We start from the raw sequence: 72,089 nt of genomic DNA on the forward strand, positions 1-72,089 counted from the left end.
GACATCTTAGTGCTTCCCAGGGAAGTCGTGGTCACTCAGGTCACAACCAGTTCTCTCCTACACAGTGCGGTCTCATATATAAATGACAAAGGCAGTTTGAGTTTTAAAGATTGGTTTAATAAAACAACAGCATTTTAGATAACAAGGCGTGAGCCGCAATAACCAGAACCATACAACACAGTAGGATTGAAATAGTAACGAGGAGAGTGAAACATAAGAATAAGGCTATCATATTGCAACTAAATTATGTTCTCTCTAAGTTATATTTTGAGCACAGCATGTGAAGCTCTAAGCCTTCCTTTCTGGTTCCCCCTGGAGGACATCGACCCTCATACCTGAGCAAAGGCCTGTGATCTGGATCAGCATCTGCAACAGGGCAGTCAGCATCTAGTTGTGGGTACCTGGTCGGAATCTCCCTCTTACGTGTACCAGGACTAGAAAGTGTTTTTATAACTAACACGGCAGTGTTCTAAGAAACGTCCCTACGTAAGGATGTGTACTTTCTACGAACCATAAAGACTTAACTTCTACCACATCTATCGGCAATGTACCAGACTGTATCCTTGACTGAAGCACAGAGCTAGCAAGAATGTATTGTTTGAGAACACAGTGCTGAAGTAAGCTAAACAGTGTGATAGAAGGAAATAAAACAACCATGAAACTGGTTATTGTAAAATAACAGTGCAAGGCTAAATAAAATGCATCTAGGGAAAAGTGCACAGAGGCCTAATACGTTAAGCAAATGTGCAGAAAGCTACATTAAAAATGGCTACACTACACCAGCAGCTCTCCTAAAGCTCACCACTAGTGCCAGAAAACACAGACACCACAACCAGCAGACCTAACCGATGCCTGCATCAGTGCTAGTGCCTGCAGCTCTCCCACACCTCAGCAGAAGCACAAGTGGCAGAAAACACAGACACCACAACCAGCAGACCTAATTGATGCCTCCATCAGTGCTAGTGCCTGCAGCTCTCCCACACCTCAGCAGAAGCACAAGTGGCAGAAAACACAGACACCACAACCAGCAGACCTAACCGATGCCTGCATCGGTGCTAGTGCCTGCAGCTCTCCCACACCTCAGCAGAAGCACAAGTGGCAGAAAACCCAGAGACCACAACCAGCAGACCTAATTGATGCCTCATCAGTGCTAGTGCCAGCAGCTCTCCAACATCTCAGGAATGCCGGAAAACCCACAGACAACCCAGCCAGCAGACCTAACCAATGCCTCCGTCAGTGATAGTGTCAGCAGCTCTCCCACACTTCAGCTCCAGCACAAGTTCCAGAAAACCCACACACCACAACCAGCAGAACTAACTTATGCCTACATTAGTGTTAGTGCCAATACTCTCACATCTCAGCAATGTCAGAAAATCCCCACACAGCAGAACCAGAAGACCTAACCGATGCCTCCAACAGTGTTAGTGCCAGCAGCTCTCCCACACATCAACACAAGTGCCAGAAAAGCCACAGACACCACAAATAGCAGACCTAACCGATTCATCCATCAGTAGTATTGCCAGCAGCTCTCCCATACCTCAGCACTGACACAAGCGCCAGCAAACCAACTGACATCACAACCAGCAGACCTAACCGGTGCCTCCATCAGTGCTACTAAACTGAAAAAGACTCACCTTCATAAATGGTTCCAAAATAACAGAATCCCCAAATATTAAAAGGTTAATACATCAAGCCAACAGTTTCAATATACATATATATACTTCTTAAATCATTTTTTTTCAATTTTACAATTTATAATTTGATTCATTTAGATATTAGATTGAAATATATTATGCAAAAAGTCAGACAGCTCCTAGGAAGCGGAAAAGAATAAAAAGCTCAGATACACAGCAACTCAGTCATACAATTTAAAACCCAGAAAGGACAAAACATGTATATAAGTGGCAATCTAGGGTATGATAGTAGGAGACTCCCTCGCGGAGGAGACCGAAAAATAGACCAGCTGCTCCTCCAACATCAACGGGACAATATAGTCCCCATATTCTAATCCAACTTAATTACAAATCTTCAATATTCAAAACTTCAATGTTCAGAGATTGCACTGTATTAAAGAGTCCTCTATTCCTGTTTTGATGCTTTTACTTCATAATGATTTCTTATTCGTTGATGAAAATACTTTCCATAGGCCATATATCGCACAAGTTGTAATGGAAAAGAATAAGAAGTCCAGTACAGCGTACTTGTCCATAGCAATGGTGCTGATGCGCGTTTTGGTGACTAGTGGCCACCAAGGGTCACTCACCTTCTTCAGGGCACACAGCGTTCATATTTACAGAGCCATTCTGCTGAAAGGGGGACTCGTAGGGCTCCAAAACCCTCTCTCGTTTATAGGCTCCTTCCTCAAGTTTCGTCTTATAGCGGAAATCCTGTTGGATTTCAACAAGTACCTACAGCGGTCGCAGGAATTCTCAGATATCCATCCTAGCGATGCTTTCAAAGATAGTATATAAGACGAAGCCTAGGGGCTTGCAGGCGAAATGGACCCTCCATTTCATTTTCCTCCATGTTGGATGGCAGGAAAATAGCCAATCAGGTTTGGGGAAGTGACCCTCCAGGTGGCCCTGTGCCTGTGCCAAGAGACTTACTAACGCTGCTCCCGCCAGAACCGGGAGCCCCCACAGGCTCTCCAGCTGGCACAAGGTGCCCACCGACTGCTGCGTCCATCCTGCAGAAGAAGAGACTGGTATCTCAACTGTACGATTTTTACTGCATTTTTAAAAGTGACTGCCTATTGATTCAAATGGTGCGTAATTACGCACAGAAAGACTAACTTTGCTAAAACTTAAAAAAGTAATATCTCTAAAAGTACTTAACGCATCTTAAAGATTTTGGTATTACAATGTATATAAAAGTCTGAAGTATTTTTATAAATTCTGGTCTCAAGTTATTCATTGAGTGTGTGTGGTGCATGATTGGATTTGTGAGTACAACAAATACTTAGCACATCTCCTGGACTAGCCTAACTGCTCGTCCAGCTACCTTAAAAATTGGAGCATTAGGTGGCCTAATTTTTACCTCTGGAAACCAAATTGTGGTTGCCTAGACCCCCTACATAGTGTGCCTAGTTTTGCACACTACATAGAGGGCCACCCTCTGACAGGCAGCAGCAGAGCTGGAAACTCTCTTGGCACAGGGCCACTTGGAGGGGCTACCTGGAAAAGGAGCTGGAATCAAAATTTAAAGGTGGTGCCTCGGGGTCCCCTTGGGCTGTTGAGGTCACAAGGGGTTGGGGACCTGTGGCACACAGCTGGTTCCGTGATACAGAGCTCTGGGCAGCCGGTTGCAGGGTGAATAGGAAGTCTTGGAAGCTGTGCGCACTGGAGCCCTTTGGAGCTGGAGGTAAGTCTGCTTCCAGGGGTGTTGCAGGGCGACGAGGGGACTCTGGCGGGAGGTCCGGGGTGTTCCTGATGTCCGTCAACTAGGGCTTCCTCCTGGTCCACTTGCAGCTCAGGGAGATCTGTTTTTGAGGTTGTCCGATGTACACTGACCAAAGTTGGCACACTCGCAGGTCTTACCCGAGCTGTCGTCGGTGTTTCATTGGGTCCAGCTGCGACTTCCAGTTGCGGGGATATCATCCGGTCGGTGAAGTGACCCTCACCGGTTTGCTGGTTCTTTGCAGGTTTCTTTAGTTTCTTGAGTGGTGCCTCCACTAAGGAGGGAGATCTCTGGATATTTGTGAAGCCTGGAGGTCCTCGGGGTCTTTTGAGGTCAGTCCAGTGGTCAGCTCCTCCGCAGCAGCGATTGTCAGGACTCTGGTGCAGCAAGCAGGGGTCATGAAGCCTCTTCTGGTGCAGCAGGTCCTCTATTCTTGAGCTGTGGTATTCTTTGATTCTGTCTTCTTTTCTTCCTGATGATTCTAGTTTCTTGGTCTAGGGGGGCCCACTAAATACTGAATTTAGTAGGCGTTTTAGGGGGAACCTGGAAGTGTACAATGGGACACATCCCTTGGGTGGCTACATCCACTACAGTGACCACTTCCTGTGGGAATGGTCACTTTCCTAAACCTGATTGGCTATTTTTCTGCCATCCAACATGGAGGAAAACGAAACGGAGGGTCCACTTCACATGCAAGCCCCTATGGATGGTGCATGCTCAATGAGGCCCCTCCTCCTACCCTTTGTCTGGTTTCCCGCCTTTGCTCCCGCCAGAAGTGGTGGTTTGCAAAGGGGGAAGCCATCTGCTGCTAGCAGCAGGACCGGGGGCTCGAGTTTCAGGGCAGTAGCCCTTTGAAGCTCACCGCCAGGGTGTTGTACATTCCTGAGGGAGGGGGTGTTAGCTCCTCCACCCAGGAAGGGCCTTGTCTCACAAACCAGAGAGCCTGGGCTCTCCCCCAAGATTTATGTATTGGCTGTCTGGAGGTGGCAGGCTGGATGGAACCAGTCAGCAACCATGCCAGGTAGGTTAGTTTCTGCAGGGGGCACCTCTAAGGTGACCCCTGGGTACATTTAGGGATAAATCCAATACTGGTACCAGTTTCGATTTGTCATTCTGAGTTGTTTGATACCAAACAGCTCAGGGTGCAGAGTAGCCATCATGTTCCTGGGGAACTCGTGCTTGAACAGTGCCCAGTACATGCATTAAAATGGCTGCTCTGTTCATTCACTATGTCCCAGGTTTGGCAAGGAGACAGTGGGGGGTTATTACTCATGTGTCTATGCCCTCACATATATTATGGTGCACCCTGCCTTAGGGCTGGAAGGCCTGCCAGAGGGGTGACTTACCCATAACATATGCAGTCTAGGGTGGACATGGCACACTCGCAGTGTGCCATGTCGAATTTGTCTTTTTAAGTTTTGCCCCAGGACACTCAGCCTGCAATGGCAGTTCTGGGTGCATCTGGGAGCAGGACCCTAGAGGGTGGTACAATCAGTGCTTCTGCCCTCAGTGGCCTTCCCCTAATACCTCATGCCCTGGGTACAGGTGTACCCATTTACTAGGGACTTATAGAGATATTTAAGAGTGTATCTAATTGTGCCAAGCATCACAACAGATTTAGGGAACCTGGTTAGCAGGGGCCCTGGGCACTAGAATGTCTAGGACACAGCAACATCAGACAAAAAGTGGGGGGCTAACCATGCAAAAAGAGGCCTCCTCTCACAACAACCAACTGACCTAACTGATGCCTCCATGTATTAGGGACATTTTTTTATATTCCATCAGTGCTAGGGCCAGCAGCTCTCCCACACCTCAGCAGTGCCACAAAACCCAGAGATACCACAACCAGCAGACCTAACCAATGCCTCCATGAGTGCTAGCGAAGGTCTTAAAAACTCCTTCCTCTCTGTTTGATTGAAACCAGAGTTGCATTCATAAACAATAATTGAAAAAAAGGACAACTAAAGGGGCGGCACAGGTGGCGGGGGAATGCAGCTAACTGGCAAGCACTAACCTATTTGTACCAAAAAGACACAGGCCCTGATTATGACATTGGCGGTAAATCCCACTTAAACCACGCTGATGGCCACCAACTTACTGCGGCGGATATCCGTTCACCATATTATGACACACACACACCAGTCTGACAGAATACTGCCACATACACAACTCCGCCAGACCAAAGGTCAGTGATAAAGTGGTGGTATCAAAACCCACACCGTTACGCCAACAGAACAACGCCCACCATATTATGACACACGAATCACCACAGCGGACATTCAATGGCGGTAAACCACTGGCGGTACATACCGCTGCGCTCACAATGGACACCCACAGACAAAACAACACCACATTGGCCAAATCAAACAACACACACCTGACACCCATACACACACCACACCCACACCACTATAAAACACCCACATTACCCACAACCCCTTACGAATACAAAGCATTGCCACCAGAGAGACACCAAGACCACTGACACAACTAGAGCCACACACCACTCACACCTATACATCACTCACGCACTCCACATCACACATCCCACCACATTACCCAACACACCCTCACCAACACACTTCACTTAACACCCATGGCACCACAAAGACATCCCCGTTTCACAGAGGAGGAGTTAAGGGTCATGGTGGAGGAAATTGTCAAGGTAGAGCCACAGCTATTTGGAGCACAGGTGCAGCAGATGTCTATAGCTAGGAAGATGGAGGTATGACAGAGAATCGTGGACAGGGTCAACGCCATGGGACAGCACCCCAGAACTAGGGATGACATCAGGAAGAGGTGGAACAACCTGCGAGGGAAGGTACGTTCCATAGCAGCAAGACACCAGCTCGCTATACAGAGGATTGTCGGTGGACCTCCACCTCCTCCCCCACAACTCACAGCTTGGGAGGAGCAAGTCTGAAGAGGCCCACAGTCATGACAGCAACTGTGGTCTTCAGGATCTGGATGACCTACCTGGCCCATCAGGGACTACTGGACAGCCGGTCACCCAGGCCCAGTCACACACCACCACTGAGCCTCCCCCATCTGGAAACACCACCACAGCACCCACCCAGCGTACCCACACCTCTGTCCTAAGGACACGTCAATCTGCAGTGTGTGCACCTCTACAGGGACCCCAGGCCACATCTCGCACACAAGACAATCAGGGACCTGGGGTCAGTGGCAGTGGGCACACCATTCAGGGGACAGAGGCACAGGCCAACAGGGAAACTGGGAGGACTGCTGTGTGCCAGGGGGAGGACAGGCCCAGGGAACTGACTCTCCAGGAGGCACTCTCTGAGATCTCAGGAGCCTATCAACATTCCCAGGACATGATGGGCTAGATCCTCGACAACGTGCAGGAGAACAGGCGCCTGCAGGAGGGACAGTACCAGGGGATCAGGGAGGACTTGCAGGCCATCAACAACACCCTGATCTCCATAGCAAGGGCGCTGGCAGACATGGCCAACATTATGAGGGAGGCAGTCTCACACCAGGGGGGCCCCGCCACTGGCCAGACATCTGAACAGCCTTCCATTTCCACTGCTGCTAGTGGACAGGAGGTTCCGCCACGGGACCCACAGGCCACCAGCACCCCTCCCCTGAAGAAGGTGAACCCGCCAGGAAATTAGACTCTCCTGATTGTCAACCTTGTGTCCCACTCGGTCACCCTGGCCACCTTGAACTGCCATTGCTCTCCTTCCTATGTCCCCTTGGACAATGCACCTGTGCTACAAACAGATTGGAACAATACCCTGCACTTTCCTCCATCATCACCCCTTCCCATTGCACTTGCCTCCTATATGTTAGCACTTCAATAAAAACCCTGTGACAAAAATCCATTTGGAGTATGTTATGTATATCAAATATGTATTGATTGAAACAGGTAAAAACATTGAAAATGAACTGTACATAGAATGAGCATAGATGAATGACCTGTAGCTGGCTGTAGTGATCACACCAGGAGTATTTGTCAAATCACCAACATCTGCAAAATGAATTGCCAGAGGAAACAGTAAGTGGGCATAGAAGTGGGAAATATCAGCATGCCATTGCCACACAGATTACAACCAAAGTCATTGAAATGTAAAGTTACACTGTCCTACCTGTGTGTCATTGGAAGTATTGTTGAATAACCGATGTTCTGTTGTCCTCATCCTCTGCCACGTCATCCTCACTGTCCACAGGGTCTACTGCTGCCACACGGGCACCTCCAGTCTCCTCTTCCTGCAGAAAAGGGACATGGCGTTTGAGGGCCAGTTTGTGCAACATGCAGCATGCCACCACTATCTGGCCGACCTTCTTGGGTGAGTAGCACAGGGATCCACCTGTTAAATGGCGGCACCAGAACCTGGCCTTCAGGAGGCCAAAGGTCCTTTCAATGATCCTTCTGGTTCGCCCATGTGCCTCATTATAATGTTCTTCTGCCCTTGTCCTGGCATTCCTCACAGGGGTCAGCAGCCATGAAAGGTTTGGGTAACCAGAGGCACCTGCAAATATTGAGGGACAACATTTAGCCACACACTATCCTATAAGGCCAACACCATACCCATACACCAACATCTACTCGGTGGGAACCAGGGCTCACCTATTAGCCACACCCTGTGCCTCTGTAGTTTGGCCATCACATTTGGGATGCTGCTATTCCTCAGGACAAAGGCATCATGCACCGACCCAGGATACCTAGTATTGATGTGGGAGATGTACTGGTCCGACCAAGCATACCATCTGAACATTCATGGAGTGGAAACTCTAACGATTCCTGAACACCTGTTCATTCTGCCGGGGTGGGACAAATGCAATATGTGTTCCATCAGTCGCACAACAATGTTGGGGATATGTCCCATTGCATAAAACTCGGCCTTCACTGTGGCCAAGTCCTCAACCTGGGGCAAAACAATGTACCTGCACATGTGTTTTATCAGGGCAGACAAGACTCTTGTCAGCACGTTTGAAAACATTGGCTGTGACATTCCTGCTGCCAAGCCCACTGTCACTTGGAAAGAACCAGTTGCCAGGAAATGGAGTACAGATAGCACTTGCACAAGAGCGGGGATCCCAGCGGGGTGTGTGTGGTGCGCGTGTGTGTCACTCTTGTCTTCCTCCCCCTCTCCCTTGTGTGCTAAGTGGCTGTACTCACCGTCGTCGTCTTCGCTGACGCTGGTGTTCGTGTTGGAGCAGAACGTAGAATATCATCGGAAATACATGCAGTTCGGGTTCCATGGCGGCGTGGTTCTTCCCTTTGTCTCCAATGGTGAGTCCTTTCACTTCTGTGCAGTGCTTCTGCCAGGCTTTTCGATTTCGTTGGTACCGCCCCGGAAAAGGTGGCGGATTGTGTTGTTGTAATATGGTGGGCGGAATTTGACTTCCACCTGGCTGTAGGCGGCTACCGCCGTGGTGCTTGTTATTTCTGCCCTGGCGGTTGGTGTGGTACATTGGCGGTCTTTCGGAGATCTTTCCGCCATGGTCATAATTTGCCCGTAATTACCGTTTGGCCTGTTGGCGGTATGACTGCCACTTTATCACCGACCGCCAGGGTCGTAATTAGGGCCACAGTGTTGACCAAGTTGCTTATTCACAATTTACCCTAGACGTTGCTTGCCTCCCACTTAAATGCACATGAGTGTTGTTTTTCGAAGAGCCAGAATTTCCTGTGATAAATTACACATCAGTCAAACAAATCATTATTCATAACCCATGGATATACCAGTCTTAAACTACTATGTGCAAGCTAGGTGTACCTGTTAGGGTTCCCTTTACTGCTTTACATGGCTCTCCCTCTCTCTAGGAATTTTCAGGAAACAATGTGGATTACCTGTAAATAAATAAGAACCTTGAATCTCCTAGAGTACTGTGATCTTCAGACTGGTCCCAAGTCAACTCAATTAACGCCTACCTAAATGTTCTTGAAGTTCCGTCAATACCTTGCTTGATTCACTTTGCTGATATTTCCCAATATGCTGACTCACTCGACTTCATAGACAACAAATCCCCAGGTAATTAGGGTTTGCAGACATTCATGGGTTAATTACCACACTCTACGTAAATTCCAAGGAACACCGTTCAGTATTTTGATCACTCTGAAAACAAAGGGTTAATATCAAAAGATCACGGTGCAAAGTTTGCATCACTCTGGGAACATCGAGTTAATATCAAAAGATCACAGTACAAGATTTGCATCACTCTGGGAACATACGGTTAATGTAAAAAACACAGGCAATTGGTTTTATCACTGTAACATCACAGTGTAAGTTGAGCATAGCAATAACAACGTTTCAGGCTGTACACAAAATGCTCCATATCATCAGCATCAATTTAGAATTATGCAAAGGTCATATTAAACTTATCGATAACAAACGTATTCACAGTACATCATTTTTATAATAATTGCACAAAATAATTTCCTTTCTGCAATATATAGTAAGCAATAATAATAAGCGTTATTATTAGACTAGCGGCGAGTGTTAGACCTGACAACCTTGGGGTGGTCATCCCCCAACTTTTTGCCTACCTCCCTCCATTTTCTGACACTGTTTTTGCAGGTTTTAGGACTCTGCGCACTTTACTACTGCTGTCCACCGCTAAAGTGCATTTGCTCTCTCCCTAAAAACATGGTAACATTGGCTCATACCCAATTGGCATATTTAGTTTACTTGTAAGTCCCTAGTAACGTGCACTACATGTGCCCAGGGCCTGTAAATTAAATTCTACTAGTGGCCCTGCAGCACTGATTGTGCCACCTACATAAGAAGCCCCTTAATCAGATCTCAGGCGTACAATTGCTGGCCCTGTCTGTGCAGTTCCACTGCCACTTCGTCTTGGCATTTACAACTACTTGCCAAGCATTAAACTCCCCTTTCTCTACATACGTCACTCCTAAGGTAGGTCCCAGGTAACCCATAGGGCAGGGTGCTATGTAGGTAAAAGGGTGGACATGTACTTATGTGTTTTACATGTCCTAGTAGTGAAAACTCCTAAATCTGTTTTCCTCTACTGTGAGGCCTGCTCCTCTCATAGACTAACATTAGAACTGCCATCATATACTTTTGAGTGGTAGATTCTGATCTGGAAGGAGTGGCTCTGTCATGTCTAGTATTGCCAGAAAGGTAATAGAAAATCCTGCTTACTGGTGAAGTTGGATTGAATATTACTATTTTAGAAACGCCACTTTTAAGAAAGTGGGCATTTTGTCTGCACTGACTGCCATCTGTGCCTATAGCCTGTCTCCTATCAACGTCTGGTCTGTGCTGGTTGACAGCTCCCCTTGTGCATTCCACCCAGACAACCGCAAACACAGGACACTCAGTTACATCTGCATTCATCTGCATATTGAATGGGTGTTCCTAGGCAGGAAGGGTGGAAGGGCTTATACTTACATTTCAAAGGCCAGTGGCCTGCCCTCACACAAAGGACTTACTCCCCACAGGGATCCTGACAGACAGGGCCGGGCTAAAAGGAGAACTAGTGCACTTCCAAACCATTCTTTGAAGTCTCTCCCACTTCAAAGGCATCTTTGGGTATATAAACTGGATCTCTGACCCCACCAACTCAGACACTTCTGGACCTACACCAGCACTCTGTAAGAGGAACTGCCTGGCTGCCCAAGGACTCATCTAGACTGCTTTGCTGAGAAGGAGTGCTGCCCCGCTCGTTGCCCTGCTGCCCTACCGGCCTCTGACTCTGCTGGAAGGACTCCTTGTGTGTCAAAAATCGATGGAACCCTTGCAGAAATCAACGAAAAGCCTGCATCACAGCTGGGAAATCGCCGCACTGCTGACCGGAATGACCCAGCACAGACTTCCCGACGGAGAATTCGACACAGTACCTGCCTTGCGACAGATGATTCGATGCACCGCCTATAGGATTGACGCAGCGCCTGCTCCTTCTGCCAGCGCATCAAGGATTTTCAATGCATTTTCCCTGGGCGTCAAAATATCCCTGCACTGCAGTGAGGAACCAAGAATGCTCACCTAAAAAACTACGCAAGCCCTTGCAGTTTGAAAAGAAACAATGCATCATCTGCGCTGCACCGGAAAATCTGATGCAACACCTTATTTTTCCATGCATCTCCTCCTCTGCGGCCTCATGCGTCGTTATTTTTCACGCATCCCAAGTACTGTGTGTTACAAAGAAACAACTTTTGCTTTCTAAGGATTGAGACTCTTTTAAAACTTTTAAAAGTGATATTTCATTTTGTGCTTATTGGATCTTTGTCATTTTGATCTTATTTTATTCAAACAAATACTATCTATTTTTCTAAATCTGTGTGGTGTATTTTTGTGGTGTTTTCCCTGGGTTACTATATGATTTATTGCACAAATACTTTACACATTGCCTTCTAAGTTAAGCCTGACTGCTCAGTTCCAGGCTACTAGAGGGTGGGCACAGGATGATTTGGATTGTATTGTGACTTACCCTGACTAGAATTGTGGTCCCTACTTGGACAAGGGTGTATACCCCTACCAACTAGAGACCCCAGTTCTAATAGCGAGCATCCCAGTAACCTTAAAAGCCAATGATGTACCTTCTTAGGCCCACTGCGTTCCGAAACATCCAACTGTTGAATATCAAGTCCGCAAATGTTAGGTTTTCACAAATAAATGTGTTTTGAGCGTGTTACCGCGAGTTACTGCCTTTTTAGTAGTTAATTCTCTCCATCTCTTCCTCTCCCTAGAAGCAGCGTCCAAGATACAGGACGGAAAGTGAAGATCAAATGTGGGGAAGCAGAGACTCCTTCTCAGCAGCCGGTGACCTTTACATCAAGCAATTCACTCAGGCTGGGTGTGGTTTAAATACCTGCTTCATCAGGCCACACCCAGTCTGAGTCACAGGGATACTAGAGGCTTGAGCAGCATGTGTTGTAAACAAGCATTGGTCTTATACAAGCATTGGTCTTAAACAAGCATTGGTCTTTGTAAAACATTCTTATGTGGTTTCAACAAACATTGCTGTCTGCAAAGGCAGATGATTGGCTTAAGAGTTATTTACTGGAGCACATCCAGGTTTGCAGGCCCGACACTAACGCTTAACAAATCATCAGACCCCATTCAGGGGGGCAGCAAGCAGGGCTATGAACTCTCAGCTGGGGGCAGAGGGGGCGGATGTTTTTGCTTCTGATCCTACTATGGTTCCGCAAACTGGGTCAAGTAGACTAGCATCAGCACTTGACCCTGTGATACCATGGCAGTCACCGACTTCTTAGGCAGGTTGTAGAAAATCACAGAAGAGCTAGCTGACTGAGTGAATGAATCAATCAAGATTTGTTTTAGAGTTAATGTATATTCCATGAAATTGATACATCAACAGAGTAGAATAATACATCAATGACTAAAATGCAATTTAAACTAACTAATCAATTCATAAACACTGATAAGGAAAGAAGGAACTGCTGAATCCAAATGAAAAGTTACATCTCACATCTAAAAATGATTGAATATTTGATTAAACATCCAAGGATACACACACTAGCTAAAAGGATTCCAGAGTTTATCACACCAGTAGGTAAATGAAAGCCTGAGAAATGTGTACCAGCAGTATCCTCCAACCTGGGTGTGTCATGAAGTGTTAGGCTAATGAAGTCACTTTTTGACATAAAACTCACAAACTTAGACAATTCCTCTGTAGTTTCATTTTTGGTTTTATACCTTTTGCCAATTAGTACAGAACGTCCTCATCATCTGATGTTAAGAGAAAAAATGATTACATATTATTAGCTTCCCACACTAGCTTTTTTTTTTTAAATCAGTGCATGACTGTTGGCAAATTGACGCTCTGTTATCTGTTGTCTCGGCGTCACAGCGACTGACTGTACCTTGTTATATGGCTGGGTCGAAAATGGGGTAGAATGGCGAGCAAAAGAACAATGGATTAAACCCAGATCTGTGACTGGGGTGAGTGTTTGAAAAGTTTCAACACTCTGTCCATCATCCTTTTGTGTTGCTTAAGTTGCCCTAAGTGGGCAGGGTATTCCCAGACGTGGGTCCCTTGCTCACTGTGCCACTGGATTCAAGCTAACCTGGCTGATGAAGGGTGATACCCTGAAACCAGTCTCAAGATGCTTGTTTTCGGTCCAGGGAGGACCTGGCCTGGCAGTTCGGGCTGCACTGTTCCCATGGGGAACAGGGACAAGACTGATTTGCATATGGCTGGGTCCAAACTGGGGTGGCATGGCGAGCAAAAGAATGATGGAGAAAACCCAGATCTGTGACTGGGGCTGAGTGTTTGCATTGTTCAGCACTCCGTCCATCAGCCTTTTTGTGCTGCACATCTGCAGTCAAAGCTAGCAACAGATGTCTTATCAACCAACCACTTAAATTAGTCAAACATCCCCAGTGACCCGAGGCTAGGTGGACAGGCCAATGTTACACAAGACAGGTGGCCATATCACTAGGACGTGGCCTTAATTATATGTGCTGAGATTCTCAACTGTGTTTGGTTCGCAAACATGCCAAGATGGACAGGCCTCTAGCTCCACGGATGTACTATGCTAATTCTGGCATCTAACGGTGTGTAATTGCTTAATATCCAAGTTCTGAAAGTGAACTCATTCCAGTCTACCAAACATAGACGTAGGGTAGTAAGTGATCCATCTGTATTTCACACCCGCTATATAAACATTTCAGTTGTTTTGAAGAGAACCAGGGGCAAACAAATAAAAAGGTTTTGAGGTTCCTTGGTTTGCTCATTCGCAAAAAACAAAAACATTAATTTTTATATCCCAATTTTTTTTTTTTCAAATGTTTTGGTTCACCAAATAATGTCAAATGACTCAGCCTCACTCTAGTTATTTTTATTAAATTGTATTAATTTTGTAATATGGTTCTCTACCTTCTAAAAATACTTGTTAAATATGCACATTAAATGAGAGTATGCCACACTGATATTTTAGCAAAATAAACTGTGAGATGTCCCAGATCCCTGTTCTTATCACTTACATATAGTGTCAAAAAAGATTCTCTAACAAATTCAGTTAATTTTATCCCAAGAATCGCAGAAGGTTTCATCAGGTAACAAAACCATACATCAGTACAGGTTACTTGCTCATATCTTAGCCCAGTACAGGACAGCATTTAATTCCAATACAGAGGTATATAAATTTATTGGAGAAGTGTGGCACAATGGTTAGAGCGGCAGACCCTGATGTAGAGATCTGGTCCAAGACCAGCGTTCAATTCCCACCTCAGTGGGTCTTGGGCTCAATTCCCTTGGACCAGATAATTCTCACCTCAGTGCCTAATCTAATTAATGGGTTTGCACTCTGTAACTCTGGGCAATAGCTTGCTTAATCTCCACAATGGCCCTCACAGTGCTTGGATGCTTGGCTTCACCCTGGGGCTGTCCAGGAGTGGGCACCTCACAGGGAAAAGCCAGGAGGGGTTCTGCAGCGGTATGCGTACAGCCCCTTGAGACCCTAACGGGTGAGTAGTGCGCTATACAAGTGCAAAGTTTTTAAAGTTAAGCTCCATAGGAATATAGAATTACTAGCCCACAGAGGAGCCCACTGAATTCTTGTCTACAAGTTATATTTGACAACAACTCAAGCAGCAAGCAGGTCCTACTCAGTTTGCCAGGAATGTAGCTACAAGGATTGCCTTTGGTAGAATATTAGAACTTTGGGGGTTATTCTAACTTTGGAGGAGGTGTTAATCCGTCCCAAAAGTGACGGAAAAGTGACGGATTTACCACCAGCCGTATTACGAGTCCATTATATCCTATGGAACTCGTAATACGGCTGGTGGTATATCCGTCACTTTACCGTCACTTTTGGGACGGATTAACACTCCTCCAAAGTTAGAATAACCCCCTTTGTGTTCTTTCAGGGGTTTGAAGGAACAGTCTCCCATATTATAAAGAAAAGACGAAAATACTCAGTTAGTTTGACCTAGGTAGAGTAACATTCTGGATATGATCTTTGCAGGGGTGTTCAGACAAAAAACAAACCCTTAAATACTCAAAGTCCATGTATTCACCAACTGAGTTTATACAAAATGAGGTTTCCTTTTCACCATTCTCTTCCGAATCCATATTTCTTTTTTCCCAGTGCCAAGGTTCCAGAAATGTGAAGCAGGGAGTCAATAATTCTGGATTCTAGCTCATAAGAGCAGGAATGTTTACTCCTTAAGAAACCTATTAAGAACTAAAAGTTTCAACAGCTCTTTCGCCATCATTAATTTTGCCATCATGCAATGATTGTGTCTTTTCACCAGTTAGGACTTGGTTGAATGATGCTCTGTAAAAAATAAATCAATAAAATATATTTATATACAATTAATCTAACCGTGAATCACTTACTGGAAGTTTTTATTAGTAACTCTACTTGACCGAAGATAGAATGTTTCTTTTCTGTTAGTCCACATGGTGCTCATGTCCCAATGCTTTCCCTGGTATTCAATGTCTTTTCTTCTATGTGGTGGGAAATGACTAGTCACTGAAAACAAACACATTTAAAGTTTTACAAATATCTAAGTTTTTCTTCTTCCCTACTAGTCGGGTCTTTTATCATCTGGTATTTGACTGTCCCACATAGCTGTAATTTTATAATTCTCTATGATTCCTTCATCTCACATTAACTGTACCTTTTTGCTTCTGTGTATGTCCTAGGGTGGGTCAGTATTATTGTTGATATGTATTTAATTTCTTGCTAAAGTCACTTCATCTCTATGGTTATTCATTTATGTGTTCATTGATGTTTGGGTGTTCGCTGATATCTTTGTACGTTTAGTAATCAACATCTCTTCACACATTCACCGCACTTGAATAGCTTTACACTATCTGTTCACTGATGTTTTTGAAGATCTAATAATTGACAAAAGCTCTTCATACATTCAGTGCATTTGAAAGGCTTTCCCTTTGTTCGTTGATGATTCCTTAATGTTGATGAGTAACTAAAACTAATTCCACATTCACTGCAATGGTATGGTTTTTCTTGTGTGTATTTGCTGATGGCTTTAGAGGTATGATAACCGACTAAAGCTCTTCACACATTGAATGCAATGGTATGGTTTTTCCCCCGTGTGTGTTCGCATATGTTTTTGGAGCTCCGATAGTTTTCTAAAGCTCTTCACACATTCACTACGATGGTATGGTTTTCCCCTGAGTGTATTTGCTGATGTCTTTGGTGATCTAATAGTTGACTAAAGCATTTCACACATTCAGTGCACTCAAAAGGCTTTTCTCCTGTGTGTGTTGGATGATGATTCTTTAATGCTGAAGAGTCAATAAAACTACTTCCACATTTACTGCAATGGTATGGTTTTTCCCCTGTGTGTGTTTGCTGATGTCTTTGAAAGTGTGATAACCGACTAAAGCGCTTCACTGCAGTGGTATGGTTTCTCCCCTGTGTGTGTTCGGTGATGTAGTTGGAGCTCTGATAATTGACAAAAGCTCTTCACACGTTCACTGCAATTATATGGTTTCTCCCCTGTGTGTATTCGCTGATGTCTTCGGAGATCTGATATCTGACTAAAGCTCTTTCCACATTCACTGCACTTGAATGGTTTTTCCCCTGTGTGTGTCCTCTGATGCCGTTGTAGGTGTGCTAATTGACTGAAGGTTTTCTCACATTCACTGCACTTGAATGTTTTTTCCCCGGTGTGCATACGCTGATGAATCCTGAGACTTGTTGATTCACTAAAACTACTTCCACAATCACTGCAGTGGTATGGTTTTTCTCCTGTGTGTGTTCTTTGATGCTGTTTTAGGTGTCCTGATTGACTAAAGCTCTTCACACATTCAGTGCACCTAAATGGCTTTTCTCCTGTGTGTGTTCGCTGATGATCTTTTAAGTGTGATAATTGACTAAAACTCTTCACACATTCAGTGCAGTTGAATTGTTTTTCTCCTTTGTGTGTTTGCTGATGGTGCTTTAGTACTCAAGACAAACTAAAGGTCTTGTTGAATGTGTATGACTTTTCTTTCTTGGTTAGTGTCCGTGGGTCAGGGATTTGTTTGTCTACATCCCATGACTGTGTTTCTTGCTGAGCCAACATGGTTGATAAACAACTTGTGTTTTTCTCACATTCTCCGTATGATTGTGATATTTTGTACATTTGATTTCCGGTTTAAGAATAAAGTAATATGATCATTAAATAGTTGTCACACTTATAATATGGGTACGCCTTGTATTTTGGGTGATTGTGTCTTTACATTGGATAATGCTTTTGGGTAAAGATTTTTCCTCCTTCTTGTGGAAATTGGTACAGCAGTTTGTATTTCAGACAGCAGAACTTATCTTAACCTTCAGTTGTTTGGCTCCACTCCATTGTTCTTTTCTCTGGTTCTCGTGGTTTGTCCAGAAAGAGTTTACAATACATCTAGAGCATTCAGTGGTGGTTTATTATCAGAGCACCGCTGTAGCCACATCACACTGATGCCATGATCAAAGCAGGTATTGGATACCTGTTTACACAATAGGTGGTTTGTCAGTGTTGTTACCTTAGTCTTGTGGCATGGAGGTACACAGCTCACGTCCTTACAATCACTGCATTTTCTTTGGCAGCCTCTTCCAGGATCTGCCAGTTTATGTTCAGTTTCTTCCGTCTCTGCTGATGTTTTCCTGAATACTGGAGCTCATTATTTTTTAACATTCTTTGCAGATTTACAGTATTATCTTCTTTATTCACTATGATTTTATGCATTCAAAGCTTGTTTCCTGTTGGATGTAAAGATACTTAAAATTAGTAAAAGAAAAACATAATGCAATGCCAATACACAATATTTACTTGTCTGTAAAAGACATCTCTTCTTTACCACCTTTTAAACTTAGCAAGGCATATAGCACCATACAAGATATTTAAGTAAGAGTTCTGTTGAGCATGTCACATCTTATTCACTTCAGAAAAGTGGATGATTTACCAGTGTTCACAGAGTAACTAAGGGCTAGATTACGAGTTTGGCAGAAAGGGTACCGGCATTGAAATGGCATCAGATTCCCCAGCTGCCAGCTTGGCATCCATCCGCTGAATAACGATGTTGGCGGGTTGCTGAATGAGAGACCACTAGAATCCGGCTGACTCCCCCAGGAATTCGCCGACCATCTCAACAACAGCATGGAGAAAAACATCTGTAAGAGGGCAGTACACACAAGGTTCCCGCTGTACAGATTACAAAGTGCCTTTCTTTTGAGCTGACAGTGGCGGGGAGTCCGTCTGCTCTGAGATAGTGAAATCGAAGGAAATGGGGTGCAAACTCACCCATTTTCTACTTTTCACTCCAGGCTCAACGTGGACCCCTTTGTCCAAGACCCCCTTCACAGCAGCAACTTGACCCTGAAGAATCCCATGTACTGCGTGAACTGCAGAGGGTACCACGAAGTCCGAGGTCAACTCAGCGAGTTGGGCAATACAGGACGGAGTGCTGGGGACCTGGGCTGTGCTGTGCACAAAGGAAGTCTTGTAAAAATGCACAGAAGCCCTAGCAGCTGCAGTTCACACAGTGCACAGGATTACTGCCTGGCGTGGGGAGGCATGGACTTACCTCCACTAAATTTGGACAGAAGGACCACTGGACTGTCGGGGTCACTTGGATCCAGCTCCTGTGTTCCAGGGACCACGCTCGTGAAGATGAGAGGGGACCCAGAGGACCAGTGATGGAGAAGTTTGGTGCCTGCTATAGCAGGGGCAAGATTCCGTCGACCCACGGGAGATTTCTTCTTGGTTTCCAGTGCAGGGTGAAGGCAGGCAGCCCTCAGAGCATCCACCACCAGGAAACAGTCAAGAAAGACGGCAGGATTAGGTGCTACAATGTTGTTGGTAGTCTTCTTGCTACTTTGTTGCGGTTTTGCAGGCGTCCTGGAGCAGTCATCGGTCGATCCTTGGCAGAAGTCGAAGAGAGAAGTGCAGAGGAACTCTGGTGAGCTCTTGCATTCGTTATCTGAAGAGGAACCCCCAGGAGAGACCCTAAATAGCTGTCAGAGGAGGATTGGCTACCTAACCAGGTAAAAGCCTATCAGGAGGGGTCTCTGACATCACCTGCTGGCACTGGCCACTCGGAGGTCACCATTGTGCTCTCACACCTCTGAATTCAAGATGGCAGAGGTCTGGGACACACTGGAGGAGCTCTTGGCACCACCCCTGGGATGGTGATGGACAGGGGAGTGGTCACTCCCCTTTCCTTTGTCCAGTTTCACGCCGGAGCAAGGTCCGGGGGCTCCCTGAACCGGTGTAGACTGGTTTATGCAAGGAGGGCACCATCTGTGCCCTTCAAAGCATTCCCAGAGGCCAGGAGAGGCTACTCCTCTCAGGCCCTTAACACCTATTTCCAAAGGGAGAGGGTGTAACACCCTTTCTCAGAGGAAATCCTTTGTTCTGCCTTCCTGGGGCTGGGCTGCCCAGACCCCAGGAGGGCAGAAACCTGTCTGAGGGTTGTCAGCAGCGGTAGCTGCAGAGAAAACCCCAGAGAGCTAGTTTGGCAGTACCGGGGGTCCATGTTGGAGCCCCGGGGATGCATGGGATTGGCACCCCAATACCAGATTTGGCTTGGGGGGACAATTCCATGATCTTAGAGATGTTACATGGCCATGTTTGGAGTTACCATTGTGAAGCTACATATAGGTATTGACCTATATGTAGTGCACACCTGTAATGGTGTCCCCGCACTCACAAAGTCTGGGGAAATTGCCCTGAACAATGTGGGGGCACCTTGGCTATTGCCAGGGTGCCCTCACACTTAGTAACTTTGCACCTAACCTTCACCAAGTAAGGGTTAGACGTATAGGTGACTTATAAGTTACTTAAGTGCAGTGTAAAATGGCTTTGAAATAACGTGGACGTTATTTCACTCAGGCTGCAGTGGCAGGCCTGTGTAAGAATTGTCTGAGCTCCCTATGGGTGGCAAAAGAAATGCTGCAGCCCATAGGGATCTCCAGGAACCCCAATACCCTGGGTACCTCAGTTCCATATACCCAAGTGACCCAAGGGTAGGTCGCTCCCCCTGACGCTGCAGCTCCACCAGCCCAGGCTCCTGAGACCTCCTAGCAAGCCCAGCGAATCCACAGTAAGTACCCCCCCCACCGCCCAGCCCCTCGCCCTGCCCCGCACTACTCACCTCCTCTCCTGCTTCTTTTCTTCATCTCTGTTGTCCCTCTGTGCTCTTCTTCTGTACTCTTCTTTCTTTCCTGCTCCCCGCCTTCTGTCTTCATCTGTGTGCTTCTCTCTCTCTCCTTTGCACCGCGACCTGCGTGTGCTTTCTTCTTCTCTGTCCCTCTTCTTGGCTCTTCCCTCTGCCGCTCGTCGCTGCTCTTCTTCTTTACCTTCTTCTGTATTCTTCTCTCCTCTGCTCTCCCGCTCCTCTTCTTCTCTACCTTCTTCTGTGTTCTTCTCTCTTCTGCTCTTCCGCTCCTCTTCTTCTCTACCTTCTTCTGTGTTCTTCTATCTTCTGATCTTCGGCTCCTCTTCTTCTTTACCTTCTTTTGTGTTCTTCTATCTTCTGATCTTCGGCTCCTCTTCTTCTTTACCTTCTTCTGTGTTCTTCTGTCTTCTCCTCTTCCTCTTTACCTTCTTCTGTGTTCTTCTGTCTTCTGCTCTTCCCTCTTCTGCTCCTCCTCTTCTTTGACCTGCTTCCTGGTTCTTCCCATGCCTGCCCTCCTGCTCCTGTCTCGTCCCTCTGACCTCCCTCACTCGCCACCCCCTCTGTAACACCCCTATCTACCTATCTCTCTATCTTTCCCCCCTCACTCGCCACCTCCTCTGTAACCCCCCCTATCTTCCTATCCTTTCACTCTATCTCTCACCCTCACTCACCTCCATCTCTGTAACCCCCTATCTTCTATCTCTCACCTCACCCACCTCCACCTCTATAACCCCCCCTCCCCTATCTTCCTAACTTTCACTCTATCTCTCACCCTCACTCACCTCCATCTCTATAACCCCCCTCCCCTATCTTCCTAACTTTCTTCCTAAACTCACCCCCACCACCCTTAACCCCCCCTCCCCCATCTCTTCTCCCCTCTACCTGTCCCCCTCCCTCCGCTTTTCCGCCGCCACCTCCTGCACGCCCCTGCCCCCCCAGCTCCCATTCGTCGCCCCACTCCCGTCCCCCGCCCCCAGCTGACCCAAAGGCGCACCAAAGGCAAGCCCGTCTGCACCCGTCCGCGCCTGGCCCGCGCCCAGCGCCACGACCCCCTGGCCCTCGGCACTCTCAAACCCCGCTGCACCGCTACGACCCCACCACCCTCCACGCCCTCAACCCAGGGCGTGCCAGCACCTGCTTCCAAGCTAACCCGAAACGTACCCACGGACCCTTCGCATGTCACACCTGCAAACTTACCTTCCACCACGAAACTACCACGACCACCAGCCCACGCGCCATCAACCACCTCAAATACATCCTGATCAACGCTCGATCCGTCCACAAGCACGCCGTTGAATTCTGGGACCTCCTGGACTCCACCGCACCAGACGTCGCCTTCATCACTGAGACCTGGATGAACGCCTCTTCGGTCCCCGACATCGCCATAGCCATCCCCGAAGGCTACAAGATTTCCAGGAAAGACCGCACCAACCAAGTAGGAGGAGGAATCGCCATCGTCTTCAAAGACTCCATCAGTGTCACCACCTCCACCGAAGACACCCCCCTCGCCGCCGAGCACCTGCACTTCCAGATCCGCACAGATCCCAGGACCACCCTCAGAGGATCCCTCATCTACCGTCCCCCCGGACCGCGCGCCCTCTTCAGCGACTCCATCACCGACTTCATCTCCCCGCACGCCCTCGCCTCGCCAGACTACATCCTCCTCGGCGACCTCAACTTCCATCTGGAACAGAACAACGACCCCAACACCTCCGCCTACTGCTCGACAACCTCTGTCTCAAGCAACTAGTGAACACCCCCACCCACGTCGCCGGGCACACGCTCGACCCCATCTTCTCCGCCAGCAAACACGTTTCCTTCAGCCACGCCTCCGCTCTACACTGGACCGACCACAGTTGTGTCCACTTCACCTTCCGACGCGAGACTCGCCACCTCCACACTCAACCCATCCCTCGTCCACAGTGGAACAAAATCCCCGAAGAACAGCTTTTCTCCACGCTCATCGACAACCAACCCACCTTCGCTGCAGACCCCAAAGACGCAGCCCTCAGCCTCACGAACTGGATCACCAACTGCACAGACAACCTTGCTCCCCTCAGACGCCTTCCAAGACAGTCCAACACCAAAAAACCTCTCTGGTTCTCTGACACCCTTAAGGAATCAAAGAAAACCTGTCGCGCCCTCGAGAAAGCCTGGCGTAAGGACCACACCGCAGACAACATGGCAGCCCTCAAGAACGCTACCCGCGAACACCACCACCTGATCCGCGCAGACAAAAGGAATTTCTTCACAGACAGACTGGACAAAAACAGCCACAACAGCATCGTAAAAGAGTTCTCCAACCCCAAAGCCAACACCAACGCCATCACGCCCTCTCAAGACCTGTGCAACTCCCTCGCCACCTTCTTCCATCGTAAGATTACCGACCTACACGACAGCTTCGGACACCAGACCCAGCCGACCGACACTGAACCCACACCCCCAGCCATCACCCTCAACGCCTGGACCCACATCAACACAGAAGAGACCAAAACCACCATGAACTCAATCCACTCCGGTGCCCCCTCGGACACCTGCCCTCACTTCATCTTCAATAAAGCCGACGACATCATCGCCCCGCACCTCCAGACCATCATCAACTCCTCGTTTTCGTCTGCCACCTTCCCCGAAAGCTGGAAACACGCTGAAGTCAACGCCCTACTGAAGAAACCTATGGCTGACCCAAGTGACCTGAAGAACTTCCACCCCATCTCGCTCCTCCCCTTCCCTGCCAAGGTCATAGAGAAGACCGTCAACAAGCAGCTTACCAACTTCCTTGAAGACAACAACCTTCTCGACCCCTCTCAATCCGGATTCCGAGCCAACCACAGCACTGAAACCGCCCTCATCTCAGTCACAGACAACATCAGAACCCTGATGGACAGCAGTGAAACAGTCGCCCTCATCCTCCTCGACCTCTCGGCTGCCTTCGACACTGTCTGTCACCGCACCCTAATAACCCGCCTCCGCTCCACCGGGATCCAAGGCCAAGCCCTCGACTGGATCGCCTCCTTCCTCTCCAACCGCTCTCAGAGAGTCTACCTCCCACCTTTTCGCTCAGACCCCACCGAGATCATCTGCGGCGTCCCACAGGGCTCCTCGCTCAGCCCGACACTCTTCAATGTCTACATGAGCCCCCTCGCCGACATGGTACGCAAGCACAGCATCATCATCACCTCCTACGCCGACAACACTCAACTGATACTCTCCCTCACCAAGGACCCCACCAGCGCAAAGACCAACCTGCAAGATGGAATGAAGGACGTCGCAGATTGGATGAGACTCAGCCGTCTGAAACTGAACTCAGACAAAACAGAAGTCCTCATCCTCGGTAACACCCCGACCACCTGGGATGACTCCTGGTGGCCCACGGCCCTTGGCACCGCACCGACTCCCTCAGACCACGCACGCAACCTCGGCTTCATCTTGGACCCACTGCCCACCATGACCAAACAAGTCAACGCCGTGTCCTCCTCATGCTTCCTCACCCTCCGCATGCTCCGGAAGGGACCACTCCCTGCCCTGAAAAAAACCCAAAACTAAAGGTTTCGGTTTTTTTGAAGTGCAGCTCGTTTTCCTGTTAGGAAAACGGGCTACACTTCAAAAAAAAAAAACTGCTTTATTGAAAAGCAGGTCGCAAACATGGAGGTCTGCTGACGACAGCAGGCCTCCATGTTTGCGAGTGCCTATACTCGCAATGGGGCCGCAATTTGCGACCCACCTCATGAATATTCATGAGGTGGGTCATTGCGACCCCATTGCGAGTCGCAGTCGGTGTCTGAGACACCGTACTGCATAGCAATTTGCGACTTGCAAATTGCGAGTCGCAGGGACTCGCAATTTGCAAGTCGCAAATTGCCGACTTGCTACATCTGGCCCACAGTGTGTTATTGCGAGCATCAGTCACTTGGTACTGCTGACCAAGTAGGTGTTGAGCAGGTTGAACCAGTTTCTCTATAACCATAGTTACACTGGCTCCTGTGTCCCTGTAGGCCTCAACACCATTAATTAGGGGTAGTTGCTTGTACTTACCCATACTAAGGGGACAAGCAACCAAGGTGGCAAAGTCAATGCCACCATCAGAGACTAAAACAGCCTCTGTGGTCTCCCTAACAAGACCAACCCCAACTACACTGTCAATAGTGAGCCCAGCTAAACCCTTGGATTGGCTATTTGCAATAGACTTCCCACCCCCACTACTACTACTAGGGGTACTAGAGGTTGCAGTAGGGGTTGTGGTAGTGGGAGCCTTGGTGTTTTTCTTTGGGAAAGTGGCATCACTTGCCCAATGGCCTTTTACTTTACATAAGTAACACCATGGCTTTTTCTGATTGTGAGAAGAGGATTTGGACCCACAACCCCCAGAGGATTTTTTGTGGGCCTGATGAAGACTCAGAATGTTTTTTATCCTTGTCCCCACCCTTGTCAGAAAACTTACCATCCTTCTTCTTGCCATCCTTGTCACCCCCTGTATGAACATTTCTGTTCACTCTTGTTCTGATCCATTTTTCTGCCTTCTTTCCCAATTCTTGGGGAGAGGTCAGATCTGAGTCTACCAAGTACTGGTGCAACAAATCAGACATACAATTGTTCAAAATATGTTCTCTCAGGATTAGATTATACAGGCTTTCATAGTCAGACACCTTACTGCCATGTAACCAACCCTCCAAGGCCTTCACTGAACAGTCTACAAAGTCTGTCCAGTCTTGAGAGGACTCTTTTCAGATGTCTCTGAACTTTATCCTGTATTGTTCAGTGGGTAAGCCAAATCCATCCAAGAGTGCATCCTTCAAAACTTTGTAATTGTTAGCAACAAAACTGCACTGTGTCCAGAACAGCTCAGATGAAAGGGAGCATCTGAGAGGTAATCAGGTGTGAATTTGGCATGTTGATAGTGAACCCCAGTGCATGGCGTTTGCTGTAGTCTTAAGGTGGGAGACGATAGCCTTCAGCATGCAGTTATTGAGATAGGGGAAGACTGGCACCCCTGATTTGCGCAAATGAGCTGCGACCACTGCTATCAACTTGGTGAACACACGAGGGATGCTGGTAAGGCGAAAATGGAGCATGGTGAATTGAAAGTGCTTGTGGCCTACCTTAAACCGCAGATAGCACCTATGGCCAGGCAGAACGGGAATGTGGAAACATGCATCCTGCAAGTCCAATGCTACCATCTAGTCTCCTGGGTATAGAGCAGACATGACCTGAGCCAATGTGAGCATCTATGAACTTCTCCTTCTTGAGGACATAGTTGAGTGCTCAGAGATGTAGAATAGATAGATAAAGGCCTTTGTCCATTTTGGGGACCAAAAAGTAGAGGGAATAGCAACCACAGCCTACTTCCGGCATCGGAACCCTCTCCATGGCTGCCTTGGCCAAGAGAGCTGGGACATCCTCACAGAGCAGGGACAAATGATTCTCCGTCAGATGGTTGTGATATTGCAGCATGTAGGGAGGAGCAGTCTCTGAAAGGAGGAAGTAGCCTCTTCGGATGATGTGCAAAACCCACCTCTCCAATGATATGGACTACCAGTAGGGCAGGTGATGCCACCAACTGGGCGCCCATGATGGTAAAGTGGTAGATTATGAGGGTGTGGAGGCTGCAGCTGCTGGGTTGGTGGTGGATGGACCAGACCAGTGGCTATCAGACCAACAAGGTCTGTGGGTACCATGCCTTCGTCACGCAAAGGCTTGGAAGCATGTGCGGCTTGGTGGCTGGGAGGGTGTTAGTGTGAGTGGAAGCCCCTTCCGTAGCCATGAAAGGAGCGAAAAGCAGACTAGGGGTGACGTGTGGGAGGCGAGAGGCACCAGGACTCGGCCATAGCCAGCAAGTCCTTAAAGCACTCCAGTGCTGAGTCTGCTTTGTCTCCGAAGAGGTCGGTTCCATCAAAATGTTTGTCCATAAGGGAAGCTTGGCCATCCCCAGAGAAGCCAGTCATTCTCAGCCAGCCGTGGCACCTCAGGGCCACCATTGAGGAAACCACTCTGCTCAGCAAGTCAGTCATGTTCAATCTACTATGAATTGTGAACTTTGCTGTATCTCTCAGATCTGTAACTGCTTAGGAGAGGATGGTCCATGCCTCCTCCGGGATCTGTGACAGCATTTGCACAACCATGTTCCACATCATGTGGGAGTAGTAGCCCAATAGGCATGCAGTGTTCACAGATCGCAATGCCAGGCTGGTGGAAGTAAACATTTTCTTTCTCAAGATGTCCAACCTCTTGGATTCCCTGTCTGGGGGAGCAATAGGAAATGCACCCTGGGATGTGGAAACTTGGACCACCAAGAGTAGGGTGATGGTTGAGTAAATATGGGTCTCCTGAAGCGGGAAATTGTCCTACTCACAGAAGCCACTGTGCTTGGTTTGGGCCAGTTTTCCAGAAGGACGTTTGTGAGGGCTTAGTTGTACAGGAGTAGGAGTTCTGAGAAGGAGACTCCTGGTTGCAGCACCTCAATGAAGATGTTAGTCTTGACTGCCACTGAGGGGAGCTGAAGGTCGGGGACCTCAGCCGCCCTCTTAGCCACCATAGCATAGGACATTTCCTCCTTCGTAGTCACGGTAGGGGGAGAAAGCATACCAGTATCTGGAGAAGTATCCAGTCAACTGGCTCAACCAAGTTCCTCACACCAGTCCATTTGGGGGCCTTCTTTGTATGGCTGGTATTGTAGAGGGTCAAGCGACCCCTCTCATTTCTCCCCAAGACCTAGCTCATAAGAATAGATCCCAGGCTCCCATCTAGGAAGTGTGGTGTCTGCCGACATCGGATGTGGTGTCAGGCGATGCAGCTCAACAATGGAGATGGCGCTGCCGAAGGAAGGCCGGGGAAGGTTGAGCTGGCACGACGGGCACTGGTCCAGATCTATGCAGAACCAGGTGGGGCCCCCTCTGGCCCCACGTGGCAACCAAGGTCATGCCACCCAAATATAAGGCACATGGCCTCAGGAAACCCTCTAAGCTGGGCGGTGGTCACTCCGGTTCCCGGAAATTCAGGCAGGCATGAATTCAGCCCATACACAGGTTCTGAGGAACCAGGCCTCGAATGCCGATGCTCCCTTGTCGCATCGCCCGCCAGACAAGAAGTTGAAGAACGCTTCCACTTCTTTCTCTTCTTCTTGTGCCTCTTATCTGAATTCCCCGAAGATTTAGAATGGGACAAAGAGGACTTCACACTCTGCGAACAGTCCCGGATCTTCCTCTTGACCGGAACTTTGACTTCCGGCCCACTAGCAGCTTCAGGAACCGATCCCTCAAAGCAAACAGAGCGCGTCTCAGTCTTGTGGTCACACTCCAGGCACAGACAGATTAGGTGCAGACTCATCACCGGCATTGGCCGGTGACCGGTGCTGCAGGGCTTAACATCTGTCTTGCATGGCAACATCCACGACTCACCAGGAGGAGAATCTCCAAAAAGTTCAACAAAACGTCATGAAGATCCTGTTAAAAAAAAAAAAATCACAGAGGGGTGCTCTTCTCCGGATCTACTCTAGCTGTTGCGGAAATAAAAGAACTGACGTCAGTGTGCCTTGGTGGCACCTCTATATGTGTTGCAGACGTCACTGTGGAGCGGATGACGTCACGCAGAGCGGATCGACACCACCATACTGCGTGCAGGGGTACTGCTCATAAACAATTTTCCGGATCAAGTCTGATGCCAGGGAATTTCAAACTTAAGGAATCTGCGGCTAGAAGTTTCTATCTGCAAAATAGGAAATTAGCACAATCTGTTTTACTATGAATATGTATACTCATGCATTACCTCTCCTCCCTCCCTCCCTGTTGTCAATGTGGGAAGTATCTCAGATACTCCAAACAAATATGTCTTGGAAGGCGTGCCTCAACAAGAAGTCTGATGGATTCTTTGCTACTTATATGACCTCAAACTGGTACTGTTGTAGTTGTATTGCTCACCGCTCGATCTGAGGTGGGGATATGGTGCAGTTCCCCTGAACAAGGGCACCAATGGCTGGTGATCAGTGACTACTTGAAACAGCTGCCCACACAAGAACATATGGAAATGTCTGCAGCCCCATTTTATGGCAAGATCCTCTCTCTTAATTTTGACGTACCTCGTTTCTGTTGGTGTGAGGGCCCTGCTGGCAAAAGAGAGGGGTGTCCCTCTCCTGGGCTCCATTTCCTGGGTGAGTGCCACCCCCACGCCTACAGGGTTGCCATCTACAATCCATGCTGTCTTCTTGTCCGGATCGAAGTACACCATTGTTGCTGTGTCCAATTGTTTGTGCTTGATCCTTTCAAACAATTCCGCTCCATTGGGGCCCTACTTCCATTTTGCGTCTGCCTTCGTCAGGGCTCTGAGCAGTTTGGTTATCATTGAGGATAAAACAGCCTTAATAAGTAGCCAACCAGAAGAAGCTGCGCACCTCCGTCACATTCTTAAGTGCTGGTGCTTGTTGGATCCCCTGAGACTTGGTTGGGTCTACCTGGATGCCGTCCTTTGTAAAGAAATACCCAAAGAATTTGGTCTTGGATTCAAAGAACAAACACTTGTCCTTGTGTAGGGTAGACAGTGCTTGCTGTGGGTTCAGCATGCAGCCCTGGTGTATGCCTTTGTCCAATGAAAAGAGCTCTGCAAGCTCCCCTACTTCCCCATATCTTACCCTTGCTTCCAGACTGCCATGGAGCACATGGAAACCATGCACTAGAGTGAGATCCAAACCCAGTTCTAGCAAAATACATCACAGCAGAAAATGACTGAAAAAAACTGAAAGCTGTTGATAGGTCCATACATGCTCGGTGCAGGGGGCAGCGCTGTGCAAGGGTGGATCTTGCCCAAGATTAGATGTAAGTTCAGGCACTGTACCACTGGGCCCAGCCGTTCCTGAAAACCATATTGAATAGAGTGTAAGATGTTATTACTACAGGCCCCAGCACACATCCTACCGCATATTACTCTCTCATTTTAACCAAAGTTATCAATAAGTGATACCGGACGGTAACATCATGGGTCTCCCCGATTTTCTTTTTTAAAAAGAGGTATAGTTATGGAGGAGGTCCAAGAGCTCTAGAGATTGTTGCCATCCAGCTTACTATATAGTTTGGTCAGTAAGGATGCCCAAAGTTCCACATTGCATTTAATTAAATCAATCGACATGCCATCAGGTCCCGGTGGCTTATGACCAGGGCAGAGATTGATCGATTCCTAAACTTCTATCATCCTATGGACTTCTTTCCATTCCAAGGGGGTAGATGGGGATCCATCCTCCTCTTTTCTCTACAGAGCTAAAAAATGATCACCCTATGCAGCAATATTTATATAACAACTTATAGGGGAACCCTGAGTGGGGGCTGATACACAGATCCTAACCCAGAATTCCTACAAGATGCTCCCAACTAACTTTGTTATCCTCCTGTTTCCTTTTCCTCAGCGTTTCCTTATAGAACCTGCGTGCAAGTGCAACCTCGGCAAGAACTCTAGGCCTTGCCGTTAGGGCCGCCCTCAATTGCCTGTTTGCACTCAAACATTTGGAGTCAAACCATTTAGGGTGAGCAATTCCTTCCTTTACAGGATTCATAAAAAGGTTCTGGGTACCTCAAAAGGCTGTACAAGATACGCACCAATTGCATCATTCCTAAGGCATTGTTTGAAGGCTTTTAAATTGGTGCTGAGTAAACTATCCAATAAACAACTTGAATTTTTGAGCCTCCAGCATAGTCTTAGGCCTTTATTGGTTGGGGTGGGTTGTGCAGGGGGGATTAATTTAAAAACTGTACGTTGAAAAAGGCTAACAAAGCCTTGTGGTCACCAGAAGCAGCGAGTAGCACCTCCACCATGCACAATTCTACCAATCAAACTTCTTGAAACAAATATGTATTTAATGATGGTAGCATTCCCTCTCTCCCAGTCGGTTGATCAGGTGCTGCCTCTCCAGAATATTCCATCACATAAATTAGATCAAAATCTGCCAAATAACTATCCAGCTCTAAGCCTCTTTGGTCACCACTCCTAAGTTTGTTCGAGTGGCCGCTTGACCTTGGGTTAATGTATCAGCGCTGATCTTAGCGCTAAAATCCCCACCCGGTATAACAGTTCTGGTCAGAGCTGCTCATTTCCACCAGTTTAGTTAAACGAATGAAGAGTTGAGCATAATTAGAGTTCGGCTGGTTGGAGTAATAATTTTTAAACTGGCTAAATATAACTTGAAATTATACAGCCCCCTAAGTAAGAAAACTTGGAACGCTAGGCTCCCTGAATCCACCCATTTGACTCCAGTTTTCAAAGAAGCTTTAGCCAAATAGATAAGCCCCCCTTCGCCCTGTCCCACCAAGGATGGTGTACTTGGTATGGAATGACAAGATAAACCCTTAAATGCAATCTTAGTAGGCCTCCTATATCTTCTGGATGAAACTAATGTTATAGGCTGTAAAGAGAGCAATTTGATTGGGACACTGTAGTTTCGCTCTCAGCCCACCACATTCCAAGAATAAAATTGAGATGGAATTAGTGACATTTACTATTTTACTGATTCTCACTGGTCTGCATAGACCTAGGGAGGGCTTCTCCGTCTGTTCATGAGTAGCAGGGACTCCTGAAGTCAGTCAATAATAGAACAGTCAGAGAGTAGTTGAAATGTGTTAGCCGGAGGAAGATGGGGTCAAAAAGAAAACGTCAGGACCTCCAGATCCCTGATGTACTCTTGAGGCATCAAACAAATAAAACCTGATAAAGACTGAGGCTTATACAAATTCCCTAATAGAATGATGGTAACGTCAATACAGATTCCTCACAACAGCCAGATCTCTGAAGTTTACCACAATGCAGACCCCTAGCCTGTTTTTAGGTGAAGGCCCGAGCCAACTCACTCTACATGACAGAATGATATGCACACCATCAATTATATCAAGGACCCAATTTTCTGCTAGCCAGTGGAGAACTTTGTTGGTTAACTGTTCCCCAAATTTAACCTGGCCTTGCCTAACAGCAGGAACTCCAATTAGGACTATGACATAGGGACAGGCGGCAGGGGGGAGATTTAAAACAGTATTGCTAGGGAGTAGCTCTGCCCCACCTACCAATCCCAGACTCCTCGCTCTAAGTGTAGACGCAGAGCCCACTGAGACAAAGTGGGCTTTCAAGCTTTGGAATAGATGCCCTCGGGCAGCTGGGTCACTGCTGGGTGCTGCTGTGCTAGTTTGTTGGTTGATTTTCTGGGACACTTCATTCATATCGCAAACCTAGGTTATGTGCGGATCAGTATCTGCATGTTGTGCATCTGAAGGGTAAAAAGTTGTAAGAGTAGGAAAAGAAGGAATATGAACACACACTGAATTAGACACCCTTTGATAAGGTAATGCTTGGGCTGATACAGGTAGAGACGATGTAGGACGGGAATACTTATTAAGTGTGACAAATTGAAACTCAACACGATCCAGTCTCTCCTGTACAGGGGCTAACTAGTCTTAGCAGGACGCTAAGCTTTGCACAACAATCCTCCAGGAACATTGCACCCACTCCCTGCACTGGACCTGCATCAATCTCATTAACAACCTCATTAACATTTAACCTCGCGATTGTGGGATTACAGACTTGTTTATTTTTAGGAGCAGGATCCACGGAAGGACTCAACCAATCAAACAATCAAACATTTATAGAGCGCGGCAAATCACCTGTGAGAGTCTCGAGGCACAGGAGCTGTATGCTGCTGTTTGGAGGAATGATCATTCAAACATGCAGGTCTTTAGTTGTCTTCTGAATTACTTGAGTGACGGTGCAGTCCTGAGGTGGAGGTTGTTCCAAGCCTTGGATGCCAGGTGCCAGAATAAGCATCTTCCAGTGTTGGATTGATTGATCCGTGGGGTGTCTGCGAGGTAGAGGGAAGCTGTTCAGAGGTGTCTGGTTGGTTGGTGGAATGTCAGGCATTTGCTGATGTATGCAAGTCCTTTATTGTGTAGGGCCTTGTAGGCATGGGTCAGCATTCTGAACTGGCATCTCTTCTGAATCAGGAGCCAGTGTAGCTTTTTGAGATGGGGTGTGATGTGGGTTCTTCTGGGGAGGTCGAATACAAGGCTTGCTACTTAGTTCTGTATTGTCTGGAGTCTCTTCAGGAGGTGTGTTGTGATTCCTATGTAGAGCATGTTTTCATGATGGTGAAAGCCACCTGAACATCTTGCAAAGCATGTGAAGGGTGTGGAAACAGGTGGATGAGACTGTGTTGATTTGTTTCTTCATTCATAGTTTGTTATTCAGGATGATGCCAAGGTTGCAGGCATGGTCTATTGGGGTAGGGGGTGTGCCAAGCGCTGCGGGCCACCATGTCTCAGTCCATGGCGAGGTGTTGTTCCTAAAGATGAGGACTTCCATTTTTCAGTGAAGAGTTTGACACAGTTGCCCTTTATTCAGACTGTTACGTTCATCATGCATCTGTGGAAGTTGGCTTTGGTGGTGGAGGGTTCTTCGGACAGTGAAAGGATGAGCTGTATGTCATCGGTGTAGGAGATGATGTTGGGTCTATGTGATCTGATATTGATGGCCAGAGGGGCCATGTGGGTGTTGAAGAGGGTTAGGCTGAGGGATAATCCTTGGGGGACTTCACAGTTGATCTTCTTGGGCTCTGAGGTGAATGGTGGGAGACTTATCCTTTGGGTTCTGCTGGTGAGGTACGACGCGATCTATTTGAGGGTGTTTCCTTGACAACCATGTGGTGGAGTCTGCTGATCAGCATGTCGTGAACGATCATGCCAACCACGGCAGACAGGTCCAGGAGGATGAGGGCTGCTGTTTCTCCATGGTCTAGGAGGGCTCTGATGCCACCTGTGGCTGCAATTATGGCTGACTCAGTGCTGTGGTTAGTTCGAAATCCAGATTGTGATGGGTCCAGGAGGTTGTGGTCTTTTAGGTGTTTGAGTTGCTGGTTGATTGCTTTCTCAAGGACGTTTCCTGGATGGGGGAGCAGAGAGATGGGCCATAGTTCTTCAATTCGGCTGGGTTGGTAAATGATTTGTTTTAGGAGAGGCCTCACTTTGGCATGTTTTCAGACCTCTGGGACGGAGGCTGCGGTGAAAGATATTCAGGACCTTACAGAGTTCATCGTCAATTGCCTTACTTTTGAGGTTGAAGAGGTGGTGGGGACAAAGCTCCGTGGGTGCTCCAGTGTGTACAGAGCTCATGATAGAGATAGTGTCTTGCATGGTGAGGAGTTTCCAGTAGGTGAGGTTTCGGGGTTTGCTTTTGTGCATGACAGCTGGTTGATGCCATCTGCGGTGGAGGACTGGCATTCAATATTTTCGTAGATAGCAAGATTTTGTCGTGAAAGAAGTCAGCGAGGATGTCACACAGTTCCTGGGAGGGAGTGATGATATTCTTGGTGGCTATGGGATTGGGTAAATCCTTCACAATGGCCTAAAGTTATTTTCTGTAGTTTGTGCTGGCTTTGATGTGGTCTGCTAGTGCGTTCTTCTTGGTTTCTTTCAGGAGGCGGTGGTACTGGTTGAGGGCGGTCCTGAAGGTGGTTGGTCTTCTGTTTCTTTGCTGATGCGCCATTTCCTTTGAAGTTGTGGGCAGTTGCATTTGGAGGAGAGCAGTTCCTCGATGAACCAGCTTGCTCTTTTGTTTTCTACTTTGACCTTGGCTCTCTTGGTGTCGGCGCATTCTGTGATCCACTTGGAGGAGCTCTTTGCTGCTTCTTCAGGGTTGGGTGTAGAGTTTGGAAGGTGAGAGCAGAGAATGTCATTCCACTGGCCTTCTGATACCTTTTTCCAGTTTCTTTGTGTGGATCTGGGTGTCACAGTGCTGGGGAATGTGTGTCTCAAGATGGTCAAGTGTGTGATGTGGTGTTCGGACCAGGTAAGTGGTGTGCGTATACCCAATTGTCACTAGAGGTGAAGATGGGGTCAAGGATGTGTTCTGCGATATGGGTAGTGTCAGTGACAAGCTGCTTGAGGTTTCTCAAGCTTTACAGTAGGTCGGTGGACTTAGCCTTGTTAGGGTCACTGAGGTGTAAGTTCAGGTCCCCTAGGAATATGTAGTGTTCAGGGCAATGAGTTCAAAGATGGAGTTGCAGAAGCTGGGGCGTGGCCCTGGTGGTCTGTAGGCAAGTGTGCCTCTGATGGTGCTTTTTCCATCTGTGTGGTGTTGAAAGTTGAAGTGTTCCATTACCGGTGTCAGGACGCCAGGGTGATGTGCAGTGGATGGTGTCATTGTAGAAAATGGTGATTCCGACTCTGTGCTTATTGGTTCGATCCTGGTGAGTTATCCTGTAACCTTCAGGGATGGCAGTGGCAATATCTGGTGCAGAGGAGGGGTTGAGCCAGGTTTCTGTGAGGAAGAAGATGTCTGGGTTGAGGGAGGAGATTTTGTCCTGGACCTTGGAGGTGTGTTTAACTAGTGAACGTGTGTTGAGTAGGATGCACTGAAATTGTCTCCTGGTGGTTTCGGTTGATATGTCGGGTGCATTGGTTGCTTTGGTACTGGAGGTGAGGCAACAGTATTGGCAGAAGAACGGTACTCTGTTGGTATGCAGGGATGAGCGGCAGCAGTGGATGTTGGTGCGTCTGGGGCCTAGGGCTCGGAGGTCAGAGACGGTGCATCTTTGTGGGGTGGAAGAGCCAGGGGTCCTGTTGATGGGTGCGGTCCAGACGTGGACAGGCGCTGATTGACTTACCTTTGGCACGCTAGTGGCACACCCATTGCAGCATCCATTAAGCAGGTCCTGGGAGGAGGGAGGGGTGCTGGGAGGCTGTGTGCAGGGCTATGCAGGAGGTTGGAAAATGTGAGGCAGGCGGGAACGGGTAAATAAAGGAATGAACAGAGAAAGAAAGGAGGCAAAAAGCAAGAGAAAGTACTCAGAAAAATGGGGGCATGGAGGGAGAAAGCATCAACAAACTAGACAAAAGAAGGAGAAAGCACTCAGAAAAACAGGGGGAAAGCAACAAAAAAAAATGAGGCAAAAGAAGGCAAAGCAATGAAAACGAGGCAAAAAGCAGGAAAAGCACTCAAAACTAGAGGGAACAGAGGGAGAAAGCAGTGAAAACAAGGCAGAAAGTGGGAGAAAACAGGAGAAAGCACTCAGAAAAACCGGGTGAGAGAAGGGAGAAAGCAGTGAAATCGAGGCAGAAAACAGAAAAAAAGGGTGAAGGAGGGAGAAGGCAGAACAAATAATTGTAATCACTTTTCGGTGAGTAGCACGCTACTCCGGAACCCAAGAGGAATTAGTGGTGGATTAGTATAGGGAAATATGAGTAAAGTTTTAGTAATATTAATTAATTAATAATAATTAAGTTAATAATTTGAGCAGAGGATATGTAAGTTTGTAATTTGGATTGACTAGAGTAATGGACGGATAGAGGAGGGAAGAATCCAGAAGTGTTTACCGGGAGTTTATAGTAATAGGATGAGGCTTGGGATGAGTAATGGAGAGCTGGAGGAGGGAAGAGTCAGTAGAAAGGGGTTAGGAAGATCATAGTAGCAGGAGAAGGGGTTTTGGATGAGTCAAAGGTGAGATAAATGAGGGAGAATTTAATAGGGCTGTTTGGGAGATCAGGATAGTAAACTGAGGTTTGGGGGTGAGCTAGATGTGGAAGAGGAGGGAAGAGCTTAGGCAGAGTTATTTTGCAGATGAAAGTAGTAGAATGGGTTTTGGATGAGTCAGAGTAGGGATGGAGGATAGATTGATTGCGACATGACATATGGTGATGGACAAAGTGAAGCTTCCAAGAAAGTACATTTATATTATTTTTATTTATTTATAATTATATATATACATATATATATATATATATATATATATATACACACACACATTATATTAATCATTATTTTTATTTTTATTTTATTTATTAATTATTATTCTTTTGACTTTAACTTATTTATAATTTGAATTTTATTTATAGATTTTATTTATTTTTATTACATTTTTCTTTAGTACAGTAGGACTAGAGTCATAAATAAATAGATAAATACATAGTAAGGGAATATATGTTAAAGGAATATAATAATGGGTATAATAATATGAGAAGAAATGTAGTATTGTATAAACACAGACTTTCAAGATTTGTAATATTTGAACTTAATTAATAAGTGTACTTTTCTAACATTTATTTATCTTTCCTCAATTTTTGAATAGCGAAATGCTTATGATAATAAAACATTTGATCAGTGTGATATAAAAACGAGAGCAGAGATTCATATGTACGTAACAGGACAACTTATCTAGGAGCTATGCAATGACCTATGAGCTTGTTGAGCATAGAATAACATACACATACATATGTTTACACACACACACACATATATATTTAACCATGAGAAATATACATTTGTTAAACAGGTTTAAAGAGTATGTGTATAATTTATTGTTATGACATAATAGCGATACATATTTCCTAATGAACTATACATATCTAGAATATACACATAATCAGAATAACAATATTCATCAACACAGGCAGATGCAGCCCATTGCTGTTTGAATATGGTGGTTATGAAGGAAAGAGACCCAAGGGTAGGTCGCTCCCCCTGCCGCTGCAGCTCCTCCAAGTTCCCGAGTTCCTGTGTTCCTGAGACCCACCTAACTGTAAGTACCCCCCTCCTCCCAGCCCCTCGCCCTGCCCCGCGCCACTCACCTTCTCTCCTGCTCCTGCTTCTTTTCCTCCTCTCTGTCTCTTCCTCCTCGCTCCCCCTCTGCAATCTTCTTCTGTGTTCTTCTGTTCTTCTCTTCTGTTCTTCTGTTCTTCCCTTCTGTTCTTCTGTGTTCTTCCGGTCTTCTGTGTTCTTCTTCTCTGTTCTTCTCGGTGCTTCTGTGTTCTTCTTCTCGGTTCTTCTGTGTTCTTCTCTGTTCTTCTCTGTTCTTCTGCTCTTCCGATCTTCTGTGCTTCTGTCTTCTGTTCTTCTGTTCTTCTGTTCTTCTGTCTTCTGCTCTTCTGCTCTTCTGGTCTTCTGTTCTTCTGTCTTCTGTTCTTCTGTCTTCTGTTCTCCTGTCTTCGGCTCTTCTACCTCCTCCGTCTTCTTCCCCCGAGCCTGCCCTCCTGCTCCTTCCTCATCCCCCTCCCTCACTCGCCTCCCCCTCTCTCACCCCTAGCTAACCCGTTCGCTATCTACCTCCCTCACTCCTCCTATCTTCCTATCTCTCTAGCTCCCTATCTCACTATCTAACTCCCCCACTCTCCACCTCCTCCTACCTACCTATCTGTCTATCTGTCTATTTCCCTATCTATCGACTTCTCTATCTATTTTCTCTATCTATTTCTCTATCTCTCCCCCCCTCCCGCCACCCCCTCTACTACCTATCTCCCTATCCTCTCACTCTACCTCTCTCCCTCACCCACCTCTACAACCCCCCCTCCCCTATCTTCACAACCCTACTCCTATCTCTCTCCCTAATCTCCAAACCTCCTAACACTCACCCTCCTCCACCCTAAACCCCCTCCCCCAGCTCCTCTCACTCTACCTGTCCCCCCCCCCTCCCTCACGCTTTCCCGCCGCGACCTCCTGCACGCCCCCGCCCCCCAGCTCCCATTCGCCCCCAGCTGACCCCTCCCCCCCCTCCTACCTCTTATGGCGGCCGCTGCGCGACAGTGGTAGCGACCCTTGACCCAAGGGTAGGTCGCTCCCCCTGCCGCTGCAGCTCCTCCAAGTTCCCGAGTTCCTGTGTTCCTGAGACCCACCTAACTGTAAGTACCCCCCTCCTCCCAGCCCCTCGCCCTGCCCCGCGCCACTCACCTTCTCTCCTGCTCCTGCTTCTTTTCCTCCTCTCTGTCTCTTCCTCCTCGCTCCCCCTCTGCAATCTTCTTCTGTGTTCTTCTGTTCTTCTCTTCTGTTCTTCTGTTCTTCCCTTCTGTTCTTCTGTGTTCTTCCGGTCTTCTGTGTTCTTCTTCTCTGTTCTTCTCGGTGCTTCTGTGTTCTTCTTCTCGGTTCTTCTGTGTTCTTCTCTGTTCTTCTCTGTTCTTCTCTGTTCTTCTGCTCTTCCGATCTTCTGTGCTTCTGTCTTCTGTTCTTCTGTTCTTCTGTCTTCTGCTCTTCCGGTCTTCTGTTCTTCTGTTCTTCTGTCTTCTGTTCTTCTGTCTTCTGTTCTCCTGTCTTCGGCTCTTCTACCTCCTCCGTCTTCTTCCCCCGAGCCTGCCCTCCTGCTCCTTCCTCATCCCCCTCCCTCACTCGCCTCCCCCTCTCTCACCCCTAGCTAACCCGTTCGCTATCTACCTCCCTCACTCCTCCTATCTTCCTATCTCTCTATCTCACTATCTAACTCCCCCACTCTCCACCTCCTCCTACCTACCTATCTGTCTATCTATCTATTTCCCTATCTATCGACTTCTCTATCTATTTTCTCTATCTATTTCTCTATCTCTCCCCCCCTCCCGCCACCCCCTCTACTACCTATCTCCCTATCCTCTCACTCTACCTCTCTCCCTCACCCACCTCTACAACCCCCCCTCCCCTATCTTCACAACCCTACTCCTATCTCTCTCCCTAATCTCCAAACCTCCTAACACTCACCCTCCTCCACCCTAAACCCCCTCCCCCAGCTCCTCTCACTCTACCTGTCCCCCCCCTCCCTCGCGCTTTCCCGCCGCGACCTCCTGCACGCCCCCGCCCCCCAGCTCCCATTCGCCCCCAGCTGACCCCTCCCCCCCCCTCCTACCTCTTATGGCGGCCGCTGCACGACTGCGCAGCGGGTGCGCGCAGCGGGCACGCCGCTGGCGCGCCGGAGGCGCGCCAGAGGCAAGCCCGTCTGCGCCCGTCCGCGCCTGGCCCGCGCCCAGCGCCACGACCCCTGGTCCCCAGCTCCCCCAAGCCCCGCTGATCCGCTACGACCCCACCACCCTCCATGCCCTCAACCCAGGGCGCTCCAAAACCTGCTTCCTAGCTCACCCCAAACGCACCCATGGACCCTTCGCCTGCAACTCCTGCAAACGCATCTTCCACCACGCAACTACCACGACCACAAGCCCACGCGCCATCAACCACCTCAAGTGCATCCTGATCAACGCTCGTTCCGTCCACAAGCACGCCGTTGAACTTTGGGACCTCCTGGACTCCACAGCCCCGGACGTCGCCTTCATCACGGAGACATGGATGAACGCCTCCTCTGCTCCAGACATCGCTACCCGCCATCCCCGAAGGCTACAAGATCTCCAGAAAAGACCGCACCAACCAAGTAGGAGGAGGTGTCGCCATCATCTTCAAAGACTCCATCAGCGTCACCACCTCCACCGAAGACCCCCCCCTCGCCGCTGAACACCTGCATTTTCAGATTCGCACCGACCCAAGGACCACCCTCAGAGGATCCCTCGTCTACCGTCCTCCCGGACCTCGCGCCTCTTTCAGCGACGCCATCGCCGACTTCATCTCCCCGCACGCTCTCGCCTCACCGGACTACATCCTCCTAGGCGACCTCAACTTCCATCTGGAACAAAACAACGACCCCAACACCACCACCCTGCTCGACAACCTCGCCAACCTCGGCCTCAAACAACTGGTGAACACCGCCACCCACATCGCCGGACACACGCTCGACCCTATCTTCTCCGCCAGCAAACACGTCTTCTTCAGCCACACCTCTGCCCTACACTGGACCGACCACAGCTGCGTCCACTTCACATTCCGACGCGAGACCTCCCACCTCCGCACTCAACCCATCCCTCATCGACAGTGGAACAAGATCCCTGAAGAGCAACTCTTCTCCGCTCTCGCCGCCAACCAACCCACCCTCACCACCGACCCCAACGACGCAGCTCTCAACCTCACAAACTGGATCTCCAACTGCGCTGACAACCTTGCTCCCCTCAAACGCACGCATCGACAGACCAACACCAAAAAACCTCTCTGGTTCTCTGACACCCTCAAAGAATCAAAGAAAACTTGTCGTGCCCTTGAGAAGGCCTGGCGCAAGGACCACACCGCTGACAACATGACCGCCCTCAAGAACGCTACACGCGAACACCACCACCTGATCCGCACTGCCAAAAGGAACTTTTTCACCGACAGACTAGACAAAAACAGCCACAACAGCAGAGAACTCTTCAGCATCGTCAAAGAGTTCTCCAACCCCAGCACCAGCGCCAACGCCGTCACGCCCTCACAGGATTTGTGCGAATCCCTCGCCACTTTCTTCCATCGCAAGATCAGCGACCTCCACGACAGCTTCGGACACCAGACCCAACCATACACCACTGAACCCGCTTCCCCGGACATCACCCTCAACAACTGGACCCACATCAACACGGAAGAAACCAAATCCATCATGAACTCTATCCACTCCGGCGCCCCTTCGGACCCCTGCCCGCACTCCATCTTTAACAAAGCCGACGACATCATCGCCCCGCACCTCCAGACCGTCACCAACTCTTCTTTTTCTTCTGCTACCTTCCCCGAATGCTGGAAGCACGCTGAAGTCAACGCCCTACTAAAGAAACCTACGGCTGACCCAAGCGACCTGAAAAACTTCTGCCCCATCTCTCGTCTACCTTTCCCAGCCAAGGTAATAGAAAAGACCGTCAACAAACAGCTGACCACCTTCCTGGAAGACAACAACCTGCTCGACCCTTCACAAACCGGATTCCGAACCAACCACAGCACGGAAACCGCCCTCATCTCAGTCACAGACGACATCAGAACCCTGATGGACAACGGTGAAACAGTCGCCCTCATTCTCCTCGACCTCTCGGCTGCCTTTGACACCGTCTGTCACCGCACCCTAATCACCCGCCTACGCTCCACCGGGATCCAAGGCCAGGCCCTGGACTGGATCGCCTCCTTCCTCGCTAACCGCTCCCAAAGAGTTTACCTCCCTCCGTTTCGCTCAGAACCCACCAAGATCATCTGCGGCGTACCTCAAGGCTCATCGCTCAGCCCGACACTCTTCAATGTCTACATGAGCCCCCTCGCCGACATCGTACGCAAGCACGACATCATCATCACCTCCTACGCCGACGACACCCAACTTGTACTCTCCCTCACCAAGGACCCCGCCAGCGCCAAGACCAACCTACAAGAGGGTATGAAGGACGTCGCAGATTGGATGAGGCTCAGCCGCCTAAAGCTGAACTCTGAAAAAACGGAAGTCCTCATCCTCGGCAACACCCCGTCCGCCTGGGACGACTCCTGGTGGCCCACGGCCCTCGGCACCGCACCGACCCCCGCAGACCACGCCCGCAACCTCGGCTTCATCTTGGACCCTCTTCTCACCATGACCAAGCAAGTCAACGCCGTGTCCTCCGCCTGCTTCCTCACTCTCCGCATGCTCCGTAAGATCTTCCGCTGGATCCCCGCCGACACCAGAAAAACCGTGACCCACGCCCTCGTCACGAGCCGCCTGGACTACGGCAACACCCTCTACGCCGGGACCACAGCCAAACTCCAGAACCGCCTGCAACGCATCCAAAACGCCTCGGCCCGCCTCATCCTCGACGTACCCCGCAACAGCCACATCTCCGCACACCTGAGACACCTGCATTGGCTCCCAGTCAGCAAAAGAATCACCTTCCGTCTTCTCACCCACGCACACAAAGCCCTCCACAACAAGGGACCGGAATACCTCAACAGACGCCTCAGCTTCTACGTCCCCACCCGCCCCCTCCGCTCCGCTGGCCTCGCACTTGCTGCCGTCCCTCGCACCCGCCGCTCCACGGCGGGTGGGAGATCTTTCTCCTTCCTGGCGGCCAAGACCTGGAACTCCCTCCCCACCAGCCTCAGGACCACCCAGGACCACTCCGCTTTCCGGAGACTCCTAAAGACTTGGCTGTTCGAGCAGCGATAACCCCCCCTTTCCCCCCTAGCGCCTTGAGACCCGCACGGGTGAGTAGCGCGCTTTATAAATGTTAATGATTTGATTTGATTTAGACAACTCTTGAGCAGTCCGCTGAAGACAAGATAGTCGTTTGTGGATCTTATATTTGGGGGTAATGAATTCCATAGTTTGGCTGCTTGGACGGAGAAGGATGTACCACCTACAGTCTCTTTCTTGTATGAAGGAAAGTAGAAGAAAGCACTCAGAAAAACAGGGGTATATGAAAGAGAAAGCAGTGAAAATCAGGCAAAACGCAGGAGAAAGCACTAAAAAAAGGAGGGAAAGAAGGGAGAAAGCAGAGAAAGCAGAGAAAACGAGGCAGAAAGCAGGAGAAAGCACTCCGAAAAATGGAGGGGAAGGAGGGAGAAAGCAGAGGAAACGAGACAGAAAGCAGGAGAAAGCACTCCGAAAAATGGAGGGAAAGGAAGGAGAAAGCAGTGAAAACGAGGCAGGGATTCTGGAGAGAACGGCCATGCCGTCAAGACGTCTCGTTTAACATCTCTTTCTATGTACTCATCAGCCAAATACCATCAATTCAAATACATTTTTATTGTATTACAAATCAACATACATTTCTTATTAACATGTACATTCTAATCATTATTTTGTACATTTTATATTATCATGAATGACTCTAACTGTATCATATTTTAGACATTATCAGTCTCTTTTTCTCCCTTTCCGATGTTGAACAAGCATTTCAAAATTGGACTCCAATAGCCATCTGCCCTCTATAATACTCCCCGAAACATGTAAATGGATTTTGTTTGCTTTGTGCTCGGCCTGGCTATCACACACCTCTGACCACCGTCATCTAGGGACCTCACCCTCTCTTCAGGAGTTCAGAAGGGGATTTTGCTTATGGTGCCGCACTATAGGACATAACCCCACTTCATGTCAAGACAAAGTTTTGCTTTATCGACCAAAAGCCAAGTTACAAATCTCTTCCATAAAAGTTCATTTTGCTGCTGTAACAGCTTACAGAAAACCACAACAACACATTTCATTCTTTAAATTACCTTTCATAAAAGATTTTCTAGAGGGGTTTAAAAACATTTTCCCTTCTGTTAAAAATGAATCTCCAACTTAGGAGCTAAATCTGGTACTGTGAAAATGAATGGCTTCTATGTTTCAATATATACATGAAACACTGCCTTTTGAATTGTTGTCCCTTCATATAGAGGAGTTATTGAGTTCCATGCTTTATCTTCAATAAAACATTATTTGTTTTCCAATCTAACAATGTGGTTTTAAGAATGCATCCTTCATTCCTGACTAAAGTTATCTCAGAATTTCACATCAATCAACCCATTATCTTATCAACCTTCTTTTCTCCACCCCTCTTCACCGGCAGAGATGGCTCTTCATTAGTTAGTTACCAGAAGAGATATTGTTTTTGTTGTTAGATAAAACCAAGACATCAGAAAAACAAATCAACTCTTTATAAACTATGGTCACATAAGAGAAGGATTGGCTACTTCTAAACAATCTATATCTAGTGGCATGCATGTCATTATGTTACCGCCGTTCCAACAAACCAACTATTACCAAGCAAACCCAGAGCTCATTTTAGAAGAGAAAAAGCAGGAACTACTTCACGAATAAGAAATGTTTCTAGTGTAGAAATCTGTAGAGCTGCAAAATCTATCGACACCTTCGCAAAACAATATTGCTTAGAGTTTGACACTCAAGCAAAAGCTAAAGTAGGTCAGGCAAGTCTTCGAAACCTTATTTTTACTGTTTATTCTGCTGGACTATAATTTACTAATCGCTTCGTCAGTGAGTTAGCTTGTTATTCTATTCTAGCATTTATGACTGTCAAAAAGGATCCTCCAATGTGGACGAAAATGTAACGCAGCTGTAGTATTGGTTCTGCATCACAGGAATGTTCAATGAATCCATAGATTACCCGCCCTGCTCCGCGCCTGTCCTTTTAAAGGAAGGGCGCGGATGCATCTCTATACACAGATGCAAATAAACATCTTTACTTTTAGCCTTAAAAAGAACTGGGTTTCAAAGGTAACTGCCAGTACTGCATAATGTGGGCAGAGGTGCCTATCAAGCTCTTAAAAGGACAGGCTCCTTCTTCAGCTTGTTTTAATGGTTAAACTAAGCCCAAGAGGCTCCATTTTAACTTCATGCTTTTTTTCTCTGCACATGTATGCAGCAAAGCAGCTCTATGAATATGAATTAAAAAGATTTATTAGAACAGTCAGGAAATATGAAGCATCTGACGGCCTCCATCCCACAGATATCTGTATAACAATTTGTGGAAAAAATACTTTCTTCAGATGCTAATCTTTAAATTGAAGGATCACATAAATACAGTTGGCGTGATCAAGTGTGCTTGGATGTTTTTCTTTATACGTCTATTTCACAGAAAATTTAATTTCTTTTATTGCACACTGTGATAAACTCACAATGTGTTTCATACTTTTATGTTTATGTTTCTTACTGTAATGTATACAGAAATGAACAATTGCTGGTAAAAGACACTATTGGAAATGAACATCTTTTGTGAGGCAACCCCCAGGTTCGTCCTCAACCTGTTTTGGTACCTTTAGGACTCCGAGCGCTTTACTCCTACTAACCGGTGATAAAGCATTTGCCCTCTCCTTTTGAAATATGGTAAAATTGGTATACACCTAATCAGCCAATTGAAATTATTTATAAATCCCTAGTAAATGGTACTACATGTCCACGGGCTTGTGAATTAAATACTAATAATTGGCAGGAGCACTCCTTTAGACACCCACTAAAGTACCTCTGTAAACCTTACTGCAGCCTGTAGTGTAGTTTGAAACTGTCATTTCAACCTTGGAAAATAAACCTTTTGGTAGAAAACAGGTCAAAAACAATGATATCGTGCGTACAATTCTTCACATACTTGAACTTGTTTCAACAATGATATTAACTAATAAAGTTGCTGTGTTGAATGGAATCCTGCCCTGATCCCGCAATAATTCTCAAAACAAGCTAGAGCCAATGAATGTGCGCTAGTCCCAACTCGCACTCTAAAAACCCAGAAGGCTCAACCAATAAACTTGTTTCAATCACAATTTAGCAATTCTTTGAAAATGATTCACAATTGTACAGTTTATTGTTTTTCGCTGAATCTGCAGTCCATTCATCAAAGTAAATATTCCTTCGTATTACGAAGTCAACTGTGATGGCTTGACAAACATGTTTGTTAAATCCCAATGCATTTCGGGTAAACACCCTTCATCAGGGGAACTGTACAAACAAATCAGGCTCCCATAGAAACTAAGGTACCCCGACCCTCCACCCGCCCTGAACCCTAACAAAAAGTACTTATGATTCCATGTTATGGCAGTGAAAAAACCCCACAGTTGCTTTTCAGTGTAGGGTAGCCTTTCCTAGATGAACAATGGGATACCTTATTGCATTTAATAAGTAATAAGTTCAGTTTGAGAACAGCTAGAGAAATACTTTTTCCACTCATGTGAATGGTAAATTAAAATCCTCTTTAATAGTAAAGTTATATTTTAACTTACTATTTTAAAAATGCCACTTTGAGACTGTTTTTACATTAGATGGGATTTGATCCTGTTCAGACTTGTGGCGGAAGGATCAAGTATCAAAAGTAGAAAAGAAACATTACCACCACTGGCCACAGATTAAACTCTGCTGGCCACTGTGGGATTGAGTCCGGAGGCTCCCAAGTGTTGTCCTCCAGGTCCTGCATCCTTGGCTGGAGTCAGAGTGTACTCCGCAATGCTCCACTGAAGGTTTTACCGATCCAGTGCATGATGATACAGGGCCTCGCAGCACAGAACCACCCAGCTCCTGTTCAGCGGATTTACCGGACCAGATGCACATGATGCAGAGACATGCATTGCAACTTGCAGCACTGCTTATTTAGTGATTTATGTGGTTGACCCTGACAAGGACTGTGATTATTATTACAACATGGTTCTCACCCTCTTCAACCAATAATCCAATTTTGTAGAGGCACTTTTAAAATCCTACAAAGGCCTCTGGTTTTCTTTATTCTGTTTTCTATTATCTGGTATTTGAATGTTCCACAAATTTGTAATTTTATAATTTTTATTATTTTCCGCAATTCCTTCATCTCGCAGTAATTGCACTTTTTTGCTTCTGTCTATGTCCACAGATGTCGGTATTATTGTTTTTGTACCTGAATACATGTCAAATTTGCTGCATCTCTACAAACTGTTTCTACAGTTGTTCAGTGAAGGTGTGTTCTCGTTGATGTCTTTGTAGGTTTGATAACTGACTCCAACTCTTCCTAAGATGTGCTACATTTTAATGGTTTTTCTCCTGTCGGTGTGTTCTTTGATGTTTTTTAATGTTGAGGAGCAACTAAAACTATTGGTGCATTTGCTGCAAAGGTATGGATTTTCTTGTGTGTGTTTGCTGATGTCGGTTTATGCTCGATAAAGAACTAAAGCTCTTCACACATTCTCTACATTTGAATGGTTTTTCTCCTGTGTGTCTTCTTTGATGGTTCCTTAATGTTGACAAACAACTAAAACTAGTTGTGCATTTACTGCAATGGTATGGCTTTTCCCCTGTGTGTGTTCGTTTATGTACTTGTAGGTTTGATAACCGACTAAAGCTCTTCACACACTCACTGCAATGGTACTTTTTTTCCCCTGTGTGTGTCTGCTGATGTTGTTTTAGGCTCGGTAAAGAATTAAAACTCTTCATACATTCACTGCACTTGAATGCTTTTTCCTTTGTGTGTGTTTGCTGATGGAATTTTAGGTTAGTTGACTGACTGAAGCTGCTTCCACATTCTCTGCAATTGAATGGCTTTTCCCCTGTGTGGGTTCGCTGATGTCTTTTTAGGGTTGATAAGAGCCCAAAGCTCTTCTCACATTCACTGCAATTGAATGGCTTTTCCCCTGTGTGTGTTCGCTGATGTCTTTTTAGGGTTGATAACAGCCCAAAGCTCTTCATACATTCAGTGCACCTGAATGGTTTTTCCCCTGTGTGTTTTCGCTGATGCTCTTTTAGGCACGATGATTGACTAAAGCTCTTTACACATTCACTGCAATGGTACGGTTTCTCCCCTGTATGTGTTCGGTGATGTTTTTTTAGGGTTGATAACTGACCAAAGCTCTTCACACATTCACTGCATCTGAATGGTTTTTTCCCTGTGTGTGTTAGCTGATGTCTTTGTAGGTGTGATAACCGCCTGAAGCTCTTCACACATTCACTGCAGCTGTATGGTTTTTCCCCTGTGTGTGTTCGCTGATGTGTTCGTAGATGTGATAACAGCCCAAAGCTCTTCATACATTCACTGCACCTGAATGGTTTTTCTCCTGTGTGTTTTTGGTGATGCGCTTTTAGGTGTCCCGAGCGCATAAAGCTCTTCACACATTCACTGCATTCGAAAGGCTTTTCCCCTGTGTGTGTTCGCTGGTGTCTTTGTAGGTGTGATAATTGACTAAAGCTCTTCACACATTCACTGCACCTAAATGGCTTTTGTAGGAGGCTGGACTGGCTTGTAGTGAGTACCAAGGGGTACTTGCACCTTGCACCAGGCCCAGTTATCCCTTATTAGTGTATAGGGTGTCTAGCAGCTTAGGCTGATAGATAATGGTAGCTTAGCAGAGCAGCTTAGGCTGAACTAGGAGACGTGTGAAGCTACTACAGTACCACCTAGTGTCATATGCACAATATCATAAGAAAACACAATACACAGTTATACTAAAAATAAAGGTACTTTATTTTTATGACAATATGCCAAAGTATCTTAGAGTGTACCCTCAGTGAGAGGATAGGAAATATACACAAGATATATATACACAATAGCAAAAATATGCAGTATAGTCTTAGAAAACAGTGCAAACAATGTATAGTTACAATAGGATGCAATGGGGAAACATAGGGATAGGGGCAACACAAACCATATACTCCAAAAGTGGAATGCGAACCACGAATGGACCCCAAACCTATGTGACCTTGTAGAGGGTCGCTGGGACTATTAGAAAATAGTGAGAGTTAGAAAAATAACCCTCCCCAAGACCCTGAAAAGTGAGTGCAAAGTGCACTAAAGTTCCCCTAAGGACAAAGAAGTCGTGTTAGAGGAATAAAGCAGGAAAGACACAAACCAACAATGCAACAACTGTGGATTTCCAATCTAGGGTACCTGTGGAAAAAGGGGACCAAGTCCAAAAGTCACAAGCAAGTCGGAGATGGGCATATGCCCAGGAAATGCCAGCTGTGGATGCAAAGAAGCTTCTACTGGACAGAAGAAGCTGAGGTTTCTGCAGGAACGAAAGGGCTAGAGACTTCCCCTTTGGTGGACAGATCCCTCTCGCCGTGGAGAGTTGTGCAGAAGTGTTTTCCCACCGAAACAACGCCAACAAGCCTTGCTAGCTGCAAATCGTGCGGTTAGCGTTTTTGGACGCTGCTGTGGCCCTGGAGGGACCAGGAGGTCGCAAATTGGACCAGGAGAGAGAGGGGACGTCGAGCAAGACAAGGAGCCCTCTCAGCAGCAGGTAGCACCCGGAGAAGTGCCAGAAACAGGCACTACGAGGATGCGTGAAACGGTGCTCACCCGAAGTTACACAAAGGAGTCCCACGTCGCCGGAGACCAACTTAGAAAGTCGTGCAATGCAGGTTAGAGTGCCGTGGACCCAGGCTTGGCTGTGCACAAAGGATTTCCGCCGGAAGTGCACAGTGGCCGGAGTAGCTGCAAAAGTCGCGGTTCCCAGCAATGCAGCCCAGCGAGGTGAGGCAAGGACTTACCTCCACCAAACTTGGACTGAAGAGTCACTGGACTGTGGGGGTCACTTGGACAGAGTCGCTGGATTCGAGGGACCTCGCTCGTCGTGCTGAGAGGAGACCCAAGTGACCGGTAATGCAGCTTTTTGGTGCCTGCGGTTGCAGGGGGAAGATTCCGTCGACCCACGGGAGATTTCTTCGGAGCTTCTGGTGCAGAGAGGAGGCAGACTACCCCCACAGCATGCACAAGCAGGAAAACAGTCGAGAAGGCGGCAGGATCAGCGTTACAGAGTTGCAGTAGTCGTCTTTGCTACTATGTTGCAGGTTTGCAGGCTTCCAGCGCGGTCAGCAGTCGATTCCTTGGCAGAAGGTGAAGAGAGAGATGCAGAGGAACTCGGATGAGCTCTTGCATTCGTTATCTAAAGTTTCCCCAGAGACAGAGACCCTAAATAGCCAGAAAAGAGGGTTTGGCTACCTAGGAGAGAGGATAGGCTACTAACACCTGAAGGAGCCTATCAGAAGGAGTCTCTGACGTCACCTGGTGGCACTGGCCACTCAGAGCAGTCCAGTGTGCCAGCAGCACCTCTGTTTCCAAGATGGCAGAGGTCTGGAGCACACTGGAGGAGCTCTGGACACCTCCCAGGGGAGGTGCAGGTCAGGGGAGTGGTCACTCCCCTTTCCTTTGTCCAGTTTCACGCCAGAGCAGGGCTAAGGGGTCCCCTGAACCGGTGTAGACTGGCTTATGCAGAATTGGGCACATCTGTGCCCAACAAAGCATTTCCAGAGGCTGGGGGAGGCTACTCCTCCCCTGCCTTCACACCATTTTCCAAAGGGAGAGGGTGTAACACCCTCTCTCAGAGGAAGTTCTTTGTTCTGCCATCCTGGGCCAGGCCTGGCTGGACCCCAGGAGGGCAGATGCCTGTCTGAGGGGTTGGCAGCAGCAGCAGCTGCAGTGAAACCCCAGGAAGGGCAGTTTGGCAGTACCAGGGTCTGTGCTACAGACCACTGGGATCATGGGATTGTGCCAACTATGCCAGGATGGTATAGAGGGGGCAATTCCATGATCATAGACATGTTACATGGCCATATTCGGAGTTACCATTGTGAAGCTACATATAGGTAGTGACCTATATGTAGTGCACGCGTGTAATGGTGTCCCCGCACTCACAAAGTTCAGGGAATTGGCTCTGAACAATGTGGGGGCACCTTGGCTAGTGCCAGGGTGCCCTCACACTAAGTAACTTTGCACCTAACCTTTACCAGGTAAAGGTTAGACATATAGGTGACTTATAAGTTACTTAAGTGCAGTGTAAAATGGCTGTGAAATAACGTGGACGTTATTTCACTCAGGCTGCAGTGGCAGGCCTGTGTAAGAATTGTCAGAGCTCCCTATGGGTGGCAAAAGAAATGCTGCAGCCCATAGGGATCTCCTGGAACCCCAATACCCTGGGTACCTCAGTACCATATACTAGGGAATTATAAGGGTGTTCCAGTAAGCCAATGTAAATTGGTAAAAATGGTCACTAGCCTGTTAGTGACAATTTGGAAAGAAATGAGAGAGGATAACCACTGAGGTTCTGATTAGCAGAGCCTCAGTGAGACAGTTAGTCACTACACAGGTAACACATACCTATAGGTCACAAACTTATGAGCACTGGGGTCCTGACTAGCAGGGTCCAGTGACACATAACAAACATACTGAAAAGATAGGGTTTTCACTATGAGCACTGGGCCCTGGCTGGCAGGATCCCAGTGAGACAGTGAAAACACCCTGACATACACTCACAAACAGGCCTAAAGTGGGGGTAACAAGGCTAGAAAGAGGCTACTTTCTCACAGCTTTTCCCCTGTGTGTGTTCGTTGATGTCTTCGTAGGTGTGATAACAACCTAAATCTCATCACACATTCACTACACCTGAATGGCTTTTCTCCTATGTGCGTTTGATGATGCCTTCGTAGGTGTGATAACAGCCTAAAGCTCTTCACACATTCATTGCATTTAAAAAAAAATTCTCCTGTGGACGTATGCTGATGGTGCTTTAGTTCTGATGACAAACTAAGGCTCTCGCTGCCTGTGTATGATTTTTCTTTCTTAGTTTGTGTATCTGGCTCAGGTATATATTTTTCTACATCCCATGACTGTGTTTCCTGAAGGGCCAACATGGCTGATAAAGCACTTGTGTTATTCTCACACTCCCTGTATGTGTGTGGTATTTTGCACCTTTGATTTCTGATTCCCCAGTAAGGAGCAATGGTCACTAAATACTCATCACACACATAATAAACATAAGGCTTCCTTTTTGGGTGACTGTGTCTTTAAATAGGATAATGGTTTTTTTGTACCCTTGCAGGTAAAGATCCTTTCTCCTCCTGATTGATACATACTGGGACAGTCCTCTGTATTTGAGACAGCGGAACTCCTCTTTTCTTTACCCTTCAGTTGTCTGGCTCCACTCAGTTGTGGCCTTCTCTGGTTGCTGTGGTTTGGTAGTTATGCTGTAGGTGCTGTTGTCTTAATTTTCTAGAGGTCATTTCTTGGCCTTGTTGCATGGAGGTGCACATCTCAAACTATGAATTGCTCTTAACTGCTTCTTCCAGGATCTGTCAATTTGTGTTCAGGTTCATCTGTCAATGACTGCAGTGATTTTGTGCATTCAAGGTGAGTATCCTGTTGGATGTAAAGAGATTGAAAATCGCTAAATGGAAACGTAATGGAATTCAAATACACAATGTTTATCTGGTTACCACCTTCGCAACTTATCAAGGGACATTTCACTATACACAACTATTTAACTAAAGGTTCTGTTGAGGACATCACATCTTCTTTACTTCAGAAAAGGTGGAGATTTACCAATTGTGGGAAAGTACCCTCTTTTTGGCATGTTACCCCCATTTTGTACCTGATGTCAGTGTGTTTTACTGTGTTCACTGGGATCCTGCTAACCAGGACCCCAGTGATTATGCTCGCTCTCCTCTAAAGTTTTTCACTGCATACTGGTAACCCAGTATTTCATCAACAATTGGCATACTGGTGCCCCCTTTATAATTCCCTAGTATATGGTACATAGGTACCTAGGGCATTGGCGTTCCAGGGGATCCCTATGGGTTACAGCATTTCTTTTGCCACCCAAAGGGAGCCCATGCAAAGGCTTCTGCAGGACTGCCATTGCAGCCTGCGTGAAAAGGTGCATGCACCCTTTCACTGCCATTTACACTGCACCAGGTCACTTATACCTCACCCTTATTACATGCCTTCCAGCTCTGAAGGCTGGGTGTAGAGTACCTGTGTGTGAGGGCACCCCTGCAATAGCAGAGGTGCCCCCACGACCTCTGGGACCATTTTCCCGGACTTCGTGAGTGCGGGGATGCCATTTTACGCATGCACTAGACATAGGTCACTACCTATGTCCAGCTACACAATGGTAACTCCGAATATAGCAATGTTTGGTATCAAACATGGAGGAATCATACCCCCATGCTTTTGCGAGCATTGGTTGTATGATCCCATGCACTCTGGTGGCTCCTTAGAGAAACCTCTTTACTGCCATTACAGCCTTCTGAGGTTTTTCTGGCAGCCCTAGCTGCCGCCATCTCTCAGACAGGTTTCTGCCCTCCTGTTGCTTAAGAAAGCTTGAGGAAGGCAGAACAAAAGATTTCCTTTGGGAGAGGGATGTTACACCTTCTCCCTTTGGAAATAGGTGTTACAGGCCTGGGAGGAGTAGCCTCCCAGAGCCTCTGGAAAATGCTTTGAAGGGCACAGAAAGTGCTCTCCTTGCATAATCCATTCTACACCAGTTCAGGGACCCCCTGCCTCTGCTCTGGCGCGAAACTGGACTAATGAAAGGGGAGTGACCAAATCCCTGTCCATCACCACCCCATGAGATCCAGTGAGGCAAACCAGACTGCAATCATCCATCCGGCTTGGGACATCTGCACCAACCAGGAACCTGCATCCATCTACTTGTGCACAGTACTGACTTGTTCCTCACCGTTGGTTCCTCTTTTAAACCTTCATCTGGGGTAGCAGGGGCTCCCGTTCTCCATGGACTCTTCAGTGCTTATTGGACTTGGTCCCTTTCTTCTGCAGGTCTTCAGGTCCAGGAATATATTGCTGGTGTCTTGCAGTCTCTTCTGGTTCTTGTATAATCTTCTTTTTCGTGTTCTTGTGTGTTCTAGGAAAGTTACTGTGATTTACTCCTGCTTTCCTGAGGTTCTAGTACTTACCTTTGGGGTTTTCTAGTACACCCAGTGATCCCTTACACACTACACTTACCTAGGTGTGAACCCAACTTTCGCATTCCACTTTCTTAGAATATGGTTTGTGTTCTCCCTAGGCCCATTTCTAACTACTGTAATTTTCACTAATTGCCTGGCTTGTAGCCACTGACTACATTTCACTAATAAGGGATATCTAGACCTGGTATAAGGTGTAAGTACCTTAGGTACCCATTACAAACCAGGCCAGCCTCCTACACCAATGTTCACAGAGTAACTTAGTAATGAAAGGGTACTCACAGAGCACCAACGTGCTACAGATACAGCTTCAGAAAGATGCACATGGATAATATTTAATTTAAACAAGAACAAACTGTAGAAACAGAGATGGATCAGGACATGATGCTGTTACTTAAGTTTGAGAAAGAGTAGCAGCAAGGTAACTCTTCAGGAAGTATCTAACAAAAGTAACTCTTCAGGAATTATATAACAAAGCTAAATCCATACACACTCTTCTTCACAATCCTTTCCTGTTCACACTCGAACACCTGAAGTGCCAACTCCTTTCTTTACCTTGTTATTCATTAAGTTATCTTTGCCTCTTTCCACAGCCCTCCCCAAGTTGAGGTGGATTTTCTACTGCCCTAATATCCCTCCATCTTCCTGAAACTAGTGCAGCCAATAGGACCTATCTCTGGCCCGAATACTTTACACAAACAAGAGATTCTTTAGTTTTCCCTAAAGCAGAGCAAGTTCAGATCCTGTTGCACCTTATGCTTCAGCTCCTTCCAGAATGAAGGGTTCATTGAAATACCTACCTTTACATTACACACGCAGACAAGGCTCACAAACAGCAATATCAGTCATTTAGCTGTTAATAGAGTAAAACCACCACAATCAATAATTGACCCAACATATTCCCGCAGCCAACAGATGTGTTCATAATAAACAACTGTTGCTTTTTCTGACTTCCAAGGGTATCTGACTCAGTGTTGTCCGTATAGTGCAGAGGAGGATACTCTGTGGCCGAATGGGCCTTTGGCAGAGCAGGTGGAGGTGTCTGTTGTCCGCAGGTGAATGCAGCATTTCTATATTTGGGCATTTCTTATATCCAGGTTTACCTCATTTCCTTTCCATCAACCCCCCAGGGTTCACTGTTAGTCATAACACAGAAAGCGACTCTAAACCAGTACATATCACAAATGCCCTGAGAGTCAAATGGCCATGGTTGGCAGTACAAGGATCCTTTTTAAAAGCTCACCAGGGAGGTACAAACAGAGGAGGTGCACACATAGGTGCTTCTGAGGTACACACAGAGGAGGTGCACAGGTAGGTGCTTTTGAGGTACAAAGGGAGGAGTGCACAGGTTGGTGCTTTAGAGGCATAAACAGAGGCAGGGCGCAGGGCACAGGTAGGTCCTTATGGGGTATAAACAGAGGAGGTGCCCAGGTTAGTGCCTATGAGGTAAAAACATGACGTGCACAGGTAGGTGCTTATTAGTTACAAACGGAGGAAGTACAGAGTTAGGTACGAATGAGATACAATAAGAGGAGGTGCACAGGTAGGTTCTTATGAGGCATAAAGAGAGGAGATGCACAGGTAAGTGCTTATAAGGTACTAACAGAGGAGGTGAACAGGCAGGTGCTTCTGAGGTACAAACAGGTAGTGTGCCATGACATTGCACACAGTTTAGACTTCTGTAGTGATGAATTCCAATGGGTTCTGTCATTTCTTACTACATTTAAAATGGCTGCTTTGTGGGTTTTGGAAACCATGTGGCTAGCACAACAGCTAAAACTGTCTTTGGGCCAGACCTAAAAACAAGGAAAACAAAAAAATAGGAAAATGATCACCACTCCCTGGTAGAAAATTTCTAGGGTGTCAGGGTTACACTTTTTTGCATTTGCCTAACTTTGTTATGCTATGAGAGTAAACAAAAATAATTTGCTGGGTGGCTGCTTGAACCATTGAAGCCGCTAAAACTTCCAGTGCTACTCTGAAGGCATAAATTTTGCCAGGCTAGCAGAGCTCTCTAAATATTGAGAAACTGATCCATCAGAGTAGCAGAGGTGATTGCCCCCACCCCCTTGCCAGACAGCAGATCAGCAACCAAACAGTATGTCACCAAAAATAGAAAAGTCTTGAGAGAAGGAGCTGGTGGGGTAGAATATCCAAGAAACTTCAAAGGGAGCCGCTAAAACAGAATGTTGGCAAGAGTGACCATATTTATAAAATTTCTCACAAAAGAAACCAGAGTTCAGCGACAACTAGGGGAACTATGTTTTAGGTGTCAAAAGTTAGATCACATGAGTCCCACCAGGCCCTTTCTTGAGGTTCTTCTTGTGAGCATTCGATTGCTATTTGAAGCATGAAACAGAGAAAGCAGGTACTTTCATGACTTAGGCCCTCATTATGACATTGGCATTAAATACTGTATACCACCGCGGTGACTGACGCCAACATAATGCCAAAGAGGTGAACATATGTCTCCAAATTATGGGACACAAAACCAACAGAAACCAGCCACAACCACAAATCCGCCAGACCCAACAAAGGCGAAAAACTGTCTGAACTACCACCCATACCGTTACGCTACCAAAACAACGCTCTCCAAATTTTGACCCACGAATCACCACAGCAGACAGTCAACAGCGGTAAACCGCTGGCGGTGCACACCGCCATGGCTGAAATGGCCACTCAAAAACAAAACAAGACAAAATTGGCCAGAACAAAAAACCCTCACCTGACACAAATACACACACCTCACACACCCACCAACAGCACTATAAAAGACACACCCACATCACCCACAATCCTTTGCAAACACGAGAAGACTGAGACACCTTCCCACGCCAATCCCAGATACAACTGCACACACACACTACCCATTCATCCGTCACCACATCACTCAACACCCTCTGCACATCATACATGCCACACAACACCCATGTCCCCACAAAGGCACCCCCGTTTCACAGATGAGGAGTTGGGGGTGATGGTGGAGGAAATAGTCAGGGTAGAGCCACAGCTGTTCGGAGCACAGGTACAGCAGATATCCATTGCAAGGAAGACGGAGCTATGGCAGAGAATCGTGGACAGGGTGGACGCTGTGGGACAACATTCACGCACAAGGGACGACATTCGCAAGAGGTGGAACGAACTATGTGGGAAGGTGCGTTCCATTACAGCAAGGCGCCAACTCGCCATCAGCGGGACTGGCGGTGGACCCCCACCTCTTTCCCCTCAGCGGACAGCATGGGAGGAGCAAGTCTTGGCAATCCTGCAACCTGAGGGACTCACTGGAGTAGCAGAAGGACTGGACACTGGTGAGTCACCTTTAACAACCTACCACCATCACCTGCATGCCAACTCACCCCCTCACCCTGACTCCCTTCACCCCACTCAATCACACACAGTGCACTACCCCAATTACCACACCTAATTGTCAGCCCCTGCATGCCATACCCACTGCAAGCACATCCCTCCCAGTTATGCATGCACACCCGCCACAAGTGCATGGACAGCATGGAGAACTACCAATCCCAGAATACATCACCATACACTGCCAAAGGTGGGAGGATAACACCAATAACATTGGGAAAGCTAGAAATGCCGAATATGTGAGACAATTACCCTAACAAATCACTTACATCCCCACAGGTGCCCCAGCCAATGTCAGCGGCTGGTGCGCCAGGTGGAGGGCAGGCCCAGGGAACCGACTGTCCAGGAGGTACTCCCAGAAGGTACTCACAAATGTCCTGGGGGCATACCAACAATCTCAGGACAGGATGGGTCAGGTGTTAAACATCTTGCAGGAGAACCAGCACCAGCAGGGGGAACACCACCAGGAGGCCATGCAACAATTGCTGTCTCTGAATACCACCATGGCCTACATTGCAGGGGTGCTAAGTGACATGGCAAACATCATGCTGGGGTGCACAGCACAATGGGCCCCTTGCACTAGCCAGTGTACTGAGCAGCCCTCCACATCAGCTGCAGCTAGTGGACAGGAGGCCCTGCCACAGGATCCACAGGCTACTGCAGAAGGTGAACCACCCCGCAAATGTTCCCTACGACCCAGACAGACACCAGAGACAGTTGCCAAGACCACTGCCAGGAAATTACCCTCTCAGAATGTCCCCCTTGTGTGCCACTAAGTCACCTTGTTCACTTTGGACTGCCATTGCTCCTCTTCCTATGGCCCCAAGGACACTGGACCTGTGCTACATACAGACTGGGCCACTACCCTAGACTTTTCCCAACCATCACCACACCCCATTGTACTTCCCATTGTTTTTGTAAATGTCAAATAAACACCCTTGAACACAAATAGAGTAATAGTGCTATATCAGTAAGAAATGTGCAATGTATTGAACTGTATTTAACTGAATGATCCTGTGCAAATGTCCGGAAATGTGTCAATCCAGCCAACAAATGCGTCTCAGCAGTCTGTAGTCATCACATCAATACACTGTTGTAACCACACCAACATATGCAATAAGGGAAGGCAGAGGTGACAGCCAATTGGGATGCAAAGATAGTGAGCGGCTTAATTCCACAGCCACACAGCACATCACTTACATGGAGACATGTATAGATCAAAAGTCTTACCTGACTGTCATTGGAAGTACTGCTGGATGATATGTGTCCTGCTGTCCATATCCTCCTCCTCTTCCATCTCCTCACTGTCCTCACTGTCCATTGCTGCCACAGGTGCATTCTCAACCCCCTCCTTCTACAGATAGGGCACATGGTGTCTGAGGGCCAAATTGTGCAGCATGGAGCAGATCACCACAATCTGGCAGACCTTCTCAGGGGAGTAACATAGGGACCCACCTGTCAAATGGAGGCACCTGAACCTTGCTTTCAGGAAACCGAAGGTGCATTCCACAGCCCTCCTGGTATGCCCATGAGCATCATTGTACCTATTTTCAGCCCATGTCCTCGGATTCCTGACAGGGATCAAACTAGGACAGGTTTGGGTAGCCAGAGTCACCTGGAAGAAGTGAGAGACACATTAGCCATGGCCAATGGCATGGGGCATGACTCCAGTAGGCATACACTGACATGCATTGGGTGGGGACTCAAGCTCACCTATGAGCCATACTCTGTGCCTCTGTCGTCATGACATCACCTGTGGGACGCTGCTATTCTTCAAGACAAAGGCATCATGCACAGATCCTGGATACTTGGCAGTGATGTGGGAGATGTACTGGTCAGCAAGGCATACCATCTGGAGATTGAGGGAGTGGAAACTCTTCCTATTCCTGTACACCTGTTCATTTGCCCTGGGAGGGACTAAGGCAATGTGGGTCCCATCAATGGCCCCAATAACATGTGGTATATGTCCCATTGCATAGTATCCAGCCTTCACAATGGGCAAATCATCTCTCTGGAGGAATGCAATGTAGCTGCACATGTGTTTGAGCAAGGCAGCCAAAACCCTTTCACGCACAATCGAGAACATTGGCTGTGACATTCCTGCAGCCAAGGCCACAGTTACCTGGAAAGAATCAGTAGCCAGGAAATGGTGCACTGACAGCACCTGTAGAAGAGAGGGGATTACAGTGGTGCAACGGATAGCAGATAGCAGATCATGCTCCAACTGTGCACACAGCTCTAAGATTGTGCTCTGTCCAGACGATAGGTGAGTATGATGTGCCTGTCCTCCTCTAGGCCAAGTCCACAAGGGGTCTGTACACGGGCGCTTGCCTCCTCCTCCTATTCCTCTGCAGTGATTGGTACCTAAGAGAGCCAAAATTACAATCGGTGTGAGATAGGACCTATGGACACACAACATCAGACTACACAGAGCATGTATGTATGTGGGGAACTAGAATTGTCTAGGTGTGTACAGTCGACACCTAAGTTGCACATATCAATTCAACACATAAGTACTAGCATTAAGTAATGGGACCCGCCTGTCCTGTATGCAGTGACAGGTGGAAGTGACCTCACTCCGCCGGCGTTAGGCGTCATGGTGGAAGGCGGTCTGCAGCGCCGTACAATTCCTCATTGGCTAACATGGGGCTCTATGGAGTACAGGAAACCAATGATGATCAGTGCCAGCGGTGATGGTGTTCATCACCGCGGCCGTGACTGCCATTTTCTTTCTGCCACTTCACTTGATTCCTGACTTTCCACACAACAACATCTCCACTGCGGGTGCTGCTGTGACCTGTGCCGGGAAACTGCCATGGCCCGTTTATTAGGGGAAAGGGCCACAGCCTTTACATCAGAGGAGTTGGAGGGGCTGGTGGATGTGGTAGTACACCTGTATGGGCAGTTGTATGGGCCTCCAGACCAACAGGTTAGTACTTCATGGGTACCCTGCATGTGACATGGCTGCATGGTGATGTATGTGTGTGCTAGCAGTGTGTCATTTGTGGGTGGTATGGCTGCAGGCAATGTGAGTTCAGAGGTAGGGGTCATGTGTGTGCCTGTAGTGGGACAGATGCAGTATGTAGGCCAATTGTGTGACAGGCTGGATTGTCTGGTTCATGGTGTCCTTCTGTCTGTATCTCCTCTAGAGGTCAGCGCCCATCAGAAGAAGGGATTGTTGTGTGCCTTCGCCAAGGACATGCGGTCCCTGGGGGTCCATAGCTGGTGGAGCACCCACTGCAGGAAACGGTGGGAGGACCCGAGATGCTGGGCCCGGAAGACTGTGGAGGTCCAGCTGGGGATGGCCTCCCAACGAGGGAGGGGTGCCCGTCGGAGCCTGACCCCGCATACTGGCGGTGACCAATCCGGAGTTGGATGGGCGCTTGAGAGCAGCACAGCAGCCACAAGGGGGTGAGTACAGAGTGTGTGGTATTCATTATTCCTTGCCTGCATGGGGCTCAGGTGCACGGTTCTAGTCTGTGGATGCCCCAACATGCCGGTTTAGACATTCCTGCCTGGTCCTGCTTAGCTATGTAGGGTGGTATGCATTTTAGGTGTTGCTACGTAGCTAGTTTCCCATGGCAGACAGGGCTTAGTTGGTCCCAGTAGTGTTTGTGTTCCTACCTGTTGTAGTAATTAGGCAATGGTTTGTCACTGTGGCCCATACTGCCCAATCTTAGTCCCAGGGAGTGATTGTGACATGTATGCCATCTGTGCTGTTGGTGCTGTGATTTACCCTGTGCTCCCTTCCTTCCTCCTCCCCTCTCTCTCCTTTGGTCATCCTGTCCATTTGTACTTTAGCATCATCTGGTGAAGGAGCAGGTGCACAGGTGAGAGAGGGAGCTGCAGCCCACGAGACCCAGGAGGCAGAGTCCACCAACGCCGAGGGGACCAGTGGGACGGAGGACGAGGGGTGCACCATGGGGGTGGGATGGAGCTGTTACAACTCACTCTGATTCCTCCTCCAATGGAAGCTCCATGGTGGTGGGGACCAGCCCAGCTACTTCATCTTCTGCCAGCCCCCATACCAGCACCGCCCTCCCAGTAGCCCCCCACCCAGTTGCACGCTCACCCAGGAGGGTGGGCATCTCCTTCGCCCCAGGCACCTCAGGCCTTGCCCCAGTCACAAAGCACTGTCCTGTCCCGCACTGCAGCCCCGGTCCACCGACGCCAGCATCACCGACTCCAGTGTTGTCACCAGGCATCCCTACCTGCTCAGAGTTTGATCCACAACGCCTGTGACTTCAACGGCCCGATGACTCCCGCACCGACGTCGGAACAGACCTCACAACACCAGCGACGTCTCTCTCCGGTGCTCACCGCGAGAATCACGACACCCTGCAATTCCAAAGGTACTGTTTGCAGGTCTTTCCGACACCATAGCTGGCCCTCGATGCCACGGCTGGCCTGAACTGTTGGTTTTGTTGATCACGACGCCGTGATAGCCCCAAGTAAAGCTATTGGTTTCAAGGAACTTTATTTGTGAGTAAATCTTGCAGAATTCATATTTTATTATTGTATTTTGGCTTTTTATCGTATTTGGTCTTGTTTTTCTAAACCTGGAGTGGTGTTTTCATTTATTACTGTGCGTCATGTCAAATGCTTTACACATTTCTTCTGCGAGAAGCCTGACTGCTCGTGCCAAGCTACCAAGAGGGTGAGCAGGGGTTATCTGTGCGGGTATCTCTCTTATCCTGACTAGAGTGAGGGTCCCTACTTGGACAGGGTGCAAACCGACTGCCAAATTGAGACTCCAGTTCTAACAAACACCAATAGCAGGGGGTGAAGAGGAACGATCTGCATCTCTTTGAGAAGGATGGTGACAGATATGGGTCCACTAATGGCACCAGCTGACTATCAATCAATCCCTTGTTTCGGAGGTGGCACTAGATGCTTGCATAGAGAGTGTAAATAAGCATCCCCTTAACTCAGAATAATAAATATAATTCCTTGAATTCTAACAAACTATAGCTCAATCACTCTTCTCCCTCCTAGAGATGATTATTTAAAGCTCTAGAGGATGATGTATTTTTATTTGGGCAATATCCACTATTGCATCCTTGTCAAAGCATGGAGGCATTTCTTCTGGCCTTTCCAGACGAGTTTCAAATGACTCGTAATGATGGGCTTGGTGCTGTTAGAGCTGACATCTACTTTTGACACTGCTGAACGCTTGATATTGGTCGACTGTCCTTTGGTGACCGGTATTTTGGCCTGAATTTCCAATGCTTCTGCTCCTTTCTGTGTGGGTGCACACAGGTTGTTGCTCCTCTGCCCTTCTGCTCAGCAATGTAGGCGATAGTGTATGGAGCAACTCATGGGATGTTATGTCTCACCCTTTCTCTTTAATCTGCATGTGGCACTACTGAGGGGTTTTCATCTCCTTTAGTTTGACGGTATCACCCTAAGCCGATGACACTCAGCTTTTTTTAGCTGAAGCGGAAGTCTGGCAATTGCATTAGTCTTCTGGGGGTCTGCCCGACACCCTTTCAAGTACTGACGACTACTAACATTTTAAAGATGCGTTAATATTGGAAAAGTTGAAGTCAATGTGCACCATGATACGTTCATATATAAAAAGGAAATTGCATCATTATTATAAGATTCACCCTTCATGAACTCTCCATCGACCGCTAACTCAGAAGTACGTGGTCAGGCAGGCTCTGAGACCTAGGCCTGAGGTACTGACTGACAGGTCATAGGTGGGGCAGCATGTAGCCGTGAGACAAACTCACGGACAGGAAGCTTAAAGCAATCCCACAGATAGGCGTAACGACACCACAATGGTCCCAGGAGATTGGCCCTAATAAAATACATATGGCCATAGGGGTACACGCGTTCCCAAAACACCACAAAGTCCGAAGCCACATGTAGTTAGAAACACTTAGCCAATCAGAACACAGCACGCACAGTAACATGCCTTGATCATGCACCCCTCAAGCCAGACATTTGGACACATTACCCACTGGCACTCATTGTGCCCACACAAGGTCGAGGCCCACCTGCATATGTTATCAGGACCTTATTTATGATTCCAAGACAACTGGACACATTTTTTACCCAGAAAGGAATTGCAAATGTTTTGTTGTACCCAAAGAAATGTATAAAACACCGCTCAGATAGATTGTACATTGAGAGAGAGTCCTCAGACCCCGTTTCTTCAACTTCTCTCCCGGCCATAATGTTTAATTAAACAAACCATTCCTGTTTTTCCAAAAGACTTATGTCTTCTGTTTTTTAGACTATTAGGGGCATTTACTGTGTGTGCTTTACACCCTGCACCACTTATTACTAACACTCTGAGGAGTTTTAACTAAACGGGGGAATCTGTGCACATCACACTGAGTTTTACTTACACTTTAGGGAGTGCCAATCTCTGCCCTGCACTACTTTTTACTACACTCTAAAGAGGTATTTACAGAAGAAATTGGAGTTGTCCCTGCACTAGAGTCATGTGGATGTGGCCAGCTTCAGACAGCAAGCCCTGTTTTCTTTCCTGATATACTCCCTTGTTGTTTATGAGCAACAGATGAACACACATAAAACTGATCTTTTCAGTGGTGGAGCACAGGAAGCCAGAATTTTGGCCTGCATTGGTTGTCGCTGTAACAAGTTAAGAAGCTGCACATCACATCTGCCTGTAGCCTCTGATATCCTTGAATTCAAAAAAGTTGTTCTCCTAAGAGAGTGGAAGAGGAAAGATCATTTATTCTCTACCAAGTAGACTATCAATCTTGGCTTACTGGAGGCTGTGATGAGAAGACTGCAGCAGAATCAGTATATATCAGTAATGCGGATGCTAAAGCTGCAAAAATGTCATCATGACATTTCACTGGTTCCCAGGCAAAATGTGTTTTTTTTAAATCCTCTGTCTTTTCATCAGGGATTTTACAAAGTACAAAGGTAGTCCAATCTCCTTGTCTGATATCTTGGTGCCTTACACACTTACATGGCTTTTGCGATCTGGCTATCAGGCAGTAACTCATATACTTTGTTCCCGGAGGACTACATATAGGTGAGCTGGGTCATCACCTATGGAATGGGTTACCTTTGGTCCCTCAACTCATCCTTTTCCCTTATAAAGTCAGAGTATGATCGACAGAGAAAGCTTTTTTACAACTCCAGGGCCCTGGATGCACAAGTAGCGCAGTATGCACAGATTTCTCATAGTGCACTAGCAGTATGCAGAGATTTCTCATAGTGCGCTAAGATGTATTGCAGCATTCACAGATTTTTCATAGTGCAATTGGATACAGTGCAGTGCACAGATTTCTCACAGTGAAGTAAGATGCAGTGCAGAGTGCACATATTCCTCATAGTGCAGTAAGATGCAAATCAGCGTGCAGAGATTCCTCACAGTGCAATAAGATATATTGCAGTGTGCAGACTCCTCACAGTGGAGTAAAATGCAGTGCAGTGCACAGATTCTTCATAGCGCAGTAATATGCAGTACAGAGGTTCTGATTCCTCAAAGTGTAGTGAGATGCTGCACAGATTCCTCACAGTGCAGTAAGATGCAGTGAACAGGTTCCTCAGTGCAGTAAGATGCAGTGTAGTGCACAGATTCCTCAGAGTGCAGTAAGATGCTTTGCACAGGTTCCTCAGTGCAATAAGAGGCAGTGCAGTGCATAGATTCATCAGAATGCAGTAAGATGCAGTACAGTGCACTGATTCCTCACAGATTCCTCACAGTGCAGTAAAATGAGGTGCAGTGTGCACAGATTCCTCACAGTGCAGATTGATGCAGTGCACAGATTCATCACAGTGCAGTAATATACAGTGCAGTGCACAGATTCCTCACAGTGCAGTAATATGCAGTGCACAGGTTCCTCAGTGCAATAAAATGCAGTGCAGTGCAGTGCACACATTTTGTCAGTGTGCAGTAAGATACAATACACAGGTTTCTTAGTGAAGTAAGATGCAGTGCACAGATTCCTCAGTGCAGTAAGATGATGTGCAGTGCACAGATTCCTCACAGTGCAATAAGATTCAGTGCACAGTTTCCTCATAGTGCAGTAAGGTGCAGTGCACAGAATCCTCAGTGCAGTAAGATGCAGTGCAGTGTACAGATTCATCAGTGCAGTAAGATTCAGTGCAGTGCACAGACCCCTCAGTGCAGTAAGATGCAGTGCAGTGCACAGATCCCCTCTTTAACACAAATGATGACCACAAACACCCCAGGGCTGGAAGGAAAGCCCCCCAGAGGTCCCCGGGTAGACGAGCCCAGCTCAGCCCGGCTCCTGGCAGAGATTTCTCACAGTGCAGTAAGATGCAGTGCAGTGCACAGATCCCCTCTTTAACACAAACGATGACCACAAACACCCCCAGGGCCGGAAGGAAAGCCCCCCAGAGGACCCCGGATAGAAGAGCCCAGCTCAGCCCGGCTCCTGGCAGAGATTTCCTCCAGGGTTATTCAGTCTATTTCTACAAACACAGCAGAAGGTGCTGACAATCTCCTACCTGAGCAGGAACCTGTGCAGACATTTCCAGGCTCTCTCCTCCTCCTGGGGCTGCGGGGGGGGGGAGGCAGGTGCAGATTTGGGGTGCGAGGGGGGTCTGTGAGGGTCTGAAGATGAAGATAACTGCCCAGACAGACAGGGGGTCCTTCCTCCTCTGCACCGGGCTGGACAAAGAATGAGAGGCCGGAAGTGATGTCAGCATCCGCTGCTGGTGCTGTCTCTGCCGCCGCTGACCCGAAAGCTCTTCTCATACACAAACCATACACCGCACCCGGAGGTGGCTGGGCACTACTCTTTAGCGCATGCGCAGACTGCCCGCAGGGATAGGACGAGAACAGATACTACTCTCCCGGACATACCCAGGCTGCCCCAGGTACCAGGTGGAGACACTACTCTCCCGCACGTGCGCAAACTGCCGGAGCCACCGGAGGATTAAAAAGAGCCTTTGTTTTGGCCTCATGGGAAACTGAAAAAGTTAAAAATGAGCTTGGAATTCTTTCATCTGCGTTTCATGTCAGAGACACAAACACCAGACATCAGCCCCCTCCACAGCTTCAGGCCCAGACAGACAGGACTGAAGGGAGCTCTGGGGGTGATGCAGCCGGGGCCCCCAAAAGAGGCAGAAACTCATTAAAAGAGAAAGAAGCAAAAACCTACACAAAACAAACAATCTGCACTGCTTCTCACTCACTCCCACTCACTCCCCTCCTGCACTGTCACTCACTCCCTCTCACTCACTGTTTGCACTGACTCTCACTCACTCACTCCCCTCCTGCACTGTCACTCACTCCCTTTCAAAGGATAAACCATGAATATAACACATTTGTTAACTACACAAAATTAAAAATCAGGAGCAGAATCCCAGGGGGCAGGAACATTCCCAGAGGAAATCAGTGCCTTCCTTGCTGCGCAATCTGTCCCTGCACTGCCTCTCACTCACTCCCTTCCTGTACTGTCACTCACTGCAGTGCCTCTCACTCACTCCTTGCCCTGCCTCTCACTCACTGTTTACACTGCCCCTCATTCACTCACTGCACCTCCACTCACTCCCTGCACTGCTTCTCACTCACTGTTTGCATTGCCTGTCACTCACTCCCTTCCTGTACTGTCACTCACTGCCTGCACTGCCTCTCACTCACTCCTTGCCCTGCCACTCACTCACTCCCTGTACCTACACTCACTCCCTGCACTGCCTCTCACTCACTGTTTTCACTGCCTCTCACTCACTCCCTGCATTATCACTCACTCCCTGCACTGCCTCTCACTCACTCCCTGCGCTGCCTCTCAGTCACTCCTTGCCCTGCCACTCACTTACTCACTCCCTGCACCTCCACTCACTTCCTGCACTCTCTCACTCACTCCTTGCCCTGCCTCTCACTCACTCCCTGCACCTCCACTCACTCCCTGCACTGCCTCTCAATCAGTCCTTGCCCTGCCTCTCACTCACTCACTGCACTTCCACTCACTCCCTGCACTGCCTCTCACTCACTGTTTGCACTGCCCCTCACTCACTCACTCCCTGCACTGCTTCTCACTCACTGTTTGCATTGCCTCTCACTCACTCCCTTCCTGTACTGTCACTCACTGCCTGCCCTGTCTCTCACTCACTCCTTGCCCTGCCACTCACTCGCTCACTCACTCACCTACTCCCTGTACCTACGCTCACTCACTCCCTGCCCTGCCTCTCACTCACTGTTTGCACTGCCTCTCACTCACTCCCTGCATTATCACTCACTCCCTGCACTGCCTCTCACTCACTTGCCGCACCTCCACTCACTCCCTGCGCTGCCTCTCAGTCACTCCTTGCCCTGCCACTCACTCACTCTCTGCACCTCCACTCACTCCCTGCACTGTCTCTCACTCACTCCTTGCCCTGCCTCTCACTCACTTCCTGCGCCTCCACTCACTCCCTGCACTGCCTCTCACTCAGTCCTTGCCCTGCCTCTCACTCACTCACTGCACTTCCACTCACTCCCTGCACTGCCTCTCACTCACTCCTTGCCCTGCCTCTCACTCACTCCCTGCACTTCCACTCACTCCCTGCACTGCCTCTCACTCTTTGCCCTGCTCTGTCACTCACTCCTTGCACTGCCTCTCACTCACTCACTCACTCACTCCCTGCACCTCCACTCACTCCCTGCACTGCCTCTCACTCACTCCCTGCACTTCCACTCACTCCCTTCACTGCCTCTCACTCTTTGCCCTGCTCTGTCACTCACTCCCTGCACTGCCTCTCACTCACTCACTCCCTGCACCTCCACTCACTCCCTGCACTGCCTCTCACTCATTCCCTTCCTGCGCTGTCACTCACTCTCTGCCTCTTAAACTCTTCCTGCAGTGCCACTGAAACCCCTTCCTTTGAGGAAGAATTCCTATTCTGTCCCCCATGATCTCTATGGATGCTTGGACCACTTTGTTCATCCCACTATGTTACTCCTTTATGTACATAATGTGTCCTACAGAGGCAAGATGCTGTCAGACTATAACCTTCTCGAATTACAAATACAGGAGGGAAGAATCCACACTCCCAAATACACCTACAAGATACAACCCTCCTGGCTACAGGACTCTGCATTTACAGAAACATTTAAGAGACACAGGGGGTCATTCTGACCCCGGCGGTCTCAGACCGCCGGGGCCAGGGTCGGCGGGAGCACCGCCGACAGACCGGCGGTGCCCCGCAGGGCATTCTGACCGCAGCGGTTCGGCCGCGGTCAGACTAGGAAAACCGGCGGTCTCCCGCCGGTTTTCCGCTGCCCTACAGAATCCTCCATGGCGGCGGAGCGTGCTCCGCCGCCATGGGGATTCTGACACCCCCTACCGCCATCCTGTTCCTGGCGGGTCTCCCGTCAGGAACAGGATGGCGGTAGGGGGTGCCGCGGGGCCCCTGGGGGCCCCTGCAGTGCCCATGCCAATGGCATGGGCACTGCAGGGGCCCCCGTAAGAGGGCCCCACAAAGTATTTCAGTGTCTGCATTGCAGACACTGAAATACGCGACGGGTGCCACTGCACCCGTCGCACCTTCCCACTACGCCGGCTCAATTCTGAGCCGGCGTCCTCGTGGGAAGGTTGATTTGCCCTGGGCTGGCGGGCGGCCTTTTGGCGGTTGCCCGCCAGCCCAGGGCAAATCCCAAAATACCCTCAGCGGTCTTACGACCGCGGAGCGGTATTTTGGTGGGGGAAGTCTGGCGGGCGGCCTCCGCCGCCCGCCGGACTTAGAATCACCCCCAACATCACTAATTAATGAAAATAAGAATACTGCCTGCACACTCCTTCTGGAGTGGGAGTGTTTAAAGTTGTGGTTAGAGGCATATGTATAAGAACTAAGATAGGAGTATGTGAAACGATTGCGTCTGAACTCAAACGAGTGGAAGACTCCTTGCAAGAATTAGAGAGAGAGAGATGGTGATAATTGCAGGACTAAGATAGAAACTCAAGGAAGCTACAAATAAAGTTGCTGAATTACTAGGGTGATCACAATGCATAGACATGACATCCTGCTTGACTAGAACGCATGCTACTTGTGATAGGGCACGAAAATTGCTTGTGTGGTTAATAAAGCCAAATAGATTGTACCCCTTCTCCCATTCTGCCAGAAATAGGTCTGGCACATTAGTGTACACACAAGGCAAGATGAATGCAGCATTCAAAGAATACTATGCAGCATTATACACCAATCCATCTGGTTCTAATGATGTGGCTATGGATGAATTCCAAAATGGTGTGGACTTCTCACAGACACCCCAGGGGTACCCTGAAGAAATAATTAAGAAATGAATGAGGCCATCGTGGTTCAGGAGGTAAGAAGCTCTGTTTGCACTTTAGCGAGGGGAAATATGCCAAGTAGAGACAGCCTGCCAAATAGATTTTATGAAGATTATGGAGCACAGTTGATCCCACAATTAAATACATTATATGAACCTGCCAGGATTCAAGGTTGTCTTCCCGTGTTGATGAGTGAGACACTAATAGCCTTGATATGTACACCCAAACATGATCCATTACGCATGTATTGTTACTGCCATCTGTCAATATTAAGTGCAAAGTATAAAATACTGGGTAAAATAATAGTGAGACTGATGCCAAGTACAACAACTAAACTGATACATGAGGATCCAAATGGGTTTATCCTACAGTGAAGCAGCTCCTTAAACATGCGTATATGTTACTAATACCGTATATGTTACTGTTCAACCTTGAACAGTTCTTTGATACGCTCGATTTGAAATACGAGTTCAGGGTGTTAGAAACATTTGACATAGGATGTTGGCTGTCTGAATGGGATATGCTCCTACATGCTGGCCAATAGTGAGAGTTAGAATGGGACATACTATATCTGCAATGTATAAAGTAGCCAGAGGCTAACTTTGATATCACTTTAACCTGTGTATTTTTCAGTGAATTTCTGTTTTTTTAATATAAAGATATCTATCACCATGTGCAACACGCGGTTGGGTTTATGGCCTTGTCTGGGGCACCCACCCACCTTTTTTTTAATGTTGAGGCCTGGAGGAGGAGCCCCAGTGCCAGCGTGGGCTTCTCTGGTCCTCCACCCATCAACGTGGTGGGAGCTGGCATTTGATTTTCAAAAGCCGGTGCCCACCAGGGAAACCCACATGTGCTTATTCGTTGTTCATACAATTCATTGTTAAACACAAAGATGTTCTTAGTAGGACACCATTGATTCATCTTTAACAGCTTATCCATCTAGGCCTGTGGAAATGTTCTCTGATGCCATCTTCATGACATATTCTGGTGTATAAGTATGACATATCTCAGGTCACGAAGAGCATATAATGCTCCCTGTTGATGTCACAAATCAGAAATGCAGAGGTGTCCCTTGTTGAGGGGCAAATGCCCAGTCAGTTAACACTAGGAGATGGGCGGCCCTACATTAGCGATGATGGTCTAGGAGCACCAATCCCCTCATAAGGGCTTTGAGTCAGTGCAGTGCTGTCGCGTGGGCTCTCATTATCCTAAATGAGACTACTGGATTTCTAGGCAGCAGGATCGTTCACAGTGTGGGGGACTGAGTCTGACCCACTTGGAAGGACCTCTGTTACCCTAAAATTCGGTTTTGCTCCGGCTAACTAGCAGTGCCTCATTTCTCCCAAAGGGAAGAGATGATTGGGCAGCCGAGAGCATGACATCTTTGGAACTTCTCAGGGAAGTCGTGGTCACTCAGATCCAAACCAGCTCTCTCATTTACAGTATGATCTCATATACAAATGACAAAGGCAGTATAAGTTTTATATAATGTTTTAATAAAACGACTGCATTTTAGATAATAAGGCGTGAGACGCAATAACCAGAACCATACAACACAGTAGGATTGAAATAGTCACCAGGAGAGTAAAACATAAGAATAACGCTATCATGGTGTTTAACAATTTCTACTCTCCCTCTGCTAGTTCTATTTCGAGCACACCATGTTAAGCTTCTAACTTGCCTTTCTGTATCCCTCGGGAGACATAAGCCCTCATACCTGAGCAAAGGCCTGTGATCTGGTTCAGCATCTGCAACAAGGCAGTCAGCGTCTAGTTGTGGTTCCCTGGTCGGAATCTCCCTCCTTCCTGTATTCGGACAAGGAAGTGTTTTTATAACTAACATGTCAGCGTGATCACAAAATGTCCCTACGCAGGAATGCCAAAGACTAAACTCCTACCACGTCTATCGGCAATGTACCAGACTGTATCCTTGACTGAAGCACAGAGTGAACAAGAATGTGTTATGGAGAACTCCAGTGCTGAAGTAGGCTAAACAGTGTGATATGAAATATAAAACAAGACCGTAGAACTGGCTATTTGAAAAATAACAGTACGAAGCTGAATAAAAAGCATTTAGAGCAAAGTGCACAGAGGCTCTAAGCTGCGAGCAAAGGAATAAAATACATCCAGGGCAAAATGCACAAATGCCTAAAGCCTGAAGCTAATGCGCGAAGGATACGTAAAACTGACCATACTACACCCTCCCCTTGTCGGTAGCAAGTGGTTCTAATAATATAAAAATATGCCCCAGATATAAACAAAACATAAAAAGATACATTTCGAAAAGGTCAGAGGACAACAAAGTCATAAATTTGGGAAGCATGTGACGATAAAGCCAAATTCAAAATAATGTAAATTTTTGTTTTATTGAGAGGAAAAAAAAAAATCCAATTGTCAGACAGAAGCAATAGAAAGCAGGAGTTCCTCCACTTCGATATATGTCAAAATCGGAAGATCCACGCCAAAAAGTACCATGGAGCAGGTGTGTTCCAAAGCCCCAAAACCATTCAGGGCGGCACCCCGTGCAGGGCCTATGAATGAGACAATACCATCTTCCTCCAGGAAGGGAATCTCATAAACTGCCTCACGAAGCAAACGCAACTGTAGTGCACAAGTCTGGGAATGAGCCCTAATCAGGAACATTAACAGATCGGCATCGACCACTGGAGGGCGCTGCAGTGAGAGACAGAGAGTCAGTGCATGTTCAAACGAGCACCAGAGGCACCAAAACACGGGTTGCACACAATCCAAAACCGGCCGGAATGTCAAAGACCAGTCACACTCCAAATGTCCCAGGAGTGTTGCTCCAAAATGCTGCATCAGGAGTTCACAACACAGCTGCGCTGACGGGAGCATCAATATGGGATCTCGTCGTGGCGGGACAGTAAGAGAAGGTGTGAGCAAAAGCAACACCAACGGCTTTGAAAAAATGTGCAATTCCAGCAGTGCTGGATGCATTAAATATACGTCCCACGAGTTCACCAAAGTGACACAGAAAGTTAGTATTCAAAAGGGACTGTATTTCCGCCGATGACCTTGCCACCTGAAGTGCGTAGGTCTCGCTAGCAGATGTAAGGGCCACATGCTTTTGAAACAATAGAGCCTTTAATCGACTCAACTTGTCGAAATTTACCTTGGAAGTAGCAATATGAGGCCAGATGTCTGCTACCTCCCTAATTTGAGTGGGGGGAAACAACACATTCCTGCAGCACGTAACGGCCCTGGTGACAACGACTACGTAAACTATTCTGGCACGCATGCCACAACAGTGTTTGCTGTTAAGAAGAATGTAACTGCCGTTAGAAAGCACCTGGAAAGTGTTTTTAATAACTGGGACTGGAACTC

The 72,089-nt window shown here is 47.7% G+C and overlaps 1 pseudogene; it reads right to left on the reverse strand.

Moving 5' to 3' along the window:
* Window positions 1-16,301: 16,301 nt before the first annotated feature.
* Window positions 16,302-47,673, reverse strand: LOC138286942 (zinc finger protein 850-like; annotated as a pseudogene).
* Window positions 47,674-72,089: the final 24,416 nt, after the last annotated feature.

The sequence above is a fragment of the Pleurodeles waltl genome, chromosome 4_1, assembly GCF_031143425.1.
Source record: "Pleurodeles waltl isolate 20211129_DDA chromosome 4_1, aPleWal1.hap1.20221129, whole genome shotgun sequence".
Taxonomy (NCBI): Eukaryota; Metazoa; Chordata; class Amphibia; order Caudata; family Salamandridae; genus Pleurodeles; species Pleurodeles waltl.